Source organism: Prunus avium, chromosome 2 (genome assembly GCF_965620075.1).
Source record: "Prunus avium chromosome 2, drPruAviu1.hap1.1, whole genome shotgun sequence".
Taxonomy (NCBI): domain Eukaryota; kingdom Viridiplantae; phylum Streptophyta; class Magnoliopsida; order Rosales; family Rosaceae; genus Prunus; species Prunus avium.
This window is the reverse complement of record NC_142285.1, coordinates 9,828,474-9,899,824: the sequence shown is the minus strand read 5'-3', so window position 1 is coordinate 9,899,824 and position 71,351 is coordinate 9,828,474. Positions and strand designations below refer to the sequence as shown.

Sequence of the window (71,351 nt, the reverse complement as noted above, 5' to 3'; positions counted from 1 at the left end):
TATAAATAACCATCGTGTGTTTTCTTAATTTTTTTCTGAAATGTTTTCACTTGCAGGTTTGATTTATCTGTAACCATGGTTTCTCAAGACCAAAGTAAGGACTATGGCTTGAAAAAAAATGAATGTAGGGAGCTTCAAGTTATAAATCCTCAAGCCAAGTCCTCGAAGAAGATGAAGTTTGTTTCATCTGCTGAGACAAAACCAGGCAGCATGACAACAATTTCTGAGGAGCCAAAGTCAAGTCGGGGTATAAGCACAATGCCCCATGTTGTGAAGAGAAAATATCAAAAAATCAAGCCAGTTGTTGAGTACAACAAAAGGGGGAAACCATGTGGCCCTGCACATACTAAGATGCAGTCCTACATTGGTGTGTTGGCACGCTCCAGAGTCCCACTTGTGGACAAGAAATTGGCTAAAATTCCCAAGGCTATAAAAGAGAAGATTTGGGAAGCCGTTGACATGGCTTTTGTGGTAGGTCAAAGGGGGGAAGTGTTCACCTGTTTTGATTTGTTTCCTGTGATGGTAGGGTAAAGTTCCCCATTAATCCAAAGACCATGGTTGGTCAATAAATTAACTTTCTTTGTGTGTCGAGCGTGCCACTGTTAGCAATTTTTCAATTCTAACAGACTTGAGAGTAAAAATAACTTGCGCCCCAAGCTATTGATTTTGAACAAACGATTGTGAATTTGGGTGAGGAACATCTCCCAAGTAAGTTCTTTTCTACGCCTTAGACTGGTAAAGACTTCATAATTTTCTCAGCATAAAACTGGTAGTTCTGGCTAGAATAAATGATAACAAAGTGAACCACTTTTAGACAGAACTCCCCTTTACAAAGCTCAAAAAGGGAAAACTGACTATAAAAAGACAAAACGAGGGCTGTGCTTCCATTTCTGTCTGGGTAGATGCCTCTGTTCTGGGCTGGACTGGGTATGCCTGTGCTGGACTGGACTTTCAACAACTTCAACTGCTAGGCTTCAGTTGCAAATCGATACCAAAGCTTGAGTTTGGCAGAGCTTTAATCTATTTCAAGCCCTGGAAGGATTTTGGATGGGCAGAACTGGGATTTCTCCAGTCTGAAAGGGGCAGAAGTGGTCGGACTTAAGCTGGAACTGTACTGTGGTACCTGTGCTGCTTAGTCAGGGCTCTCCATAAATTTGTTGAGGTTTTCGTATTCGTGAAAACTCAAACTCCGCTTTCTTTGGCTTTGCTGAACCAAATTTGTAACAAGAGAAATCTCGTTTTGCTGGTTTGTGAACTGGGATTCGAGTAAGAAACAGTGTTCTAACTGTCTTTGCTGGGAAAAAGTAGTATGATTCTGCAAGCTTGTTGTGAAGCTTTTGAAATTGAAATGTTTCAGACTCTGGGTCTGTTTGAATCTTGTTTGAAGATTTTCTGAGATCAAGTGATCATTTTGAGTGTTTGTCTTTTGACTGAGTTTTTGGTTGTGTTGATTGTTGGGTTTTTTTTTTCTGTTCACTCTCTCCTATATTTATAAGAAATGCTTTTGAGAGAGGAAGTTTTGATTCTTTTAATTTTGGGCGACAAACAATCTCAAAAGATTTTTAGTTTAAAAGGAAAAAGAAAGGGAGTTCTATCCATTTTCTGGCAAGTAAGCACTCAACAATCAGTTCCTGAAGTGATCATTTCCCTGAATTTTGATGGGGTGCCATACTTTTCTTCCAATTCAACTGCTTTTCAAACCGTGATGGTGAGTGTGATTTTCCATTCCAGCAACTCCTTGTTTCCTGCTTATCTTTCTTTTTAGAAAACACAGTCTGCGTATCCTTTGAGAATAGTGCCTGTCGAATTTTCTATTATATATTTATATATATATAAAAGGATTTTGATCTTCCTCTGTTTGTAAAAGACTGGAGAAATTTTCTGCAGGTGCGTATTCATGAATCCATGTAACTTCTCTCAGTGACTTTAGTTGCAATTTTTGACTTTTCAAAGTCAGGTAAGTCATGTGAGTTCCTTTGGGCTTCTTCTTCTTTCTTCAATTTTAACGAATCTGCCAAGCCCGCTTTTGGTCTCTAGCCTAATTTGGGTTTTTTTCACGGCCTAGGTCATCTATGCGGTTTCAATATTTTGTGCTTCCTTCGTTGGGCTCGAATGTACAGTCTTGGCCTGTTTATTTGATAATGGGCTGGGCACATCGATGGGCTAAGGGTATCATTTTTAGGTCCAAACAGGCGGCCTGAAAAATGATGTGGGCTTTTTGTCTCTGTACTGGGCGTGCCAAATTGAGGCCCAAACAATGCCCCCATTAAGTCTAAATCGTTTTTTAAACGGTTTCCAGACTTAATGATTTTGGCTATTAATTTGTGCGCGCCAGTTTAAATCATCCCACGTCTGCCAAGTCCACCTACCACGAACTAGACTTCGTGGGAAATTGGTCAGTTACTGGCTAGTTACTAGCTTGTCTTGTCAGGTGGCGTCTTGTCTTCTCTTTCCCATGATTACGAGCCCTTTTTAAAGGAATTCAAAACTTCAGTTCCTGTTCATCTCAAAACCCCAGCTTCCTCATACTTCAGTTTCTGTTCATCTCAAACCCCAGCTTCCTCAGACTTCAGTTTCTGTTCATCTCAAACCCCAGCTACCTCAGACTTCGATTTTCTCAATTTTCGCCAGAATCCTTCCCCTTTTCTTTGATCAATCCTTAATCCTTTCTTTGTTTCTATTCTAAAAAAACCCAGAAAAATGTCTTCTCCAAAAATTCGTGCCCAAAGCGCTTCCTCCTCAGTTCCTCCATATTATATTACTGGGTCTGGAATCGATGCTCATGCCATGGAGGTTCGAAGCAGGCTCCACCCTCTTGTCTAGAAAAAGTTAGATGAGAACGTCCTTCATTTATTCGAGAGTACTCTGACTCTAGGACCTCGCTAGTTTGGTTCTGTCCCAGCTGAGATAGCGGAGCTAATCAAGAAGGATTCTGAAGCACCTCTGTGTTTCCAAGGGACTTCTGTCCTGGCTTCTTATTCTTGGGTCAGCAAGAATTTGAGTCGTTCGTTTCCGTCCAGTGAGGTGAGGAATAGTCCTGTGAAGTGGGCAGACTGGATTGACAAGCTTCTTCCAAAATTTGGAGCTCACTGGAGGAGGGCAGGGATCTATGACGCAATCCTGCTGTCCAAGCAGTCCATTAACCGGGATGAGAACCTGCTTGCTGCTGCCTTGTGTTTCTGGAATTCTACCAGCAACACATTCAATTTCCGTGTGGGTCCAATGGCCCCAACCCTGCTGGACATGGCTAAAATCTTTGGGTTCAGACCTCATGGGAGACCTGTTGATGCCGTTGGCGATTATCATCGAAGGAGGAACCAGGAGAAACTGGCCAAGCCTTTTACTATCTCTCCTGCTACCATCAACCAGAACTGCTCCTTTTCCAACTACTTGAGGAAATTTAGTGTGGAGAAGGACAAGGATCAGCAACACATGCTATTCCTTCTGTACTGGCTGAACAGGTTTGTATTCCCAAACCGTTCTTCCGCTGTTCTGCTCGAGTACAGGCACTTGGTAGATGCCCTGCATAATCACATTGACGTCGGACTTGGGCCAACAGTTCTGGCTCATCTTTTCAAGAACCTGCGTATTGCCACTATGGAGAGCCCCCTGAATTTATCTGCTCTTGGCTCATTCTAGATGATCCAGATCTGGCTGCAGATATATTTTCCAGAATTCCGGTTTCCTGATATAGTTCTGCCTGAAAATCAAGTTCTAGCTCTTCCCCTGATGTCGGCAGAAGTGCCCAAGCGCTCCATTGAAGAGTACCTGATGTGGTTCAGGTATTGCACTAAACGATCCGCAGTTCAGTGGCAAGTGGTGGTCAGAAGAGCATATCCTTGGTTCTAGCCTGGATATCGGCTCTTTGAAAAGGAGCAAGAAGATGAAGTTACCAGGACAGAATTCAGGAAGATATTCCTGAGTGTATCCCTGCTGAGAGATCTGCCTTATGGAGGTGGAAAGCCTCCCAACTATCATCTGGGGGCAGAAGTCTACCATCCCAACTTCTGCGCAAGACAACTTGGCTGCCCACAGGTTGTTCCGTTCAAGTTCTACAGAAGCTGCAACCGAGCCTCTTCCTGGAGGGATTCAAATAATCTGGAGGTGCACAAGGATGCTCGATGTGCAGTAAACAAAATCAACAACAGTCTAGATGGCCTCTATCCATCCTGGGAGCCAAATTCCTCCAGTTCTGCCGATTTTGATGCTTGGTGGAAGGCCAGATTTTGAGGGCTGCCTGCCTCGGTTACTGCACTCAAAGTGCTTTTTGATGGCTGGACTTGTGGGAACGTGTTTGCAGAGGCGGAGGCCAAAAGTTTCACAATTCAGCATTTTATATGTTCTCCCATTTATATTTCTCTGACAAATATATTCTGTTTGCATCAGATCCCTCTATGAAGAAGATTATTGGTGGACAAACGGCTCAGGCTGGAGCAATGTTTTGTAAGCTTTTATTTATCCTGTTCCTTCCATTTTTCTTTTGCAAGCCCGCCTGGCCGAAGGCGAGGAAATGATCGGCCAGTATGCTGAAGCTGTCACGCGGATGGCCGAGGGGAGCTCGCTTGAGCAGGACCTGGAGGTGATCAAAGGCCAAGTTCAACCTGCAATGGCCCGATTGAAAGAGAATGACCTCGTTGTCCAACGAGAGAATGAAGAGCTCGCGCAGGTTGAGGCCCAGATTGCCGAACTCCAGGCCCGCCGAGATCTCAAACTCCAGCGCCGAGACGGCGCGGTCGCAACCGGGAACGAACTGAAATCTTCGGCCAAGCGAATCCTCAAGGCCGCGACCGAGACAAAGAAGGCCCTGGCCGAGTGGAAGCTGATCCGAGCGAGATGGCAGGCGGACATCGACGGCGGGGACATTGCTTGGAGAAGGATTACCTGCCTGATCTGGGGGATGTTCAGCGAAGGGGTCTAGGCGGGTGGCGAGCGACTTTGTTTTGGACATATTTTGGGATGTAATAATTAACCACATACATTTTATTTTATCTACACATTTCTCTTTAGTTTATGACTACAGACAGATATATGTATATGTTATTTCGGCCGTGACTGGCCGTTCTGATTTGTAAGTAATGCCCCTTTTATCTGAATGTGAGGCAAGGGCCTTCCTTTTTCTTCTTGACTTTTTTGTCGTAGGCCCTCGGTGGCATTTTCTTTTGAACTTGCGCCGAGTTGCAGACGTCAAGTCTCGACTCTTTTGGATTTTCTGAATTCCCGAGCGTCATCTGTGAGTAATCCTTCTTCCTTCGGCCACGTCGCCCGATAACTTGAAGGAAACGAACCTTCGGCTTTACTAGTTTATTAGTGTCATGGCCGTCGGCCAAGACATAAGGAGATGCGCCCACAGCCGAGTTTTTTGAAGCGCGGCGTGCCCAGAAAACTTTAGGGAATAAATTGTGCCAATCGCTAGGTCCCCCTGATAGGCACGGCCTTGGGTAACCTGGTGCCCCCAGCTCCCCCTGTGTTAAACCGTCTTTCAACGGGCCGTTTGAGCAACGGGCTCGGCCGTTGTGACCAAGCCGGGTAGTTTTAGAGAGACGCCGTAGGTTAGGCCGAGATAAGCTCGGTCCGCTGGCCATCGAGGTACGGTCACCCGGTTCCGCTGATCTGCATCATAATGGGAACCTAGGTGTGTTTGCGTTGTCGTTGGAATGGCCGGCTCGCGTATTTGTGTAGTGGCGCCGCGGCTGAGCCATTCTGATCGCATGGTTGTGGTGACTCCCTACTTACGTCGTTCTGGTCGGACTGCGCCTGATCGGCCGAGGTATGGGTTGGGCTGAATTTCCCGGCCGTAGACATTGCAGGGCTACTCCGTCCGAACACTTTGGCTAAAACATGGAGTGGGCCGCATGCTGTTTTTGCTGGATAGATTGGTCCGAAATTTGCCCACGTGGGCTGGGACTGCCCCCGGCTGTTTGTCGGTGGCAAATAATGCTGGCCGTAGCCTGATGCTCGGGTGTGGGCCGAGACGCCGAGGCTGCTGCTTTCGCCGTAAGGCTCGATTCTCTCGTGCTCTTGGCTCCTCGGTCCGGCTCTGGGAGGTGTTGCGGGCGAGGCTACCGGCATCCTCTCCTGAAAAAGCGTTCGCAGTTCTGAGGAGAACCTGTCCATCGCGGCCATGAAGGATGTTTCTATCCTGTAGGCCTGCTTGGACATCAGTTCCTCCACTACTGCTTGTTCCTGCAGGGACTCGGCGTGCGATCCGTCGTTACTGGAATGCTGGCCGAGATCCCGACCGCACGTTCGGTCTCGGTAGTTGTGATTGGTGAGGCGGACTCAGGAGTCTCAGAAGTCATTTCGACTGCTTTGTTTTTGAGCTTTGCCTGTGCCCTAGTTTCCACCATAAATTTTTTACCAGTATCCCACCGGGCGTGCCAAATGTGTCTGCCGCGCAAATCTCACGGCCTGGAGTTCCGGGCCGAGGGGATATGTGTTGACACGCGGTTTCCTGCTTTTGGGTGCGGTGCGGTTGTGCGCGGGCGTGCCAGCACGGTCTACCGTGCGTCGAGGTGTTGATGAGTGTTGGATGGATAAGTGGTGCGCCTGTTTGAACTCATCTTCTAATCAAACGATTGTAGCCGAGAGAGGAACTGGTCTCGGCTGTTAGGTTCATGGCCTGAACTACAAGGCCGTTTGAGTGATGGTGTTGGTGGTGGGTTTTGGGCGGTGCTCCGGCGTGTTGCTCAGGGAGCGACGGTCGTGTGATATATGGGGTGAGTAAACGAACAACAAGGATGGTGCTCCGGCGCCTTGAAAATCAATGGTCGTATGATATATTGATGAATGAATTTTCCTTACAGTCTAACACTACTCCTAGGAAAGCAAGTAAAGATATTGAAAGTGCATTACAGGAAAAAATAAGTTGCTCCGTGGGAGGCTTTGTTTTGGTGTTGAACCCTTTGAATGTAGCTCGAGCCTTGTATTTATAGGAAGAGTTCCTGGAGGAGTAATCGAGGCTGAAAATCTGCATAGTGAAGCCTGATTAGAGTAAGTGGGCAGTCCAATCGACATTTGGGAACGTGAAGTATGGTGGTGTGACCCCATAAATCCTGCTGAATCTCGGCCGCCGCTCTTGATCGTGGGTTCTAAGCTTCTGGCCGTGGAGACGCATTTATGGCCTTGATAGCTGGTGAACTAATATCTCAAGCTGTCAGAATTCTTGTGAGAATGTCTACGTCTAATCACGACATTCTCACAAGAATTCTGACATAGACATTCTCACATAGCAACAGGAATACAAATGGCTTCCCTGAATTCTGTCAAAAGATTCCTGGCTGCTACTAAATAGACAGCTAGAGAAGGGTTCAAACATTTGTATTCTCCGGCAATCTGCTTTAAAACAAGCATAGAATCTCCTAGGATTTCTACAAACTAGACTCCGAGTTCTACCAACATTTCGAGGCCGATGATTAGAGCTTCATATTCAGCTCTGTTGTTGGTGCATTGGAAATCTAACTGGAAGGAATAGCAGTGTCTAATCCCCAAAGGTTCCTCTAGAACAATCCCTGCTCCGGAAGCTAAGTCATTTTTTGATCCATCAAAGTACAGCTTCCAAGGTGTGAGATGAATCGAATAAATGGGATTGTTAAGGATCCATATTTTCAAAGAATCCATATTTTCAATTTCTTCTCTTGGATGATCGGCTAGGAAATCTGCTACAGCTTGTCCCTTGACAGCTTTCTGAGGGACATATCTGAAAGCAAATTCTGTCAGAGCCAGAGTCCATTTCCCAATTCTGCCTCTCAACATTGGCCTTGTTAGCATGTATTTGATTAGGTCCGTCTTGGCAATGATATAAGTGGTAAATGGCAGCATGTAGTCTCTGAGTTTCATGGTAGTAAAGTACAAGGTTAGACAAAGCCTTTCAATCGCAGAGTAATTTCTTTCCACCTCTGTCAGAGTTCAGCTCAAATAGTAGACTGCTTGTTCCTTCCCTTCCTTCCCTTCCTTGTTATCTTGAGCTAATAAGCTTCCAACGGACATTTCTGATGCGGATACATAGAGCTTGAGTGGTCTGCCTTTCTTTGGTGGGGACAAAACTGGCGGATTCGAGAGGTAGTGCTTGATTTCTTCAAAAGCCTGCTGGTGTTGCTCCTCCCACTTGAAAGTCTATTCCTGTTTTAGTCTTAACAAGGAAGAAAAAGGCTGAATTTTTCCCGCAGAATTGGATATGAATCTTCTTAGAAAGTTAATTTTTCCTAGAAGACTCTGCAACTCTTTCTTGTTCCGAGGTGGTTGAGCGTCTATGATGGACTTTGCTTTATTTTTGTCAATTTCTATGCCTCTCTGGTGTACCAAAAATCCCAAGAAGTTCCCCGCCTGTACTCCAAAAACACATTTTTTCGGATTCATTTTCAATTTATGTTGTCTCATTCTTAGGAATGCCTTTCTTAGGTTTGATACATGATTTTCTGCTTCCGGAGATTTAATCACCACATCATCTATATATACTTCTAGAGAGTGTCCTATCATATCATGGAAAACAGAATTCATTGCTCTTTGATACGTGGCTCTTGCGTTTCTTAAGCCAAAAGGCATTACAGTGTATTCAAAAGAACCTAGATGTCCTGGACACATGAAGGCTGTCTTCTTCTGCCACCATGATCTGATTATATCCTGCGTTGTCGTCCATGAAAGATAGCATTTGGTGGTGAGCAGCTCCATCTACTAGCATATCTGTCATTGGCATAGGATATTCATCCTTGGGGGATGCTTCATTTAGATTCCTGTAATCCACACAGATCCTTACTGCCCCTGTCTTTCTTTTCAAAACCGGGACAATATTGTCTAACCAATCAAGTGTAAATGGCCGCCCTGATGAATCCTGCTTTAAGCAACCTTTCTATCTCTTCTTTGACTTTTAGTTCTGTCTCCATGGACATTCTTCTTCTGGCCTATTTGACTGGAAGGTAGCCTTCTTTGATAGGCAGCTTGTGTTCTACCAATTTTCTGTCCAATCCAGGCATTTCTTGATAATGCCAAGCAAAACAATCTCTAAAATCATGCAAGAGTGCGATGATTTCACTTCTGAGTGGCTCTTCTAGTAGTGCACTGATGAAAGTAGGTCTTGGATCCTCTTCTGTCCCTAGATTTATCTCCTGTAATGGATCTTCCACTTCTGGTAAGGAGTCATTTAGTGCTGCTGGTGCGAAGTCTAATATTTCCTCCTGTAAACTTTCTTCTTGTTCTTCGATGCTCTCATGCATGAATTCTGCCATATTGACGGCTGGATTCTGTGCAATGAGTTTCCTTTCTTCCCAGTATATCAACAATCTTTTTGTAATGGATCAGATTGTTGCAGCTCGATCCTTTTCCTGTTGATTGAGACTAAACATCGGAGTTCTTGACGTTCAGAACAAAAGGCCTATTCCAGTCTTCTAGAGAACTGGCCAGACCATCTTGAATGAGCCTTTGGGCTGTGACACCGTGAGGGCGGCCGTTCTGGTTGACTCCAAAGAATGTGAAAGGACCAAGGTCGTCATGATAATACCTTGCTTCAAAACACATGGCAGAAGGCAGAAATGGCCGTGGATCGGCGTCTACTATCTCCATGTAACCTTCTTCATTCCAAAGGGCTAGCTGTTGGTGTAGAGTAGAGGGAACGCAGAGGCTTTGGTGAATCTAGTCCCTTCCAAGCAATGCATTGTAGGTAGTAGAAGTGGTGTCTACCACAAAGAATGCAATTTTTAGCTTTTTGGTTCCAACTATGACATCCACGTCTAGGATTCCATGAGTCTTAGTGATGCCCCCAGCAAAGTTGGTGATAGTCAGGCGTGTTGGAATTAGATCCTTCTCTGTTCTGCCCATCTTTAGAAATAGGAATACCTCCAAAGTTTGCAGCTATAAATAGAGGTCTGAGGTGGTTAGCCATTTCCTTGGTTGGTTTGGAGAAACAGAGTTGTTCTGCTACTGGTTTCATGGCAGTTCCACCTGTTTTGGCAGCAGGTGGTTGCTGTTCTAGCGCCTCTTCTACTTCTGCCAGCTTGCACTCGAAGCTTTCTTGTGAGAATACGTCTCCCTCCAGAGTGCTTCCTTGTCCTTCCGCTGCCCTGAATTTTTCCGATAAGATGAACACCATGTTAATGCCTAGATCACCCTGTAATAAGTTCTCCAATTCTGCACCAAAAGCCTCGGTTTCTTCATCTAATCCTCCATCATATTCCATCTCTTCTGTTCAGTCTTCTTGTTCCTCTGTTTCGAGGAACCCAGTTTGGTCCTTTGCAGATGGCTCATAGTCTAACTGCTCTTCCTCATTTTCTTCAGTCCAGTCTTGTTGTCCTTCTTTTAGAATAGGTTCAGGTCCAGCTTGTACTTGTGGGAGTTCAGGATGATTGACTGGGGATGAGGTCGAATGGATGGAGGGCTTGCCTGGAGATTCTGTCTTTATCAGGTCTTGTGGTTGACATTCTGTTTGTTCTGCCTGAGGAGTTATTCCTGGATTCTCTCTTCTTCTGGCAGTACCTGTGCGTCTTTCCTGTTCCTAAGGAAGGTGCAATATTGCCTCTGAACTCTTCTTTTCTGAGTTATGGTTAGCTCCAGAGTTGGTCTGCCGCTTTTTCCAACGGAATACCATCTTCCTTCTACGATAGTTGCCAAAGGCTTGTCATTTTCGGGCATCCTCATTGGTATTTCCTTCTTGGGTTGCTCTGGCATTCTTCTGTTGTGCTGGGCTGGCCTAAGGTAATCCCTCTGTCTAGCTCTATCTCTAGAGGGGGTCGGAGCTAGGCCTTGCTGGTTCGATGATCCAATTCGGTCAAACACGCTGGATGTAGGCTGGTTTTGCCTGTCTATAATTACTTCTAACTCACTTTCACACCTGCACTTGCTGCATAGTACTACCCCAGCCGAGACGGTCGCCCTCTCCTGCTCCTGCTGGAGTTGGCTTCTGCTGCTGGTTTATTTCCCCTTCTTTCTGGCCAATTTAGGTTGACCATGTTGACTTGAGGCTGGGGAAAATGATCTGTCGTAACTGAGGGAGGTTTTTCTACCAGTTTCAATCTTCGTGCCGTTATTCCTTCTTGTATGACATCTCTAAAAAACAACACAACTATTGGTGGAATGATTCCAGGAATTGTGCCATCTGCAATACTGTCTGCTCTTAAGCTCTTCTGGTTTGGGCAGCTTATGAGGTGTCTCTATTGCTTTCTGTGACAGCATCTCATCAAACAGAGCATCAACTTTGGTTAGATCGAAGGAATAGACTTTGTTTTGTGTCGGTTTGTTTGGAACAAATCCTCCTATGAATGGTGGCGGCTTCTGGTCCTTTAGTGGCTTTGTAAGAGCTTTGCAGCTAATGGGATGTTTTAACTTTGCCATTTCTGCCACTGCAATCTCTCTTTCCTCTGAGTCTTCTATATCTTCTTCAGATTCTACCTCAATGAGATGAATTGAAGAAGGGGTCTTGTAGTACGTGCCTTTGGAAGAGTTTCTCTTCTACTGTTCTTCCCTGAGGAGCTCCTCATATTTGGATGCTTTGTCCGCAAGTTCTGCCAAATCTCCGAACAGCATCCCATCAAACCTCTTCCTCAGAGAAATCTTTAGGGAGGTTTGAGCCATTTGAATGAAGTGCCTTTCTGCCTATGTGTTCAACCGATGAAGCATGAGGATCTTCTCCGTTAAACAAGGTGAAGTTTGGTACTTTGAAACCTGGGGGTAGAGGAATCTGGTCTATATAAGCTGGGTACGGCTTTCTGTAGGTAGGCCTTTCTCCTCTTCTGGCTTCCAGCTCCATCATCTCCCTGATCATTCTCTGCAATGCCCCCATCTCATTCAAAGCATTGACAAGATGTGGATTCCGTCCCTGTTCTGGCTGGTCATGATCAAACCTGTGCTCCACTCTGTATGGTCGGGGCAGAGCTTCTTCCCTGTGTTCTTCCTCTTCTTCAACCTCTGGATGGTTCCTCCGGTTTGCCCCAGGTCTGTTCCTGTCATTGTTGGCAAAAGGGTTAATTCCCCCTCTGCCTCTCCTGCCCCTTGCTAGTGGAGGAAATGGATTAGGGTCCATTCTTCTAGGTCTGTAGGGTAGCACAGCTGGTGCCTCAGGCAGAAGTGGCAGGGGTTGGTCTCGTGGGGCCACAGGTTGTGGAACAGGTGGTTCTGGCTTATTCTTGGGAACCTGAACTGGTGCAGGACCTTCTGCCCTAGCTGGAGCCTCATGTTCTTGGGCGAGAGGGGCTCCTCCCCTCTGTCCAGCTTGGATTTCTTCAGGTCCTGGTATTCCAGCTATCTGTGCAATAAGAGGATTCTCTTGATATGGCCATGCTAGTCATGGTGGAGGACCATAGGGAAGGTCTAGCTGCGGAACCACAACATCAGGGTTTGGAATTCTAGCCATGGCGACCTCACGGTCTTTCCTGAACTGCCTGTTCACTTGCCATTGCATCATGGCTGTTATATTATTCAAAGAATCCTAGCTTCTTTGTGTTGTAGCCTCCTGCTGGAATACATCTTCCTGTATCTGATTCAACCTCCTGGAACCAGTTCTGGAACGTCTGCTTCCAGTACTGCCATGGGCTGATTGTCTAGCATCGTTTTCTTCTGATTCTGGTCCTTCTCGGAAAACTGCTTGGTCTCGTTCCATTGTGCGACGTGGATTCTGGCTAGAACTTCCAATATACATATACTTTTAAAATATTAAGAGTCTGAGAAGTCCCACTGGGCGTGGCAAATTGTTCACCCGTTTTGATTTGTTTCCTGTGATGGTAGGGTAAAGTTCCCCATTAATCCAAAGACCATGGTTGGTCAATAAATTAACTTTCTTTGTGTGTCGAACGTGCCACTGTTAGCAATTTTTCAATTCTAACAGACTTGAGAGTAAAAATAACTTGCACCCCAAGCTATTGATTTTGAACAAACGATTGTGAATTTGGGTGAGGAACATCTCCCAAGTAAGTTCTTTTCTATGCCTTAGACTGGTAAAGACTTCATAATTTTCTCAGCATAAAACTGGTAGTTCTGGCTAGAATAAATGATAACAAAGTGAACCACTTTCAGACAGAACTCCCCTTTACAAAGCTCAAAAAGGAAAAACTGACTATAAAAAGACAAAAAGAAGGCTATGCTTCCATTTCTGTCTGGGTAGATGCCTCTGTTCTGGGTTGGACTGGGTATGCCTGTGCTGGACTAGACTTTCAACAACTTCAATTGCTAGGCTTCAGCTGCAAATCGATACCAAAGCTTGAGTTTGGCAGAGCTTTAATCTATTTCAAGCCCTGGAAGGCTTTTGGATGGGCAGAACTGGGATTTCTCCAGTCTGAAAGGGGCAGAAGTGGTCGGACTTAAGCTGGAACTGTACTGTGGTACCTGTTCTGCTTAGTTAGGGCTCTCCATAAATTTGTTGAGGTTTTCGTATTCGTGAAAACTCAAACTCTGCTTGCTTTGGCTTTGCTGAACCAAATTTGTAACGAGAGAAATCTCGTTTTGCTGGTTTGTGAACTGGGATTCGAGTAAGAAACAGTGTTCTAACTGTCTTTGCAGGGAAAAGCAATATGATTCTGCAAGCTTGTTGTGAAGCTTTTGAAATTGAAATGTTTTAGACTCTGGGTCTGTTTGAATCTTGTTTGAAGATTTTCTGAGATCAAGTGATCATTTTGAGTGTTTGTCTTTTGACTGAGTTTTTGGTTGTGTTGATTGTTGGGTTTTTTTTTCTGTTCACTCTCTCCTGTATTTATAAGAAATGCTTTTGAGAGCGGGAGTTTTGATTCTTTTAATATTGGGCGGCAAACAATCTCAAAAGATCTTTAGTTTAAAAGGAAAAAGAAAGGGAGTTCTATCCATTTTCTGGCATGTAAGCCCTCAACAATCAGTTCCTGAAGTGATCATTTCCATGAATTTGGATGGGGTGCCATACTTTTCTTCCAATTCAACTGCTTTTCAAACCGTGATGGTGAGTGTGATTTTCCATTCCAGCAACTCCTTGTTTCCTGCTTATCTTTCTTTTTAGAAAACATAGTCTGCGTATCCTTTGAGAATAGTGCCTGTCGAATTTTCTATTATATATTTATATATATATAAAAGGATTTTGATCTACTTCCTCTGTCTGTAAAAGACTGGAGAAATTTTCTGCAGGTGCGTATTCATGAATCCCTATAACTTCTCTCAGTGACTTTAGTTGTAATTTTTGACTTTTCAAAGTTAGGTAAGTCACGTGAGTTCCTTTGGGCTTCTTCTTCTTTCTTCAATTTTAACGAATCTGCCAAGCCCGCTTTTGGTCTCCAGCCCAATTTGGGTTTTTTTCAAGGCCCAGGTCATCTATGCGGTTTCAATATTTTGGGCTTCCTTCGTTGGGCTCGAATGTACAGTCTTGGCCTGTTTATTTGATAATGGGCTGGGCACATCGATGGGCTGAGGGTATCATTTTTAGGTCCAAACAGGCGCCCTGAAAAATGATGTGGGCTTTTTGTCTCTGGACTGGGCGTGCCAATTTGAGGCCCAAACAGGAAGAAACTGGTGTTATCTTCTGCTGCCAAGAAATGGAAGGATTTCAAGTCTACACTAATGCGGCATCATATCCTTCCATTCATCAAGGAGAAGGAGAAATTAAGCCAACCCCCCGAGAGGGAAATTTTGCTGACTCAGCTATCCCAAATCATCCCCAATTTTGATCCAAGCTTGCTTTCCCAAGGTCAAGAGCAAAGGCTCTTGATGTGAGAGCCCTACATTTTGAGGATGACAAAACAGTCATGTGATCATTTCATATATTTAGGTGCCTATTTGATAATTTGAAAGCTGCAAATATGGTGAACATGGTTGGCCTTATCGACCCTGCTACAATTAGTGCCAACTTTGGGATATTAACTGACAGATCATGTTGGGTAGCCAATCGACTTCAAAAGACAGATGGTGAACAGATTTTCCTGATGCCTTACAATCCAGGGTTAGTCTCCTTAACAAGATTTTGTTTGTATGATGCACTGCTGTCTGCCGCGCAAATCTCACGGCCGGGAGTTCCGGGCCGAGGGGATGTGCGTTAACACGGGGTTTCCTGCTTTTGGGTGCGGTGCGGTTGTGCGCGGGCGTGCCAGCACGGTTTACCGTGCGTTGATGTCTTGGTGAGTGTTGGATGGGTGAATGGTGCGCCTGTTTGATCTGTCTTCCTAGTCAAACGATTGTAGCCGAGAGAGGAACTGGTCTCGGCTGTTAGGTTCACGGCCTGAACTACAAGGCCGTCGAGTGGTGGTGTTGGTGGTGGGTTTTGGGCGATGCTCCGGCGCGCTGCTCAGGGAGCGACGGTCGTGTGATATATGGGGTGAGTGAACGAACAAACAGAGATGGTGCTCCGGCGCCTTGAAAATCAAGGGTCGTATGATATATTGATGAATGGATTCTGCTTACAACCTAACACTACTCCTAGGAAAGCAAGTAAAGATATTGAAAGTGCATTACAGAAGAAAATAAGTTGCTCCGTGGGAGGCTTGTTTTGGTGTTTGAACCCTTTGAATGTAGCTCGAGTCTTGTATTTATAAGAAGAGTCCCTGAATGAGTAATCGAGGCTGAATTTGCGCATAGTGGAGTCCGATTAGCGCAAGTGGGTAGTCCAATCGACATTTGGGATAGTGAAGTATGGTGATGAGACCCCAGAAATCCTGGTGAATCTCTGCCGCCGCGCTCAATCGTGGGTTCTGAACCTCTGGCCGTGGAGACGCATTTATTGCCTGGATAGCTGGTGAACCAACATCTCAAGCTGTCAGAATCCTGGTAAATTCGAGCTTGGACGGCGTTGGCCTCGAATGGTTTTTCGTCGGCCGGGTGTATGGACACCTTTTGGCCGTCCCAGAAAAATAACAGTTGGAAAAGGGAAGATGGTATACACCCAGATTTATGGTTCCAATCACGGCCGAGTAACACGTTGTAGTCGACGCTTGATTCGACCACGTAGAAGGCCGCGACCCTCGTCTGATCGGCCACGGTAATCTTCAAGGGCAATACGCCAATGGTTTTTGACTTATCGCCGACAAAGCTACTCATGACCACGTCGCTGGGGATGAGGTCCTCCTTCGACTTGTCCAACTTTCTCATTAATGAAAAGGGAAGGATATTGACCGTCGCCCCACAGTCAACGAAGACCTTGGATATGGGCACGCCCTCTATGTTAGCCGAGATATACAACGGCTTCAAGTGCCGGTATTTGTTCGGCTCGTCTCTTGGTATTACCTCGTTAAACGCAACGGCCAGCAATTCCTCCTTAGTTTTTGGCCTTTGATCAAATTGCTCCTCGGGCACGTCATCCTCTAAACCGCTGGTCTGCCCTCTCGGGGCCGAAAACTCGAATGGCATCACCAGGACCATGTTGATGCCAACTTCCTCCGGCCCCTGCGGGTTTCCCCTACCGGCTTCCTCTTTGGTCTCAAAGACGTTTTTAGTGAGAGTTGTTTCCTCGACCATCCCGAGGATTCCCTCATATTCTTCATCGGAGATTCCCATTGTGGGGTCGTCCTCGGCCTCGTGTCCGAAGAGAGGATCTCCGAAACCCTCGTCCATCAGCTTTACAGCCCCCGCACTATCGGTTATGGATGCCTTGACAGCGGGGGATTCTGAGGTTTCGACCTCCACTTTGAAGGTCCGTCTGGCCTCTGCCAATACGTCCATGGCGGCTAGGTAATCGTCTAGGCGGCTCATTCGGCCCTTTTCCTCGGTCGTCAAACCAAAGAACGTATCCGTCGGCGTCACAGTGAAGTACCGGCGGAGATAATCCAAATCATCCCTGCTGAAAGGAACTTTGGCCTCTAATCCGTCGAGGTTGGGCTGGTAACTCGGCAGGCCTCTTGCCCTGGACTCCCTGTTTGCTTGGTATACGGCCTTAATGGCCGAGTCAGAACCGCTGGTGATGAGGAGTGCTTCTGCCTTTGTGTTCTTGAGGGCCAACTCCACGATTTCTTGGTTCTCAGGGGTCATACCGTATAGATCCACGGCCGAATGGTCTTTATGGAATTCTTTGAGTAAGGATAGACCGTTGGCTGAAAAAGGGGGATCCTTCCCGTGGTAGATGTCGACGACACCCTCGTCCGTTCCTTCCGCGACCGCGGCCTTTGGCTGGGTTGAAATAGCCGGCGACCCACGGGGACTTTCGTCGTGCCTAGGGCGCCACGCCCTCAAAGGCCTGGTGCCGACTGCTCTTACGGCTGGGGAGACAACCGGCTCGGATGACAGCCTGCCAACCGTCGCCACTTTCTTTTGGCGTTTGAAGCCCGCGACCTCGTTCGTCTGCATCCTGGCCTGCTGAACCTGCCTCTGCATTCTCCTCAGCTGGGTTTTCGTCAATGGTTCGGTCCTGCCCCCCGGCCGTGCATGGTACCAACGGTCATCCTTCATGACTGGGGGTTTGAACGTTTTTACCGATCTTGGGGGAGCCTCTTCTTCGCGACTGGCTGAGGCGCTGCGGTTTTGTGGCCCTAGTCGGCTGAAAACAGCTCTGTTGGTCGGCTGTCGACCGTACTGACCACCGAATCTTCTTGCGGCCGTTTGAGATGGCTCGGCGGCCTTCCTCTTGTTCTCCTGCGGCCCGGGTTGGCCGATCTTACACCTGCATCATTCGCAAAGGGCTGGCCCGAGTTCGGCCAAAGGCTCCTTTCCTTTTGCCGAACTGCGAACTCCTCGGCCACCAGCAGGTCGAAGATAGCTTCGGCCCTTGTTAAGTCAAAAGTGTACGCCTTCGTTTCCCGGGTCGCGAACTTGGCGTCGGGGATCTTTGTGCGGCTGTTGTCAGTTTTAACGAGCCCTCTGCAAACGAAGGGTTTGTCTATGCTGACTTCGGCCGAGCTCATCTCGACCTCATCGCCCTCGGCCTCTGCGGAGCCATCTGCTTCGGCGTAGCTGACGATGGGATTCCTATAATAGGTTCCCTTTGAGGCCGTTTTCTTCTGCATCTCCTCTTTCAACAGGGACGCATATCTGTCCACCTTGTTGGTCAGGTCATGCATGTCCCGAAATTCGATCCCTTGGAATTTCTTCCGGTATTCGAATTCCAATCCTTCCTCGGCCATCTTGACGAACTCCCTCTCTGGTAGGTTCGTGCGGCACCAATTCCTACATGTTTTGAACCGCTGTAGGTACTCGCGAGGTGACTCGTCCGATGCTTGGCTCATCCTTGCCAACTCGGCGACCGTAATTTCTCGATTGGTCTAGTAGAAATGTTCGTGGAACACCCTTTCCATATTAGACCAATCCCTTATTGAGTTCGGCGGAAGGTTTATAAACCACGAAAATGCCGCACCGGTCAACGAATGAACAAAAAGTCGGAGTCTCTGAGCGTCCGAATCGGCCTCTCCACACTGGGCCGTGAAACGGCCGATGTGTTCAATGGACGAGGTATGCCCATCCCCGGAGAAAAGCATGAACTCTAGCAATCAATAGTTCCGGGGAATGAGGGTTCGGTCAATTTCTGGCGGATACGGCCTCGTGTATCTTGGCATGTCCGGCCGCCTCTGAGCTAAGCCGTCTTCGATCATCCGCCGGACGTCTTCGAGCCGGATCCCTTGAGGTGGTGCCTCCTGTTGGGCTGCAAACGGCCGTGTGGCCGGTGGCACCTCGTTCTGAGGCCTTGCCTGTTGGGCCGTTTGAACAAAAGGCTCAGCCGGGATGACCGAGCTGGTCGATGCTAGATGAGCACCGTAGGTTTGACCAGCGTGCATATGCGTTGTTGCTGGGACGGCCGAACCATAGTGAAGGTGGGAGCCCAATGGACACGACGACGCCTGCAGAGGTGGTGAGACGATCAGGCCCCCCTGACCGTACTATTGTGTCGTTACTGCGGATGCGTTGCTTGGGCCAGGATGGGTATGGACGGCGGCAGTATGAACTGAGTCGAGCGGGTGAACTGCGGGATGTGTGAAGCTGCCGTGCCCTAGTGATACGGCCAAAGCATGGAGCGGTCCGCGCGCTGTCTCCGCCGAGTAGGTTGGTCCGGAATTCATCCAAACGGGCTGGGATTGCCCCCAACTGTTTGTTGGTGGCAGAGAATGCTGGCCGTAGCCGGATGCTTGGGTATGGGCCGAGACGCCGAGGCTGCTGCTTTCGCCATAAGGCTCGATTCTATCGCGCTCTTGGTTCCTCGGTCCTGTTCTGGGAGGCGTGGCAGGTGAGGCCACCGGCATCCTTTCTTGAAAGAGCGTTCGCAGTTCTGAGGAAAACCTGTCCATCGCGGCCATGAAGGATGTTTCTATCCTGTAAGCCTGCTTGGACATCAGTTCCTCGACCACTGCCTGTTCCTGCATGGATTCGGCCGTGCGATCCGTCGTTACTGGAACGCCGGCCGAGACCCCGTCCGTATGCTCGGCCTCGATACTTGTGATTGGTGAGGTGGACTCAGGGGTCTCAGAAGTCATTTCGACTGCTTTGTTTTTGAGCTTTGCCTGTGCCCTGGTTTCCACCATAAGTTTTTGACAAAAGTCCCACCGGGCGTGCCAAAAGTGTCTGCCGCGCAAATCTCACGGCCTGGAGTTCCGGGCCGAGGGGATGTGCGTTAACACGGGGTTTCCTGCTTTTGGGTGCCAGCACGGTTTACCGTGCGTTGATGTTTCGATGAGCGTTGGATGGGTGAATGGTGCGCCTGTTTGATCTGTCTTCTTGGTCAAACGATTGTAGCCGAGAGAGGAACTGGTCTCGGCTGTTAGGTTCACGGCCTGAACTACAAGGCCGTTGAGTGATGGTGTTGGTGGTGGGTTTTGGGCGGTGCTCCGGCGCACTGCTCAGGGAGCGACGGTCGTGTGATATATGGGGTGAGTGAGCGAACAAACAGAGATGGTGCTCCGGCGCCTTGAAAATCAAGGGTCGTATGATATATTGATGAATGGATTCTGCTTACAACCTAACACTACTCCTAGGAAAGCAAGTAAAGATATTGAAAGTGCATTACAGAAGAAAATAAGTTGCTCCGTGGGAGGCTTGTTTTGGTGTTTGAACCCTTTGAATGTAGCTCGAGTCTTGTATTTATAGGAAGAGTCCCTGAATGAGTAATCGAGGCTGAATTTGCGCATAGTGGAGTCCGATTAGCGCAAGTGGGTAGTCCAATCGACATTTGACCACCTGTGCGCTGGATATTGACCGATAAGACTCGGCCTCGACCCATTTGGTGAAATAGTCGGTCGCCACTAAAATCCAAGTGTGTTGGTTGGACGCGGCCGGATGGATTTTTCCAATGATATCCACGGCCCATCCTCTGAATGGCCATGGTTTGGTAACCGGGTGGAAGGCTTCGGCCGATACCCTTTGTATGGGGCCGTAGATTTGACACTTGATACATCCCCTTGCATACTCTATGCAATCTTTCAAAATGGTCGGCCAGTAATAGCCGTGCCTCCAGACCAACCACCTCATCTTGACCCCAGACTGATGAGCACCACCAATCCCCTCGTGAGACTCACTCATGATGACCTTGATGTCCTTGGCGCTAGGACATAGGAGCAACAAACCGTCTGATCCCTTTCGGTACAGCTCATTCTGATAAATCAAATAACACCGAGCTTGGAACTGCGTAGTCCTTTCATGGCTGCCAGAAGGGTTACGTAGATACTTCACTATGGGGTAGCGTCAATCGGCTTCGGCCGTGTCGATCTCGTCGGTGATGTCGGCCGAAAACACTTGCGCTGTCATTCCTCGCTCGGTCAAGGCTGGCAAGGTGCGTCTCTCGATTCTTATCACACGATCGCGGTCAGTGCTTGGGATGTTTACGCCAGACGCTACCTGGGCCATCTCATTGGCCTCGCCGTTTTCGGCGCGCGGTATATGAACAAAAGAAATTCTAGAAAATCCATCGGCCGTGTTGAGGGCCGTTACATAATATACGGCCAAATTCTCACTCGTACATTGGTATTCCCCAGTTAGCTGGTTAATCACCAGCTGAGAGTTGTCGTAGACCAAAACACGTGTTGCCTTCATTTCTCTTAAAATCTTGAGACCAATGATGAGTGCTTCGTACTCAGCTTGATTATTAGTGCATTTGAAATCGAGTTGGAAAGCAAACTGCCACTTCTGCTCTTGAGGAGATTCAATCACAACTCCGGCTCCTGACCTGGCCTCGGTGCTGGAACTGTCAAAGAACATGGTCCAAAAATTCTTTTCCATGCGGGCCATACCGATCTCGACTTCCAACTCCTCTTCTTGTCCCTGGGCCGGGTGATGAGCCAGAAAATCAGCCAAAGCCTGACCCTTGACCGATTTCTGAGCCACGTATTGAAAGGTAAATTCGGACAATGCCATCATCCATTTCCCAATTCGACCGCGGATGATCGGCCGGGTAAGCATATATTTGATGAGATCGGTTTTAGAAATGATCTGAAGAACCGAAGGAAGCATATAATACCGCAACTTGGTGGCCGCGAAATAGAGGGCTAGGCATAGTTTTTCGATCGGCGAATAGTTCAATTCGGCCGTGTTGAGGGTGCGGCTCAGATAGTGCACTGCTTGTTCTCGCCCAGACTCGTTGTTCTGAGCCAGCAGACAGCCGATAGAACCCTCCGAAGCCGAAATGTAAAGCCTCAATGGTTTCCCCCTTTTCGGCGGCATCAGGACCGGCGGCTGGGACAAATATTTCTTGATGTCGTCGAGGGCTGCCTGATGCTCTGCTCCCCATACGAACCGCTCGGTGTCTTTGAGTTTGAGCAAGGGAGACAACGGCCGAATTTTTCCCGCCAGATTAGATATGAAGCGTCGTAAGAAGTTCACCTTACCGAGGAAGGACTGCAGCTCCTTCTTAGTCCTCGGCGGAGGGGCCGCCATAATGGCCGTAGCCTTATTTTTATCTACCTCGATTCCTCGTTGGTGAACCAAGAAACCGAGGAAATTCCCGGCGGTGACACCAAAAGCACATTTCTTCGGGTTCATTTTTAGGACGTGCGCTCGCATCCGGTCAAAAGCCTGTCGAAGATGTCCTACGTGGTCAGCTCTGGACGGGGACTTTACAACCACATCGTCGATGTAGACTTCAACGGTTCGACCTACAAGGTCGTGGAAAATAAGGTTCATGGCTCTCTGATATGTTGCGCCGGTATTTTTTTAGGCCGAATGGCATGACCACCCACTCGTAGGTTCCGATTGCTCCTGGACACCTGAACGCTGTTTTATGAACATCTTCCTCGGCCACAAAAATCTGGTTGTAACCCGCATGGCCGTCCATAAAAGACAAGAGTTCGTGCTTTGCGGCTCCGTCCACCAGGAGATCCGACATAGGCATGGGATATTCGTCTTTGGGGGTCGCGAGGTTCAGATTTCGGTAATCGGTGCAAACCCTCAAAGCCCCAGACCTTTTCAAGACTGGTACAATGTTGGCCAGCCATTCAACGTACCTGGCCGTTCGTATGAAGTCGGCTTTAAGGAGCCGTTCAATCTCCCCCTTTACCCTAAGCTGTACCTCGGTCGAGAAACGCCTTGCCGGCTGTTGGAAAGGCTTGAACCCCTCCTTGATTCTTAATTCATGCTCGACCAAACTTCTTGGCAAACCAGGCATCTCATGATAATCCCAAGCAAAACAGTCCTTATATTCATGGAGCAAGCCGATAACCTCGGTTGCTAACTCAGGATCCAAAAGATGGCTTACAAAAAGAGGCCGTGGTTCGGCCCCGGTCCCTACATTAATTTCTAACAAAGGGTCCTGTACTTCAGGGTAGTCATCCTCCATTTCGGCGGGCGCTGTTTCTAGGTCGTCCAACGTCAATGCGTCCGTTTCGTCAGCTTCATGGAGGAATTCGATCAGGTTGATTGGTGAATTTGGCCGTAAGGATTCCGCCGCCCAGTGTTCCAGCAGACGCTCTACCAAATCCTTCACGGCCGCTGCCCCCTCTTCTTTAGTGGCCTTATTTATCATTTAAAGACTGGTGAGGTCGATCAACACTTCGCGCGCCGAATCCTGTCGGATATTCTCGGTGCCTAATTCCAGCACTTTCTGGGCCGTCGTCCTGGTTGGTCGGCCGTTTGCATCGTGGCCGGTGAGTACAACCCATCCAACATCGTCGTCGTAAATCCGAGCTTGCACGGCGTTGGCCTCGAATGGTTTTTCGTCGGCCGGGTGTATGGACACCTTTTGGCCGTCCCAGAAAAATAACAGTTGGAAAAGGGAAGACGGTATACACCCGGATTGATGGATCCAATCACGGCCGAGTAATACGTTGTAGTCGATGCTTGATTCGACCACGTAGAAGGCTGCGACCCTCGTCTGATCGGCCACGGTAATCTTCAGGGGCAATACACCAATGGTTTTTGACTTATCGCCTACAAAACTACTCATGACCACGTCGCTGGGGATGAGGTCCTCCTTCGACTTGTTCAGCTTTCTCATTAAGGAAAAGGGAAGGATGTTGACCGTCGCCCCGCAGTCAACGAAGACCTTGGATATGGGCACGCCCTCTATGTGAGCCGAGATATACAACGGCTTCAAGTGCCGGTATTTGTTCGGCTCGTCTCTTGGTATTACCTCGTTAAATGCTACGGCCAGCAATTCCTCCTTAGTTTTTGGCCTCTGATCAAATTGCTCCTCGGGCACGTCATCTTCTAAACCGCTGGTCTGCCCTCCCGGAGCTGAAAACTCGAATGGCAGCACCAGGACCATGTTGATGCCGACTTCCTCCGGCTCCTGCGGGTTTCCCCTGCCGGCTTCCTCTTCGGTCTCAGAGCCGTTTTTAGTGAGAGCCGTTTCCTCGACCATCCCGAGGATACCTTCATATTCTTCATCGGAGATTCCTATTGTGGGGTCGTCCTCGGCCTCGTGTCCGAAGAGAGGATCTTCGAAACCCTCGTCCATCAGTTTTATGGCCCCCGCACTATCGGTTATGGATGCTTTGACCGCGGGGGGTTCTGAGGTTTCGACCTCCATTTTGAGGGTCCGTCTGGCCTCTGCCAATACGTCCCTGGCGGCTAGGTAATCGTCTAGGCGGCTCACTCGGCCCTTTTCCTCGGTCGTCAAACCAAAGAACGTGTCCGTCGGCGTCACAGCGAAGTACCGGCGGAGATAATCCAAATCGTCCCTGCTGAAGGGAACTTTGGCCTCTAATCCGTCGAGGTTGGGCTGGTAACTCGGCAGGCCTCTTGCCCTGGACTCCCTGTTTGCCTGGTATACGGCCTTAATGGCCGAGTCAGAACCGCTGGTGATGAGGAGTGCTTCTGCCTTTGTGTTCTTGATGGCCAACTCCACGATTTCTCGGCTCTCAGGGGTCATACCGTACAGATCCACGGCTGAATGGTCTTTATGGAATTCTTTGAGGAAGGATAGACCGTTGGCCGAAAAAGGGGGATCCCTCCCGTGGTAGATGTCGACGACACCCTCGTTCGTTCCTCCCGCAACCACGGCCTTTGGCTGGGCTGAAATGGTCGACGAACCATGGGGACTTCCATCGTACCTAGGGCGCCATACCCTCAAAGGCATGGTGCTGGCTGCTCTTACGGCTGGGGAGACAACCGGTTCGGATGACAACCCGTCAACAGTCGCCACTTTCGTTTGGCGTTTGAAGCCCTCGACCTCGTTTGTCTGCATCCTGGCCTGCTGAACCTGCCTCTGCATTCTCCTCAGCTGGGTTTTTGTCAGTGGTTCGGCCCTGCCCCCGGGCCGTGCATGGTACCAACGGTCGTCCTTTATGACTGGGGGTTTGAACGTTTTTACCGATCTTGGGGGAGCCTCTTCTTCGTGACTGGCCGAGGCGCTGGGGTTTTGTGGCCCTAGTCGGCTGAAAACAGCTCTGTTGGTCGGCTGTCGACTGTACTGACCACCGAATCTTCTTGCGGCCGTTCGAAATGGCTCGGCGGCCTTCCTCTTGTTCTCCTGCGGCCCGGGCGGGCCGATCTTACACCTGCATCGTTCGCAAAGGGCCGGCTCGAGTTCGGCCAAAGGCTCCTTTCCTTTTGCCGAACTGCGAACTCCTCTAGCCTCGGCCGAGAGTTGAGCATCGACCATGTTCACGACAGGTGGAGGGAATGGCTTGGAGTCGACCTGCATGGCCGCCTTCTCCGGAAACTGGAGCTTCTTCTCGTCTATCAATTTCTGGATAACGTCTCGCAAGACAACGCAGTTGTTGGTGTTATGAGACCAAGAACTGTGGTACTTGCAAAACGTTTTTCCTTTGAGCTCTTCGGGCTTCGGAGTCTTATGGCCGAAGGAAAATTTTACCTTCTTCTCGGCCACCAGCAGGTCGAAGATAGCTTCGGCCCTTGTTAAGTCAAAAGTGTACGCCTTCGTTTCCCGGGTCGCGAACTTGGCGTCGATGATCTTTGTGCGGCTGTTGTCAGTTTTAACGAGCCCTCTGCAAACGAAGGGTTTGTCTATGCTGACTTCGGCCGAGCTCATCTCGATCTCATCGCCCTCGGCCTCTGCGGAGCCGTCCGCTTCGGCGTAGCTGACGATGGGATTCCTATAATAGGTTCCCTTTGAGGCCGTCTTCTTCTGCATTTCCTCTTTCAACAAGGACGCATATCTATCCACCTTGTTGGTCAGGTCATGCATGTCCCGAAATTCGATCCCCTGGATTTTCCTTCGGTATTCGAATTCCAATCCTTCCTCGGCCATCTTGACGAACTCCCTCTCTGGCAGGTTCGTGCGGCACCAATTCCTACATGTTTTGAACCGCTGTAGGTAATCGCGAGGTGATTCGTCCGACGCTTGGCTCATTCTTGCCAACTCGGCGATCGTAATTTCTCGGTTGGTCTGGTAGAAGTGTTCGTGGAACACCCTTTCCATATCAGACCAATCCCTTATTGAGTTCGGCGAAAGGTTTATAAACCATGAAAACGCCGCGCCGATCAACGAATGAACAAAAAGTCGAAGTCTCTGAGCGTCCGAATCGGCCTCTCCACACTGGGCCGTGAAACGGCCGATGTGTTCAATGGACGAGGTCTGCCCATCCCCAGAGAAAAGCATGAACTTTGGCAATCGATAGTTCCGGGGAAGGAGGGTTCGGTCAATTTCTGGCGGATACGGCCTCGTGTATCTTGGCATGTCCGGCCGCCTCTGAGCTAAGCCGTCTTCGATCATCCGCCGGACATCTTCAAGCCGGATCCCTTGAGGTGGTGCCTCCTGTTGGGCTGCAAACGGCCGCGTGGCCTGTAGCACCTCGTTCTGAGGCCTTGCCTGCTGGGCCATTTGAACAAAAGGCTCGACCGGGATGACCGAGCTGGTCGATGCTAGATGAGCACCGTAGGTTTGACCAGCGTGCATATGCGTTGTTGCTGGGACGGCCGACCCATAGTGAAGGTGGGAGCCCAACGGACACGACGACGCCTGCAAAGGTGGTGAGACGGTCAGGCTCCCCTGACCGTACTGTTGTGTCGTTACCGCGGATGCGTTGCTTGGGCCAGGATGGGTGTTGACGGCGGTAGTATGAACCGAGCCGAGCGGGTGAACCGCGGGATGTGTGAAACTGCCGTGCCCTAGTGATACGGCCAAAGCATGGAGCGGTCCGCGCGCTGTCTCCGCCGAGTAGGTTGGTCCAGAATTCGTCCAAACGGGCTGGGATTGCCCCCAGCTGTTTGTTGGTGGCAGAGAATGCTGGCCGTAGCCGGATGCTTGGGTATGGGCCGAGACGCTAAGGCTGCTGCTTTCGCCATAAGGCTCGATTCTATCGCGCTCTTGGCTCCTCGGTCCTATTCTGGGAGGTGTGGCAGGTGAGGCCACCGGCATCCTCTCTTGAAAGAGCGTTCGCAGTTCTGAGGAGAACCTGTCCATCGCGGCCATGAAGGATGTTTCTATCCTGTAAGCCTGCTTGGACATCAGTTCTTCCACTACTGCCTGTTCCTGCATGGATTCGGCCGTGCGATCCGTCGTTACTGGAGCGCCGGTTGAGATCCCGACCGTATGTTCGGCCTCGATACTTGTGATCAGTGAGGTGGACTCAGGAGTGTCAGAAGTCATTTCGACTGCTTTGTTTTTTAGCTTTGCCTATGCCCTAGTTTCCACCATAAGTTTTTGACAGATGTCCCACCGGGCGTGCCAAAAGTGTCTGCCGCGCAAATCTCACGGCCTGGAGTTCTGGGCCGAGGGGATGTGCGTTAACACGGGGTTTCCTGCTTTTGGGTGCGGTGCGGTTGTGCGCGGGCGTGCCAGCACGGTTTACCGTGCGTTGATGTCTTGGTGAGTGTTGGATGGGTGAATGGTGCGCCTGTTTGATCTGTCTTCCTGGTCAAACGATTGTAGCGGAGAGAGGAACTGGTCTCGGCTGTTAGGTTCACGGCCTGAACTACAAGGCCGTCGAGTGATGGTGTTGGTGGTGGGTTTTGGGCGGTGCTCCGGGGCGCTGCTCAGGGAGCGACGGTCGTGTGATATATGGGGTGAGTGAACGAACAAACAGAGATGGTGCTCCGGCGCCTTGAAAATCAAGGGTCGTATGATATATTGATGAATGGATTCTGCTTACAACCTAACACTACTCCTAGGAAAGGAAGTAAAGATATTGAAAGTGCATTACAGAAGAAAATAAGTTGCTCCGTGGGAGGCTTGTTTTGGTGTTTGAACCCTTTGAATGTAGCTCGAGTCTTGTATTTATAAGAAGAGTCCCTGAATGAGTAATCGAGGCTGAATTTGCGCATAGTGGAGTCCGATTAGCGCAAGTGGGTAGTCCAATCGACATTTGGGATCGTGAAGTATGGTGATGAGACCCCAGAAATCCTGGTGAATCTCGGCCGCCGCGCTCAATCGTGGGTTCTGAACCTCTGGCCGTGGAGACGCATTTATTGCCTGGATAGCTGGTGAACCAACATCTCAAGCTGTCAGAATCCTTGTGAGAATGTCCACGTCTAATCACTCTGATCTTCATCACCAAATCCTGACTTCAGTCACTTCCCACCTTCCCTCATGCATTAAATGCTACTTTGTGGCCAATGGGTTTTGCTGCATTAAACAGGCACTACTTCATTAAATGAAGCCTGGGACCCTGCTATCACGTGATGATTTGCCTTTAATGTCTTGGCCGCAATTTTGTTTGGCCTCGGCCTCGGCCTATGCTTGAGGCCGAGATGATCATGCCTTAGCATTTCTTCTTTTATTCTTTAAGGAAGGCGAATATGCCCTGGCGAAACGCTGCGTTTCAGCCTCTGCGAACAAGTGCCAGGGCCGAAAGAAAGGGCTCCTTCGGCTAGCTCGTGGCCGTGATTTATCAGGCACAAACAACTGCATATAAAACTGTTTAACCTTTATATTTATTTTGTGCAGCCGTCATTGGGTCTTGATCATTGTGAGAGCAAAGAAGGAGACTGTGTATTTTCTGGATCCACTGCTCGGAAATCGAGTTGTTGATGAGGAGGGCAAAAACATAGTGAACAGTGCTATCAAAATGTATAATTCACACATAGGCAGACAAGGCCGTAAAGCACCTGTTTGGAAAACTCTACCAGGCACACCAAAGCAACCCAGCAGTGTAGCGTGTGGCTATTATGTCATGCGCTTTATGAGAGACATCATCATGGATCCTTCCCTGGAGTTTGAGAAGATGGTAAGAAGAAAATTTTCAGATTTATTTTATGTGGTTTTTGTATTATCAACGACGGTGAATTCAAAATACCGTCGTTTAATAGATATACTACGTCGGTAAATGAAAAATAGCGTCGTCCGTTTATTTATAATGCCTAAATAATCATTGTTTATGGATTGCAGTTTGCGAAGGGAAAAGATCAAGCGCCATACCTCCAAAAAGCCATTGATGAAGTCAGGAAAGAATGGGCAGAGTTTGTTTGCTTTCATATGGAGTAGTGGATTTTTAGAACACTTAACATTTTTATATAATATACACATTTTGTTAGAATTAGACAAGTTTTTGTACACATTTTGTTAGAATTAGACATGTTTTTGTACAAATTTTGTTAGAATTAGACAAGTTTTTGTACAAATTTTGTCGATAATATACATCCTTTTTTTCCCCACAAATTTGTTGAGGTTTTCGTTATTTTAAAAAAAAAAAGTAAATTGCGTAACCAACGTGTAATAAAGTTCCAACGACATAATTATATCAAACACCGTCGTCTTATGGAGTACAAACGAGGGTTAATAAAAAAAGAAAGGAATAAAAAACACGACTATACATTTACAGACGACATCTGAAGCCAGTATAGGTGACGTTTATTGCATGTTCAATTTATTACAACCGACGTTGTACATAATAACAACGTCATGGTTTGAAACAAACCAAACGTAAAAGGATATTTAGACGACGCTATTAATTACCTAGATGACGTGGTAATTTAATTAAACGGCGATAAGTTTATAGTTTGAGTCGTGATATACAGTTTGTACGTCGGTGACAGCAATTAAACGACAGTTTTTTTACAAATAAGTCGTTTATTATGTTTTACAACGCCGTTATTTTCTTAGCGCCAACGTGGTTTGTTTGTGTTTATTTCTATTTAATTCAAAATATTCACAATAAATTTAAAATAAATCCAAAAAATGCACCGTCAACTCCTATGAAGTCATTGAGATATTTTCTTCTTAATTTGGCTTGAGCTGAACCACCCTGCAAATTTGTTGAGGTTTTCATGTTGTGAAAAACCCAAGTTCATGCTGAACCAAATTTAATGTTGTCGACAGAAAGCTGAATTCTACTTGACTTGTCTGAGTTGGATCGTATCTTTAAACCGACGTTGTAACAAATAACAACGTCGTAGTTTTAAAAAAAGAGACGTAAAAGGAATTTAAGACGACGCTCTTTCTAGATATCGTCGTAATGAGAATTAAACGGCGATAAATTAATACTTTAGTTCGTATATACAGTTTGTACGTCGGTGTGTGTGTAAAAAACCGCCATTTGTTTTCCTTTAAAGATGACTTTGTTTACAAGTAAGTCCTTTATGAGTATTTATAACGTCGTTCCTTTCTTAACGCCAACGTGGTTTGTTGGTGTTTGTAATAATATTTTATTCTATTTAATTCAAAATATTCATAAAAAATTTAAATTAAATCCAAAAAATGCAACGTCAACTCCTATGGAGTCATTGAGATATTTTCTTCCCCCTTAAGCTTAAAAAAATGCAGTTTGAGTAATACAAAATTAAAATGACCACCAAAAAATAAATTGTTTTGATGCGTCACAACATCACTTATAGTTTGATGGTTTAGGGTTTAGGGTTTAGGGGGTTAACGGTTTATTTTTGGGGTTTAGGGTTTATGGTTGATATATATTAGGCAGTAAACCATAAACCCTTTTCTAAAATATTTTTTAAAATATATATAATTTAGGGTTTAGGGTTTAGGGTTTAGGGTTTAGGGTATTAATGTAATAAGCGTCATGTTTATTTATATTTTCAATGACGGTTTGTTTGTTTTCCGTCGATGATTTACGAAGAGCGCTTTCTAAACCGTCGTTTCTTTAAAATGACGTTGTACACGAATAACAATGTCATCGATTTTAAAACAAAAACGTAAAAGGTTATTCAAACGACGCTCTTGGTTCGACAAACGACGTGGTTTGTTTGAAATTATACGGCGATAAGTTAAGTGTTTGAATCGTGGAATTGATTTTGTACGTCGGTTTTGGTGAAAAATTCACCATGGGTTCGCGTTTAAATGACGTCCTTTTCAAAAGTAAGTCGTTTATTACAATTTACAACGTCTTTACTTTCTTAGCGCCGACGTGGTTTGTTGGTGTTTGTAAGAACATTTTATTCTATTTAATTCAAAATATTCATAATAAATTTAAAATAAATCCAAAAAATGCAACGTCAACTCCTATGAAGTCATTGAGATATTTTCTTCCCCCTGAAGCTTTCAAAAATGCAGTTTGAGTTATACAAATTTCAAATGACCTCCATCCAAAAAATGTTTTGATGAGTCACAACATCACTTATAGTTTGATGGTTTAGGGGGTTAAAGGAATATTTTTGGGGTTTAGGTTTTATGATTGAGATATTTTAGGCCCTAAAACCCTAATACCTTTTGTAAAATTATTTAAAAAAATATATATATATATATATATATATAATTTAGGTTTTATTTATTAGGGTTTAGGGTTTAGGGTATATTTGTCTATTTAATTTTTTGTTCATTCCACCCGTTCACGCACGAGTTCGAATCCCAGCAAAACCAAACCCCACATATATACTTAGTTTCTAATACGTTAGTTTTTTTTTTTTTTTTTTTTTGCGTCGTAAGGATTTACCACAACGCATTTTGTGTAATAAGCGTCATATTTCTTTTGAATTTTTAATGATGGTGTTTTGGTTTTGTGTCGTAAAGCGTTTTACCACGACGTCTTTAATGTAATAAGCATCATGTTTAATTTGAAATTTTAACGACGGTTGTTTTGTTTTCCGTCGATGTTTTAAAGAGCACGCTTTCTAAAAATTTCCCCGCGACCTAAAATTTTCAGATTTCGCTCTAAGTCTTATACTTGTAACTCTGAACCAAGTTGGCCATAATCTGTGACCTAAAACATTTCGCTCTCTCACTTCAACTCTAATTCAAAGTTGGGTCCTCCAGGCTCCGTCGAATCCAAGTTGGCCATAATCTATGAGCTCTGCCTAATTGTAAGTACAAACCCTAATCTCATGCTTGTAAATTCATTGAATGATATTCAGTTATGTGTTAAAGGGTTTTAGATATATGTTTTGCGATCTTTTAATGTTGTCGGAGGTATGGGTTCATGGATTTAATATTTAATGTTTTCATGAATCGGGAATGGATTTAATGTTGTCGGATCTTTTCATCACTCTCTGTTATTATGAATCGGGAATGAATTTAATGTTTTCATGCTTAGTATATGTTGGTTTCATGCTTAGTATACGTGTTCTTAATACCCAACATAAAAATTAATGTATGTTGTGTTTTTAATATATTTTGGGTTCTTGAACATAAACTGGGATTTCAATATTTAGAATGCTTTTTTAGGCATACGACGACGGTTTTTTAACAAACCGTCGTCTAAAGTTTTCTATACGACGGTTTTCTTTAACTACCGTCATGGTTCAATTTGTTTGCATTTGTTTTTTGCTAGCATTAGACGACGTTTTTTGAAAACCCGTCGTCTATATATGTCCAATATGTCTGTTGTTGTTTAAAAACCGTCGTCTGTATACTATATTACTCGCTAATAAAACCCTTATAATCTGCTATAGTGATGGTCATTGCTTGTCTTTTCACTTTATTATAGATAATAGGGTATAGTGTCGGAGATGGATAAGTCATGGATGCACTCGAATAGAAGATCGAAGGCATATGAGTTAGGGGTGGAAGCATTTTTGAAATTTTATGTAGAAAATCTTCTAACTACAACACATATCCGTTGTCCATGTGTTAAATGTGTGAATTTGAAATTGTTTGGGGTTGGAATTATAAGGGATCACTTATACTTTAATGGAGTTGACCAAAGCTATAAGAATTGGACATTTCACGGAGAACCTTGGGAAGCAACTACTAATGCTAGTAGAAATGTTCAAGAAGATGATGACCATAGTAGGTACAGTTTTGTGTCTGAAGAAATAGAGATGGATGATAATTATTTTGGTGATTTGGGATCCGATCCTTATGAGTTTACCAATGTAATTGGGGATGGAGATCAACCATTGTACCCTGGTTGTAGAAAGTACACCAAGTTATCGGCATTAGTGAAGTTGTATAATTTGAAGGCAAAACATGGGATGAGTGATGTCTGTTTTACAGAATTATTGATACTTCAAGGCAATTTGCTTCCAGAAGGAAATACAATACCGGCCTCTATGTATGAGGCAAAAAAGACTTTGTGTGCATTGGGGCAGAGTTATGAGAAAATCCACACATGCCCCAATGATTGCATCTTGTATAGAAAGGAGTATGAAGATTCAACTAATTGTCCTACTTGTGGTATCTCAAGGTGGAAGGAAGGCAAAGATTCAATCTTGAAAGAGGGTGTGCCAGCAAAGGTGGTGTGGTATTTTCCTCCAATTTCAAGGTTTAAAAGGATGTTTCAATCACATGAGACAGCTAAGAGTTTGACTTGGCATGCTGCTAGAAAATCAATTGACGGTCAGATGTCTCCTTCGGCAGATTCCCAGTCTTGGAAACTTGTTGATGATAAATGGCCCGAGTTTGGTAATGAGCCGAGAAACTTGAGATTGACTCTTTCATCTGATGGATTCAATCCCCACAATTCTCTAAGTAGCAAATATAGTTGCTGGCCAGTTATCTTAGTTACATATAATCTCCCACCATGGTTGTGCATGAAACGAAAGTTCATGATGTTGACCTTATTGATTTCTGGTCCTAAACAACCCGGAAATGATATAGACGTCTACTTGGAGCCTTTGATTGATGATTTAAAATCTTGTGGGATGGGATTAGAGGAGTGTATGATGCACATATAGGAGAATACTTTACACTCAGAGCTGCATTACTATGGACAATTAATGATTTCCCCGCCTATGGAAACTTATCTGGTTGTGTTGTTAAAGGATATAAAGCTTGTCCAATATGCGGCGATGATACACCTAGTCACAGGTTGAAAACTGGCCACAAAATTTGTTACATTGGGCATAGAAAATGGTTACCAATCAATCATCCATATAGGAGGCAACGTGTAGCTTTTAATGGGAAACCTGAATATGGCATGCCTCTCGAGCCATTAACCGAAGAAGAAGTGCTGCATATGGTTGAAGATATTAATTACATATGGGGCTCGAAAAAAGGGGGAGGTGGAGGTGAAAATGATGGTGGCAAAGTTTGTTGGAAGAAGAAGTCAAAATTCTTTGATCTCGAGTATTGGAAATACCTTCCAGTGAGGTTCTGGATGTTATGCACATTGAGAAGAATGTTTGTGATAGTATCACTGGTACATTACTGGAGATCCCTGGAAAAAATAAAGATGGAATTGCTGCTCGGTTAGATTTATTGAACATGGGGGTCAAAACTGATTTGCAACCCGAGTATGGAGAAAGATGTACTCATTTGCCTCCAGGGCCTTGGAATTTGTCAAGAGCAGAGAAGAGAGCGGTTTGCAATTCTTTCTATGGTATGAAGGTCCTTGAAAGTTATTCTTCAAATATAAAATTTTTTGTATCTTTACAAAATTCAAGACTTCTTGGCCTTAAATCACATGATTGTCATACCTTAATGCAACAATTGCTTCCTGTGGCAATTAGTTCTGTATTGGAGAAGCCTGCAAGGTAAGCAATAACTCGTTTGTGCTTCTTCTTCAATGCTATATGTGCAAAGACGGTTGATGTTTCCAAGCTAGATAAGTTGGAAGAAGATGTAGTAGTTACTTTGTATTTGCTTGAAAAATACTTTCCACCTTCATTCTTCGATATCATGGTTCATTTAGTAGTACATCTTGTCAGAGAAGTTCGTCTATGTGGGCCAGTTTATTTTAGATGGATGTATCCATTCGAAAGATATATGAAAGTTCTAAAGGGGTATGTCCAAAACCGTACTCATCCCGAAGGTTGCATTGCTGAGCGTTATATAGCTGAAGAAGCTGTAGAATTTTGCACCGAACATTTATCTGATATTAGTACAATTGGAGTGCCATCAAGTCAGAAGATAGGAGTTTCAAAGCTATTATCAGGTTGCACAGTGAGCTTAGTTGATCGGGACCTGTTGAACCAAGCACATCTATATGTCTTGGAGAATACGAAGGAAGTCCTACCTTATATCGAGTATGAGTTTTATTCTTTAAGTTTCCATTTTAAATTATTCCTTATGTTTATCTTATATGTTCGTGTCATGTAGGGAACATATGATCCACATCAAGACCCTTTATCCAAAATTTAGAAAGAGAACAAAGTGGCTGCAAGATAAGCACAATAGCACTTTCATTCAATGGCTACGCTTCAAGGTATATGTTATTAAATAACATATTGGACTTTTAATTTTCTTCTTTCTATGTTAGATTGAATTAAGATATGATTAATTTGCAGGTTCAAAGTGAACTTAATGAGGAAGACAATCATGGCGTATCAGAAAATTTAAGGTGGCTAGCAGCTGGTCCAAACACGGCAGTTCCATCATATAGGAGCTATCTTATTAAAGGTGTTAAATTTAACATCAAGGCACAAGATGATGTGCGGACAGTTCAAAATAGTGGAGTTTATTTATTTGCACATACCATGCCAGTTGCTAGTGCCAAGGATAAAAACCCAATTCTCTCAAATATGGGTTTTTATGGTGTCATTCAAGAAATTTGGGACCTTGACTACCAAAAGTTTACAATCCCAGTCTTTAGGTGTGATTGGATAGATAGTACTTCTGGCCTTGTAGTCGACGAACTTGGATTTACCCTTGTAGATTTAAGTAAAATTGGACATAGGAATGACCAATTTGTTTTGGCTTCTCAAGTCAAACAAGTATTTTTTGTTGACGACCCGATGCATCGTGGTTGGTTGGTAGTGTTATCAATGCCTAATAGAGAATATAATGATGTTATTGGTGATGATGTCTTAGGTAATGTGAGAATTGATTGTGAGCCATTTACTAAAGGGATGCCAAATGTTGACACATTTGATGAACTGGTAGGTGAGTTTGGGAGTCAAAGTATTCGAGATGGGTGTGAAGATATATGGATTGAATGATGCTCTTGTAATTTATGAAATTACTTATGCCCTAAACGGCAGTGTATGACATTAATTTTGTAATAAATTGTAATGTGTTTTCTTCACTTTCATTATGCAGGTTTTGGCCACAAAACAATCAGTACAAACAATACTGGTGCTCTTGACCAAAAAAAAAAAATACTAGTGCAAGATTACAAAAATGACGGTCCTGATAAAAATGTGAAAAATAGACGTCTGTTTTAATAAAATTGTCATTAAAAAACGACGTATTGGAGCATTCAATGACCGCAATGTATTTACCGACGTCTAAAAGCAATGTAAAAATGAAGAACCACGACGGTATTGTGACACAGTTATTAACGATATCACGTCAGAGAAGCCTAAAAAGTGGACATGTAATTACAAATAACACAACTCCAATTTCATAATACCGACGTCTAAAAGACGAGATATCTAACCTGAACATTACAAAAGACGACGTCTTAGATTATGAACTCGTCCGTATCATCTCAAAAATCATAGTCTTAAATTTTACCACGTCGCTTGTTAACTCATAAACGAAGTGGAAACAGTACAATTCACGACGGTAGTTGAAATCCATAGGTAAATTTGTCGACGTAAAGAGATATTTGGACGTCATTCTTTTATAAAAACAACGTTATATGGAAATATCCGCGTCTCTTTTTTGATTCTTCTGTCGTTAAAATGATTTTACACGACGGTTAGCTGACAAACTTTGCCGTCTCAGGAATATTAGACGATCGTAATTTTGGTAAAGATGACGTATAAATTCCGAAACACGGCTGTCTTTGACATGATGACGACGTTGTCCATCAAACACAACGTCGTCTGTATAAATAAATGTGTCGTAAGTAATGACCCTAACATATTTTTCACGCCGTTTATTTTCATATCATGTCGTTAAAATAATTTTACACAGCCATCAACAGACAAACATTGCCGTCTCAGATGCATTAGACGACGGTGATGTTTTTAAAGACGACGTATAAATTCTGAAACACAGCTGTCTTTTATTTGAGGATGACGTTGTTTATAAATACAACGTCGTCTATATAAATACATGTGTCGTAAATAATGACCCGAACCTCTATTTCCACGTCAACATTAATGGAAAAAATGAAGTGGAAAATTTGTTTCACGATGGTTATTTATGCATAAATAACGTCGTTTGTTATTTATTTAAAGACGTCATAATTGTATGTGTTGTGAAAGGTATATCTAATGGCTGTGAGTTTTAGTTTTTGTCGTGGTATGCGTCTCTTGCGGCCATTTTCTGTTAAAATATGTCATGTGTTGCGTTGTAAAAGACGTTTGTTTGTTAAAATTTGTCGTCTATTCTTATCCTTGACAATTTTTTTGGCTCATTTTTCAATACACAAATGTCGGTTTTTATTTGGTAATGATGTTGTTTGTTTTAACAACGATGGGGATTTATCGTCGTGGTTTGATTTTGGAAATGATGTCGGTTGATTTCACGACTATTTGAAAATTGGATACACGACGGTGAATTCCCGTCGTCTTTTTCCTTTTTTTGTAGTAGTGAAGCCAATTCCGACACTTCCTTTTACCCATAGGAAATAGTCATCTTCCAATGCCTAGCTTTACTTGTTGGAAATAAGAATGACCCAATGCTCCCTTTTACCCATTGGAAATAGACTAGCTCCAACACATCCTTTTACCTATTGGAAATAAAGGAAAACCCTCACCCTCTATAAATTGGGAGGCATTTGCTAGGCAAAATCAACCCTCTCTTAGTTGCTGCAAGCTTCTCAGCAACCATGAGAACTCATCTTCCTTCCTCCTTTCAGTTGCTGCAAGCATTCCAGCGATCATCCCAGCCATTAACCTTCATCCTTTGGTTGCTGCAAGCATCCCAGCAACCATGAGAACTCACATTTCTTCAGGTTCTGCAAGCGTTCCAGCAGCCATCAACCCCCTTCTTCAGCCATCGGCCCTTCCTTTAGCTGCTAGAGCAGCACAACAACTTATTGCTTTGGCTGCTGCAAGCATCCCAGTAGCCATCAACCCCCTTCTTCAGCCATCGACTCTTCCTTTAGCCATCAACCCCCCTTCTTCAATCATCACACCTATTTCCTAGCTGTTGTAAGCACCCCAGCCATAACCTCCTCCTCTTGAAATCCATCATATTCTCTATAAAGCCTCACCAAGCATAACTCCAAGCTTTTCCTTCCTTTCAAGCTATAAACACCATAGCCTTCAAGCATCAAGCTTTTCCTCCCATCCTCTTTCTCTTGAAACTCTTAAATCCATAAAGCCTCACTAAGCATAACTCCAAGCTTTTTCTTCCTTCCAAGCTATAAACACCATAGCCTTCAAATCTCAAGCTTTTCCTCCCATCTTCCTCTTGAAACTCTTAAATTCTCATAGTCATAGCCACAAAAAATAAATTATCAACACCCAAACTCAAGCATATCCAACACCAAGCCAAGCACATGCATTCTCATTTGCTAAACTTGGGTCTTTAGCTCCCACACTCCAAGCTCTCATGCCAAGCTCACACAATCTCAGTTCAACATCAGCAAGTCATCTTCAGCTCTTCGTCAAGCTGCCGGAAACATCAGCAAGTCATCTTCAACTCTTCGTAAAGCTACCGGAAACATCAGCACCAAGCATGCAGCCGCTAAAAGAAGAACAGAGTACTCCCCCCAACATACACTTTCATGTAATTCCTCTTAGCTCATCTTTATAAATTTGGCATTGGGTATTTGCTACAAAGTTGAAGTACATTGAAGAGCTTATGAGGCTACAAAACCAAGGTAATTTGTGCATTTATTTATAATGGACATCATTAGGAAAATCAGCATTTGCATCCTTTAATTTGTCGAGATGACTAGTCATATAGGCCAATATTTCCAGCACGAGATTTTTAACCAAGGCACGTTATTTTGCTTATTGTGAGTCCAATAATTGGCTGCCAAGTGTTCTTTTGACCTACCAAAGTGGCTAAGGGTGGTCTGGACTCATTAACACTCTTATTTACATTTTTCAAATGGGTTTTTAGGGAGTGAGAGAGTTCTAGTGAGAGATGATGTATAAATTAGGTTTTGGGTTTTGGGAGAAGAGTTCATGGGTTCTTGATTTCCTTTTGGGCTTTCATTGAAATTTCAATGCTCAAACTTTTGTTAGTGATACAAAGTTTTCATCTCTCATCTCTTTCATTTTCACCATTTTGGAAAACTTGGTTTTCTCTTTGGTTTGTCTGAGAGTGTTCTATGGCATATGAATGGGTTTTCAAGCTTTCATTTTGAAAGCTACTTCTTTTTGAGAAAATTTGACCATAGCTTTGCATATCAAAGTTTTATCTCTCATCTTTTTCATTTGCACAATTTTGGAAAACTTGGTTTTCTCTTTGGTTTGTCCAAGAGTGTTCATGGTTTCTAGAAATGAGGTTTTCAAATAGCTTTTGAAATCTGCTTCTATTTTCGAAATCCATTTCATCCATTGAGAATTTTTTAGAGTAAAACTTTTACTTTGCATTCTCTACTTGGTGAGGTTTGGATGTCCATTATGGGATTTTGAAAATTGGTTTTTGAAATCTGTTGTGGTTTTTTGAAATATGCATCTAGGGTTTTTGTTTAAACACTTCATCATCCTAGCTAGATCAGATTCTCTTTTGATTTCTTCAAGAGGATGATTTCTTGAAGAAATTGACCATTTCATTCTAGTATCTATATTTCATTCATCGATGACTATCTGGTGCTGAGTTGCGATGCCATAGGTTGAAGAAGCTAATGGAATAGCTACCATTTCCATGAAGGACAAGCTACTAGCTGAACTAAGTTTGGAGAAGAAGGTTTCACTGGGAGGTAGTGCTCATTTCCTAAATACACGTAGGATTGTTTGAGCTTGTGATTACTTTTTCTGTAAGAATCTTCTTGACTTAGTGGACTGCCTAGTCAAAGTGATGACCCCCAGTTTTTCCCAATGGTGGGTTTCTGGGTAAACATTTCTGGTGTGATTCTCTTATTCATATGCCTAATCATTGTGTATGTGTTATATCTGAAATGTTGATGAATGTTCACACACCTATCACTCTAGTTGTTGCTAGCATAGGGGATGCCTAGATTGACGGGTCCTTCTGAGTGCCTAGGTTGTCATGTAGTTATCTTCTAGGCTTGCAGGGATTTAAATATTTCATACTATCTTGAGGTTTATTTGATCATTGATGTCATACATTTTTCCATCGAGGCTTTAATTTACCCATTTCACCTAAGTACCAATTTCAGTTATGAATCTTTTCCTATAGGCATAAGCGCCACCAAGCTGATATAATAGAGCTTGTGAGTTGGATGATCGGCTTCCTTCATCAAATGACATGGTGTCAAAGCAACTGCAAAAAGAAGAAGACAATTAGAACAAGTCAAGGCCAGTAGGAAGGAGAAGACCCCACTCCCCCCCCAATGAACGTGGCAGTAAAGGGAATCGGCCAGCTGGTCTCGGCAATGTAGAAACTGGATAGCAGGCCGACAAAAAAAACTAATCAAGTCACGGCTTACCAAGGAAATGGTGCAATCGGTTTCCTCTCTCTCTTTCTCTCCTCAATACATGGAGCCTCTCTTCTTTGCCTCTTGTCTTTGCCATAAGTCAAACAGAGGAGAAAATTCTATAGGGATGCAGCACAAGCAGTGGCGGAGCTATGAATTTATGTGTTGGGGGGCCAACATATAAACCAAACAAGACATTAAAAAATTTCACTTTTTCAACCTTAACAATGTTTGGAAAAATTAAAGGCAGAAAATAATTGTTTATTCAATTAGGTATCAAAATAACACTCGTCATTCTTTCATATCTTGAAAACTATCTATGATTGAGTCAATGCTAAACTTTTCTGCAATTTCCCTTTCGATGTACATAATCAAAGAGTCTGTGAGAAAATCGTCTTCCATCTTGTTACGAAGCCTAGTTTTTACTATACGCATAGCAGAAAATGATCGCTCTGCAGTTGCTGTAGAAATAGGAAGAGTAAGCACAAGCACAACCACTCTATAAACAAGTGGATATGTAGTTGATCTTCTAGTCGTTACCATCCATTGAGATAGATAAGAAATTGTTGACAAGTTTTTCAACTCTGGAAGTCTAACGACGTCACTCTCAAAATGTTGAAGTTGTCTTCTCAAACCTATCTTCTCATGATCTTCAAAGTCTTGCGGATAGAACTTATCTACCAATTGACAAATATCATCAATTCTAAAAAATTTATTGACTTCACGAGGATCCAAAGCCGACCCCAGAATAAGCAGCTCTGTTGTTTGATCACTAAATCTGCTATTTAATTCTTGAAGTTGAGAATCTATTGCAGCATAAAAAATATCTATCATGTAATAATGCTTAATCATAAAATCATCTTGTTGATGGCGAGCTCAACCTCGTCTTGCAACATAACGAGCATTCATATCTACGATATCTATGTTACGTGCTTCACAAAAAGAATTCACCTTGGTCAGTAAAGAATCCCATCCATCATCTCTTAATTCTTGGATGAGTGCTTTAGTGGAAGAAACAAGATTCATGGCATTTATGATGTCTTGGGATTGACATTGCAAAGCTTGACAAAGATCATTAGTGATCTCCATAAGTTCTTTCATAGGATGTAAGATAAAGACAAATTCATATGAAGTCATTGCCTCATAAGCTGCATCAGCATCTCCTCATTGAGAATAAGTAGTTCCGTTATCAATTATATTAATTAGAACTATGCATATTGCACTAAACATATTTACCAAGCTTGTAATTGATTTCAAATGAGAACCCCAACGAGTATCACCAGCACATTGTAAGGTGCCAATTTGGTTCATTCCTTTCCTAGTCTCGAGCTCATCAATTGCAATCATGTGCTCAATTTCAGCAGCTTGAGCATTTTTCAGTTCATCATTACGCTTACATGAAGCACCAACAATATTGACAATAGAAGTCAATTTAGTGAAAAAGTGGTGAACATGAATAACTTCTCTTGATGATGCAACTAATGCCAATTGTAATCGATGTGCTAAACAATGAACATAGTAAGCATATGAGTAATCATTCAAAATCAAAGCTTGTAACCCATTCCATTCACCTCGCATGTTACTTGCACCATCGTATCCTTGTCCTCTAATATTTTGAATATTTAGTGAATTATGAGAAAATATAGAGTATATACCTTTTTTCAGAGTTAATGCCTCAGTGTCTGACACATGAACAAGCCCAAAAAAAGCTCCTGAATAAGACCTTCTTTGTCAACAAATCGCAACACTATAGACATTTGATCTCTCTTGGATTCATGAAGTGCTTCATCAACAATTATACAAAACTTTGATTCCCCAATTTCTTCGCAGATTACTTTCTTCACTTTAGTTGAAAAAACATGTAAAATTTCTTTTTGGATCTTGGTGATGTGTAAGAGGCATTTTTGGGAGCTTTATCTAAGATAACTCCAGCAACTTTTTCATTATATGCAGCAAATATTTCTAACATTTGAAGAAAATTTCCACAATTGATTGAATTCTTTTCTTCATCATGGCCTCTAAAAGCACATCCTTGGAATGCAAGCCACCTGACTGCTTCAATTGTTGCCTTAAGTCGTAGTCGATTGTCTGCAATTTGTTGGGAAGAATAATTCTCAACGACTTTCTGTATATGCTGGGATTGATTCATCAAATCCAAACATGATATTTCAGCAATTTTATGAGGGGAGTTAGGATCTTTCCCCTCGTGATTTAGAAAAGAACAATTTTTTCCATCTCTAACTTTCTTCCAATTTTGAAATCCCTCAAGAGTGAAAGCATTTTTCCCAATATGTCCAGATGGTTTGTTAAAAAGATAGCACGGTAGACAAAAAACTGCATCTTTCACAGGTGAATATTCTAACCACGAAGGAAATAGTTTGAACCATGAACTTTGAAAGCTACGCTGATGAGTTACTGATCCTGATTTTGGATACTTGGAAGGTATAGGTTGGTATGGACCAACGTTAATGTAAGCTCGTCGAATTTCGTCACATTGATTAACAGGATAATTCCATATTTGTGGACATAGCCCTGGGTCGCGGTCTAAAGTACTAATATCAACTTCATTGTTAGTAGTCACAAATCTTGGAGATCCAGAACGATTTTCAGATGCTACTGTCTCAATATTAGAATCAGGTACAGATGTGGTAACTTCAGTATGTTTTCTTTTGAAAAATCCATCAATTTTAGGTTGTTTCTTCATCTACAAACCAATTACAAATTTTATTAAGAACATGATTCATAAATTATACCCAAAAAAAAAAATCATATTCTACTATAACAATGAAAACTTCAATTTTAACTCATATAAAACATATACAAATATATTCTCATAAAAAGTAATATAAACAAAGGAAAAAACTATGACTATGTAAAGTTATATAACCTGGAATTAAAAATTTCGAAGCAGGAGGTTGGAGAGCAAACAACCAAATTCAATTATTTTCTTTTGTTGTGTTCAGCTGCTTCAAACTAAGTTCATGTTGCTTCATATAGGAACAAAAATTAAAATCCCAATCCTTTTTTACTTGGGTAAAAGTCTACTTCCTATTTGATAAAGGAAAGTTTTTGAAACTTTATTTGATTGGCTGCTTTTATTTTTTTATTAATATATTGATGGGACATTTAAAAAACCATAGCTAGCATGTGGATTCACAACCTTCAGTCATGACTCATGTGGTGAATATTATATATACTTAATTTGGAAAGAGAAACACATCTTGAGGGGGCCACAAGCCAAATTATTATATATAATTCCTAAAATATGTAGGAATAGATGACCAAACATAAAATATTATTAAACTTTTGGGGGGCCCCAAGCCCCTTCAGGCCTTCAAATACCTCCGCCACTTAGAACAAGAATTAGGGTTTTTATCCCTTGGGAATTCTTAAGCAAGAAGGAGTTCAAAGATCCTTTCTTTATAAGGAGTCCAACATCAAGAAGGAATTCAAAGATCCTTTATTTACAAGGAGTCTAACAACAATTGGGATTCAAAGAATACATAGGTCCAATTTTTTCATCTCCTACATGCCACCACACATGACATGTAGAAGCTGGGAGCCATTTGTGGAGCAAATAATTTCTTGACCACTCCAATGGCGCCACGTGGAAATTAAAATAAAGGTCAAGCTTGCCCTAGGTCACATTAATTATGTTAATTTAAATCCTCGTTTAATTAGTAAATTAATGGGCCTAAAATAAAGACCGAAAAAATCTTATGCCACTACCCTTTCTCTTGTCTTGGTATTAGTAGAACTCGCTACAACAAGAAGTTAATAACCTCGTCGCCTTTCTCATAGGCGAAATCATCAGCTCCATCATAATCATCATCATCACCACATTCATCATTATCCTCTCCCTTCTCTGCCAAGTTAACCTGTTTTCTGTTAGATTAATCATTATTAGACCCATATGACCGGTTTTCCACATCCATAACAAGGTTCGTTTTCCGAGGCCGACCCTTATCACTGGTTTTGCTATTTTTCTTTGCTGCTCCCTTGATGCCCCTGCACCTACTGATTATTACTATACCCAGGACCCTTATCTTATATAGCTAGCATCAATCTTAATGAAGGCCTACCACATACATAATATAAGAGATACTGTATGCGAAAATCTGAACCACTATGTTAGTAACGCAAAGCATGCATGATACGATGGTACCATTCAAAGAACAAAATTCCTTCCGAAACTATAGAAAGGAGTTCTCTTGACCAAAAAAAAAAAAAATTAGAGAAGTGTTCGAAAACAATAAATATGCAAGATATTATACTAGTACTTCAGAAAATTTAGGTATAGGTACCCATTAAAACATTGCATCTCAAAACAAAGGAGGCAAGCTCATTAGACAATCAGATCCAGTAGATTACCCTTGACCTAAAAAGCAAGACCCAGCGCTATTGCTTGTATTTGTAGGTAGGAAAATTCTACGGTGCACTTGGCGCACTGATGCGCCAACTATTATGACCTTTGGATGAGTAATTGGGGCATGAGAGATAATCTACACCGTTGATTGTTGATTACCGGTTAACTTGTTGCTATAGGTATAACAAAAGACAAAAATAAAAACAATTGCTCTCTCCTTCAGTCAGAGACGTTTCAAGTCGACTAGGGTTGGGTTTCTCATTTTTGTTTCTCTTCGAGTTCAATTCCTTCCACAGCAGCTCCTCTCCTCCTTCTGTGACAACGAGAAAGCGGCGACGACGAGACAGCATCAGCGACGTCATATCCTCTCCTCGATTCCTCTCTCATATCAGTTTAAGGTAAGCATCCTTTCCTTTGAATTTAGGGTTTTTTCTGTTAAATTAGGATTGTCGAATTAGGGCTTCTGAATTGAATTGGGGGTTGAGGTAGATGATTTTTCTATTAAATTAAGGCTGTCAAGGTGGTTGAGACTGTGATGGATTGATAGTTTTTTATTTTCTGGATATTTGGTGGGTTTAATTTATAAGATTCATTAATCGTTGAATATTGATATAAGTTTGGAGCTCATTGATTTGAATTTATTGGTCTTCAAAGCATTTTTTTTTTCTCTTGCTATAACTGCCCTGACAAGTTATTTACAGTGTGTGGACTTAAATTTCGACCTCCAATCTCTCACAACTCAGTTTGCTCTTTTTTTTTCCTATATATATTATATACATAGTGACTTCATGAGCTTTGTCTCATACAAAGCTTTGTTTAGGCTTATTATCAATTGTTGGATGAACATTTCATGTCTCGTTATGAAGTAATTTTCATTTTTGGGTTTTGCTTTTGGTTCCAATCTGGTGCTGAATTTTGGATTATTGGGAGGGTGTTCCTCTTGTAAATGATTGGTGTTTTTTTGTAAAAGTTTCATAGTTATTCAATTTGAGCTCTGCCTTTATGTTTCTTTTATTGTAGTTGGTCATTTCAGATTAATACTCTTTCAATACTAAATAGCCACATTTGTATGATTTAGTGTTTTGAGCTATCGCTTTTGTCTTGAAATTCTTTGGCATTAATCACTTTTTTGTCCTTAAGATGAAGCAACGTAGGACTCCTCTCTGGGTTTTTAGTTGGAATAAATGGAAAAAAGTGAAATTATTGGGAAAGCACTTTGTGTTGTTTGTAGGTTGGGAATGCTTTAGAAATCATGTGACTTTGACTTGGGCTGAACCTATAAAGAACTCAAATAACCAATTGGGCTGCAGTAGTTGTGGAAGTTGTGTAAGTTTCTAGTCTCAACTTTGTAGCCATGGTTATGATTTAGATAAGGAATATGGTCATTATATCTTGAATTTGGGAATGTTTTGATGTTTAAAGCTGATAAGTGAAGTTATGTATAATTGTTTTCTATAATAATAATAATAAAAAAAAGAGCTAATAAGTGATGAATTTTTAAATATTTGCGTTGGTTGATGAAATCTGAGGTTATATTGTAGATGGATGTAGGAAAATTCTACGGTGGGCTTGGCGCATGGATGCGCCCATTGTTATAAACCGTTGGATGAGTAGTTGGTGATGTGAAGTTATCCACACCGTTGAGTTTGTTACCGGATAAATCGGTTGTTGTAGGTAAAAAGAAAACAAAAACAAAAACTCTTCTTCAGTAGCGTTGGGTTTCTCTTTTCTCTCTCTCTTCCAGTTCGACTCCTTCCAAAATCGCTCCTCTCCTCCTTCTGTGATGACGAGACAGCGCGACGAACACAACTCCTCTCCTCTCAAGTATCTCTCTCTTTCTTCTCCCTAATTGTCTCTGTCATCTCTATATCTCATGGTCTCTCAATCTCCTTCCCAAGCTTCGTTTCAAAACCAAACCCATACCAAAAATCTCAGCCCCAATTGAAATCCCCATTTAGCTCGATCTCTGCCCTCTCTCTCTCTCTCTCTCTCTCTCTCTCGTTTCAGCCTTCACTCTCCCTCCCTCACTGGATTCTCTTTCTCTATAGCTTTGGCTTGCTCTCTCTCTCTCTCTCTTAGATACGAGCACCAAACGTGGGTGGGCACAAATTTGTGAGTGATGGCATCCTTTGAAATAGAAAGTTTAGGGTTTCAATTTTGTTAATCTGAAACCATCTTAGCCAAAAAGTTTAGTAATGGGCATCCTTATGGGCATCACTCTCCCTATGCGAAAAGATAATTTTAATTATTCAAGGTTTGAGTTTTCTAATTTATATTGTAAGTTTTAGGTTTTAATATTGGGCTATGGTCTGTGCAAGTTTTCAACTTTTTAATTTATATTTGGACCATTAATTTGGAGACAAGGTGAGGATTTCATATTAGTGTTGAACTAGATGTAGATTTGGTAATGTTAGTTTAATTTTGAGTTTACTGCTGCATTCATCAATTTTTGGTGTTTTTTTTTCTTCTTTTCCAATTGATTTTTTTATTTTTCTGAGTTGGTTCTTGTGTCTACAAGTTGCATCTTGTTTTCGTATTCGGATTCCTGAATGTGCTATGATGTCAGTCTTAAGTCTCTTTCTTTTTTTTCTTTTTTTTTTGGCTGGGCTCTGGAGTGTTGCTTTGTTTGCCTTTGTTTAGCCCGGATTCTTCTTTTTTATGTGGTTTTTTTCGCTTTTGTTTGTAGTCTTGGCCGTGTGGGATGGGTTGTGAGGATTTCTCATCCTCCTGTAGCCCCATTGATTTATGAATATAATCTTTGGAAGCTTGTTATGATTTTTTTTCTTTTTTTCTTCTTGTCAGTATTCTACTAAATGCGTGTGAAGGTTGCCTCTTTTTTGGGGTTTTAATGAAAGCTACATAACAACCAAACAATAAAAGCCTCTGTTAGTTTCTTTAGTTTCCTTTTAGTCTCTCTAATTTTTTGCTGACCTTGTGCCTTCTCTTACTGACTGACAATTGGATGTTCACTTGGTGTTGTGTTTTAGAAAGAGTGCTGTAATTTTCTATGAATTGTTTGATTTTCATTCATCATGTGTAGATCTACATAGGAAGCCCTGCTTATTACCTCTCCTCTCATGCTTACTATCCTAGGATTGTCTATCCTTCATGTATGTGAGTTTTAAATTTTCATCATTATATATGTTATTAAACATTATAGATTATTTAAGGCATCATCTATTATCTGAATTCTGCTTAGTCTTAGTTCCATGTGCATTAATTAACTCTTTAATTCATACATTTACATTTTAGCAAATTGATGTGATTAGTGTGGCTCATACCAAAAAGGCAATCTTTGTTGCTTTATATAATTATTTAGCAATTTAATTATTTCTTTGCACCTTTTGTTTACGAAGCTTTAATTTTCTTTTTCAGTCATACTATTCTTTTTGTACTATATGTTTTTTTATTTAGCTTGGCATTGTGGTCGAGATGTGGATGTGAGTTTTTTTTTGCTGAAAAGAAACCCATTGTGATTTGAGTTTTTTTTTTTTTTTTTTACAGACAAAAAACCCAATATGATTAATTTCAGTATCTTTTTTTTTCCTTTTCATGTTGGGCATATTGTTGACGTTGAAATTTTTGTGACTCATTTGAAAAGCATTAGGTATAATTTCTTAATTGTAATGATATTATGAGCTCTGACATTGAGTTCATCTTCAACTCATTTTCATCGGAATTGTTCTATTATATTGAAGTTTGGTATAATATTTAGGCATGTAATTACCAAATTGTAAGGGATTTTTTGTAGTTAGTGTACGTAACTTAAAATACAATTGGCAATCTTTTTGCATTTTCAGAATGCAATTACCAACTGACTAGTCTATTATTGCAATTAGATTATGCGACATTATATTTGTTGCCTTGCATTTTTGTAATGAAAATGCAATAGGTACTTTGATATGTCATTTTTGAATCCAATTAGCAATTGGTTGGTTAGTCCGTTTTTACAATTAGTGTATGCATATTGTCATGTTATTGGTAGCCTTTTCAATTTTGAGAATGTAAATACAATATGTGGTTTGTCAATGCAATTGACAAACAGGCAATGTCATTTGCATTCCAGTTGTGCTATTGACAAACAATTCTCATTTGCGTTCCAATAGCGCAATTGACATTATCTGTGCACAATTAATTGAAAATATAAAAACAATATGTGATTTGTCAATGCAATTGACAAACAGGTAGTGCCATTTGCATTCCAGTCATTCAATTGACAATCAAACTAGTTCTATTTGCATTCCAAGCGTGCAATTGACAATCATAGTAGTCCCATGCTTTATATGTTTATTATGAAAATACAAAAGAAAATTGAACTATGCAGTTGGACAAGTTTATTTTTCAAAATAAACATTTGAATTGATTAAGGGTAAAATAAATACAAGTTAATAGAAAGTATTAGGTCATACAGATCCACATAAATAAAGGTACAAAGCATTGGATTTTCACATATTAACTTTTATTGTTAAGCTCTTTTTTTTAAGTCAGATCTCACTTTTAAATAATGATGGGAAATTTGTCTCTTGTTTGGCAATTGCCATTGATATTAAAAAAAAAAAAAAAAAAGAGAGCATGTTTTACCATCAATTACCGAACCAATACTCATGCCCATCAACTGCCTATTTTGCTTTCGCCCAGTCCCATCAAGTTGGCAATTGATAAACAGAAAATACTTAATTGGCATTTCAATTTGCAAAAATCGACTGCTGGATTGGCAATTACGAAACCCATGGTTTTACAAGGTTTGGGAACGGTCATGTCTCAAATGCTGCAAGATGGGTCCGTAATGTTGTAAACCATTGTTTTTACAAAAATAAGGAGGAGTGTTTTTTAACGTTTTAATCACGATGCAAAATCGTGTAAAGTGCATCCATATCCTTGTAAAAAGGGAATTTACAACATTATGGATTCGGTGAACCCAAATGTTGTAATCTAAGTGCAAAAAACTCATAAATCGATACCAAAATCTTGTAACTTACGTGTTTTTGGATTCCCTTTACAACGTGGCACATTTGTATCCAAAATATTATAATATCAGTCCTTAATCTTTTAAAATCTCATGTAAATCATAATAAATAAATTAAAAATACACAAACTACACAAAAAAATTCATACGAACTCCTTATGACATTCTATAATCTCTCATGCTCCAAAAATATAATTTTGACACTTCAAAAAAAAAAATTCAAACAAAAACTCTTGTTTGTTTCTAAACAAACCAAAGCACTAGTTAGTGTTCTATGAGTCCTTAAGCTTGTAAACCCTCATATTTACTAGAATAAGGATCCAATTTTACATCTCCAAGGTCCACATTTCTACTAAAAACTTTTTTTTAATGCTAAGTCATGTCTCACTTTTCAATAATGAAGGAATGCACAAATGATTTTCAAATTTGAGAATGTCAATACAGTATGTGATTTGTAAATTCAATTGACAAACAGGTAGTGTCATTTGCATTCGTGTCTTACAATTGACAAACAAAGCAGTCTCATTTACAGTCCAATTGCGCAATTGCAAGCTATAATGGACACACATAAATAAAGTTACAAAGTATTATAGCTTCCAAGTGGCTTTATGTGTTTAATAAGGACTTGTTGTCCAAGTCCAAATAGAAAATATTCGTTTAATCATTTACGAACTTTTATAACTTTTAAATTGTACCATATATTTGGACAAGTTATAACATTTCAATTGTACCATACATTTGGACAAGTTTATTTCCCCTAAAAAATATGTGAATTAATTAAGGGTAAAATAAATACCCTTATGACATTAAGGTACCATCAGTCCTTAATCTTGTAAACCATTGTTTACTAGAATACTTGACCTGTGGGTAGTTATCTATAACTATTGTTTTATTTGGCTTGTATGTTTTCCTATTTACAGGACTTCCCAACACACTGAACATGAAACTTCACTGCAATCAATGGTACCACGCATATGAAGAGTCCTAATTTACATGACTTCTAAATCTTCTTCATGGGAAAGGGACTCACTCTTCTTCTTGGGCTTCTTAATTTGAAATTGGTTTTGATTATGTTTTCCAGTTAGGTATTGTTTTGATTTTGATTTTGGATTTGCAAGTATTCCAACTAGCAGCCCATCCACCTATCCCCACATATGATATGGGTAAAATTTTGTTTTTTCTTCAGATTTATCTCTCTGTCTTTGTCTTTCATTTTGGTGAATGGTTGGAGATTTTATTTATTTATTTTAGTGATGCATGAGGAATATATATTCATTTTGGTGAATTGTTTTTAGGTTGGGGTAAAGAATTAGGCGGCTACTTGAATTTGTAATATTTTTCATTGTATATGGAGATTTTATTATTATTATTGTATTATTATTATTATTATTATTATTATTATTATTATTATTATTATTATTATTATTATTATTATTATACATAATGACTTGAGATTTTAGATTTGTAATTATTGGTTATGTATAGTGAATGTATTGAACAATACTTTCAATTACATGAATGAAGTTTATGTTAGCTTTGATGTAGTACCATTGAGAATAAGCTTTTAAAGTAAATTTGACTGTTATATCATAGTTTATGTGCCAATTGAAAGAATCATCCCATTAGCATTGTGAATGGGCATTGTACCATAAAGTTGTATTTTCAGATTAGTGTATGTATATTGCCATGTTATTGACAGTCTTTTCAATTTTGAGAAAGTATATACAATATGTGATTTGTCAATGTAATTGACAAACAGGCAGTGCCATTTGCATTCCAGTTGTGCAATTGACAAACAAAGTAGTACTATTTGCATTCAAGTCGAGCAATTTCCATTATCTATGCATAATTAATTGAAAATGTAAATATAATATGTGATTTGTCAATGTAATTGACAAACAGGTAGTGTAATTTGCATTCTAGTAGTGCAATTGACAATCAAAGTAGTCCTATTTGCATTTCAGTCTTGCAATAATTGTTATCTTTGCACAATTATGAAACATAGAATCTCTCACTAATGATGAATCCTTCATAATTAATTGTATGTTCAAAAGGTTGTAATCCATGTGCAAAAAAACTTAGTAGAATGCATAAAAACATTGCTTAATAGTGAGTGACTGGTTAAATGGGTTGCTCCAAGTTAAAAAAAGAAAAAAAGAAAAAGAAAAGAGAAATCTAAAAAGAAAGAAGGCTTGCCTGCGACTTCTATCTCTTCCTCTTCTTGGCACAAATCTCTTTTTCTTCGCACGACTCGTGTCTCTTCTTCTCTCTCTTCTTTAGTTGGGCTTGTTAAAATGAAGGTTTGATTATTCAAGAATAGAAGAAAGGAAGGGAAGAGAGAGAGAGAGAACAGAGAGAGCAATAGAAGAAAGAAATCAAAGCTTCTGTATATTTCTCAATCATCTGAGCAGTACAATTGTAAGCTTATATATTCTTAGCTTTTGCTTACTGATTAAGCACTATTGTTGACTAGCTTTTCTGAATTTCTAACCACTTCACTATTGTTGTCTTTCTTTGTGGTAGATGTTAAGTGTTAGCTTATGTAATTTGTTTGATGCTATAGACTTATTATATAATGATGTCAAATATGATCGTGTATTGTTCTATCTCAATGGGTTCAATTAGTTAATTCCAAAGGAAGTGACCATAAGATGGAAAGGGCACTGATAGATTTCCTCACCTAAGATGAAAAGGTAATAATGTAATTGACAAACAGTTAGATCGAAAATGCAAAGGAATAATGCAATTGACAAACAGTTAATTGGAAATTGCAAACGAATAATGCAATTGACAAAAAATTCGTTGTAAATTGTTCCATAGAATTGTAAAACCCATCCGTAATCTTGTAATATTGTAATTTACAAGGATAAAGACATCTAGTACAATATTAAGGTAACTAGGGACATTAGGACAGTAAATTGAGTCCTTATACGTGTAAACACAAACGTTTACTATATTAAGGTCTTGTTTTACTCGGTTTTGGACAGTTATGTTCCATATGATTGTAAAATGCGTCCTTAATCTTGTAATATCGTAATTTACAAAGATAAAGACATGTAGTACAATATTAGGGTAAATGGGAACATTCGGAAGGTAAATTGGGTCCTTAGTATTGTAAACATGGATGTTTACAATATTAAGGTCTCGTATTACTCTATTTAGGATAGTTATGTTCCAGGAGATTGTAAAACCCATCCTTATTATGGTAATTTCGTAATTTACAAAGAGATAGACATGTATTACAATATTAAGGTAACTAGGGACATTGAGAAAGTAAATTGGGTCCTTATACGTGTAAACACAAACGTTTACTATATTAAGGTCTTGTTTTACTCCGTTTTGGACAGGTTGTTCCATATGATTGTAAAATGCATCATTAATCTTGTAATATCGTACTTTACAAATATAAAGACATGTAGTACAACATTAGGGTCAAGGGGAACATTCGGAAGGTAAATTGGGTCCTTAGTATTGTAAACATGAATGTTTACAATATTAAGGTCTCGTATTACTCTATTTAGGATAGTTATGTTCCAGGATATTGTAAAACCCATCCTTATTATGGTAATTTCGTAATTTACAAAGAGATGGACATGTATTACAATATTAAGGTAACTAGGGACATTGAGAAAGTAAATTGGGTCCTTATACGTGTAAACACAAATGTTTACTGTATTAAGGTCTTGTTTTACTCCGTTTTGGACAGGTATGTTCCATATGATTGTAAAATGCATCATTAATCTTGTAATATCGTACTTTACAAATATAAAGACATGTAGTACAACATTAGGGTCAAGGGGAACATTCGGAAGGTAAATTGGGTCCTTAGTATTGTAAACATGTATTAAGGTCTCGTATTACTCTATTTAGGATAGTTATGTTCCAGGAGATTGTAAAACCCATCCTTATTATGGTAATTTCGTAATTTACAAAGAGATGGACATGTATTACAATATTAAGGTAACTAGGGACATTGAGAAAGTAAATTGGGTCCTTATACGTGTAAACACAAACGTTTACTATATTAAGGTATTGTTTTACTCGGTTTTGGACAGTTATGTTCCATTTGATTGTAAAATGCATCCTTAATCTTGTAATATCGAAATTTACAAAAATAAAGACATGTAGTACAATATTAGGGTAAATGGGAACATTCGGATGGTAAATTGGGTCCTTATACTTGTAAACTCGGATGTTTACAATACTAAGGTCTTGTATTACTCTTTTATGGATAGTTATGTTCCAGAACATTGTAAAACCCATCCTTAATCTTGTAATATCGTAATTTACAAAGAGAAGGACGTTTAGTACAATATTAAGGTAACTATGGACATTAGGAAAGTAAATTGAGTCCTTATATGTGTAAACACAAACTTTTACTATATTAAGGTCTTGTTTTACTCGGTTTTGGACAGTTACGTTCCATTTGATTGTAAAATGCATCCTTAATCTTGTAATATAGTAATTTACAAAGATAAAGACATGTAGTACAATATTAGGGTAAATGGGAACATTCGGATGGTAAATTGGGTCCTTATACTTGTAAACTCGGATGTTTACAATACTAAGGTCTTGTATTACTCTTTTATGGATAGTTATATTCCAGAACATTGTAAAACCCATCCTTAATCTTGTAACATCGTAATTTACAAAGATAAAGACATGTAGTACAATATTAGGGTAAATAGGAACATTCCGATGATAAATTGGGTCCTTATACTTTTAAACTGGGATGTTTACAATACTATGAATTAGGTGAACCCTAATGTTGTAATCATAGTTCAAAAACTTGTAAACAGCTGCCCAAATCTTGTAACTTATAAGTTTTAGGATCCTCTTACAATGTTATGGTATTCTCATATCTAAACTACTGTAAATCACTATCCAATCATATGCCAATTGCCAAACAGGAAGGGCATAATTGCATGACCCTTATGCAATTACATTTTCAAAAAGTGGAAACTTGATAACTTGTATAACCGGTAACCAATTTTTTAAAAAATCTGGGAGCATCATAAAGGACAAATGGTGCATGGGTGCACCTGGTGCACTGTAGAAGGTGCCTTTGTAGGTATATGGCAATGACCAAGTGTAAGAAGTTCCAACTGTAAACCTCGCCTGGTGCATTATGTCTCCTTCTAGCTTCATTATTTGCAGGCCGATTTGATTTCTGAAGACATGATTTTGCATATATAGTAGGGCAGGAGAACTAGGGACTTTGTTCATCTTCTCTTGTGTTTAAATGGATCAAGCCACAATCTGTTATTGCCTTGACCAAAATAATCCTTCATCAAGTACATTTCTTCCGCAACATCATCAATGCCCTTGATTGAACGAGCTCCATTCACATCAATAGGTGAATCTGCAACAAGATCAAAACGCTGTCATCTTTGACATCAGCAAACATATACGACCATATATTAAATTGCGAAGATATCATTCAACATTTAATGGATTTACATACTTTGCTCCTCATCAAAATCAATATGCCTCCGCTTTGGATGATATGCTGGTTCTGAAAACAAGGTAAGGTATTGCTCTTTGTGATCATGATCCACGACCACGACGTTAGGACCATGATTATCAACTGCGATGGTATCTAATCCACGAGGCCTCTTCCCAACACCACTCGTTGATGCTAAAGACGAGGAAACCAATTCATCTTGGTAGTGACGATGGATATCATTGTCAACTACCATGACCTCAGCCTCACTGACATCACCAACCTGGTGGCCTAATAGGTGGACCCCAAACCTTGTAATCGACCCTGCACCGTGGTAGTAAAATATAACTTGACACATATTACCTTGTTGCAACCGCGTCGGTCCTTCCACCATGTTCTTGTTCGGATCCAATAATGGACTACAGTTGAGCCACACATGAGTTTCCTCTAACTTTATTGCATACTCAGCCCAAATATATATCTCGTTGACATGTTTTCCATTTATGAGAGTCTTGGCGCGAAACTGACAATCATGATAACTCATGAGATCGAAAACAGCACATAGAGCCAATCTTGATGTCTCCCATTCTAAATTTGGAGGAATTTCAAAACAAACTTCACATTCAGCATCGTATTCCCCTTTATTATCTGAAAAAGGATCTTCAAATACTGTTGCCTCTTTACAACAGCTAAACCACTTTGGAACTTCAGTTCCTGGAACTATAATTTCGATTGTGGAACTCTGAGAAGATACCTAGAATAGTTACAACAATCATTGACTTAAAACGTGTATATATATATATATATATATATAGAGAGAGAGAGAGAGAGAGAGAGAGAGAGACCTGATTCAACAAAATGTTTTCTGTGATGTCACTGCCACTTAGTCTAAAGCAATTAGTCAAATACAAATGCTGAAGCCCTGGTGACAGTCTAAGAAATTTTTCCAATGACGTGCAACTATTCAGGGTTACTAAAGTTAATTTTGGTGGAAGCACTTCTGGAATTTCCCGAAGCCTCTTGCAACCACACAATCTAAGGCTGAGCAAGTTGACAAATTTGCTAATGCATTCCGGAAGACTGACAAAATTGTTTCCGGAAAGATCAAGTTCTTCTAATGTGGACCAGCAATCGAGAGGCGGGAGGAAATCACTTGCTGATAAATTGCATCCTCCGAGAAAAAAGAAACGTAGCCTGGGAAGCACTAATGAGATAGAGTTGTCATTCGAAAAATTTGAGCTATTTGAAAGCAGCTGTAATTCAGTGTAGCTGGATGAAACTTCAAAGTTAACCTCATTGCCAAAAGTAAGGAGTTTTCGACACCCTTTGACACTAAGCTCACCGAGACGTTGCAATCCATATATGCGATGTAATGACACATTTGAAAGGTTCTCACAATAATCAGCTTTTAATACTTCAAGACCAGTAAGATATGCAATTGATGAAGGCAATTCTCTTATGCCACTTCCTTCCATATCCAAAATAATTAGCGATTCCATCTTGTCCTCTATTTCTGGGAAACTCTCAAGCCTTTTACAATCACATAGATATAGTCTTTCTAAGGATTTCAATCTAAGTCTTGTTCCAAACCTTGTAAGCTGAAAGCATTCTCTGAGATCCAATTCAACAAGTTTATCAAGGAATCCAACAGAACCATCGACCTCAACCAAACGTTTACACTCACTTAGATTCAAGAACTTCAAATTTGGGATTCCAGATAAGTCAATGATTTTTTCTAAGAATTGACAACCACTTAAATTTATAGATGTCAACTTTGGGAAATTCTGTGAGAAAAATACACAAAATAGGAAATGATCAACCACACGCCAAATGTGAGGAGTTTTGAACACCCGATGACACTAAGCTCAAAGAAATATATTTGAGATAATAATAGATGAAAATAATTTGAAGTGCGTACCTTAAATCCCTCTAATTGTCTGATATCACTGCAAGGCATATTGAACACAACAAGATGCCTTGCTTGAAAATTGGATGGCAATAATTGTAACTGGCATCTACCCCAATCAATGAACCTCAACTCGTTGGGTAGATATTCAACATATCCAGATAGAAATGCATTACAGTTTATGAAAATTTCAAGATTTACCATCCCGAAGAAGCTTTTTGCATTCAAGGGTATCTCATCTGGCTTGGGAAACTTCACCATGATGCCTTTAATTTTTCTTGTTCCCTGAGATGAAAAGATAATAATATTAAGAAACCAAGTCGATCTTCAAAGCAAAATGCAAGTCCATTTTGTTAAGAAATTTATTGGTTACAACAGGTACTATTTCAGATTGAACATAAGGGCATATATAATACTTACGCTATTTTCTGTTAGGACATGGTGGACATCCTCATGAAACCACAATCTACTACGCTTGCCAGGCTCAATGGGGCACTCTTCATGAACTATATCCTTACCCAATTTTTCTAGCAAGTCATGCATCAAAATCCTTTTATATTGAATAGTTATCATTGCCTTCTCAACCAGGACTTCAATACAATCTTGGGAAGCCTTGTGCTTAGAATTTAGTATTTGCATCACATAGTCCTTATCTTCACCCTTGAAGAAACACGCCATGTCTAGAAAAACTTGTTGCACTGAGTTATCTAATGCATCATAACTTTTTCGAAGTATTTTCTGTATACCTGTATAAGGTTCTCCTTCATAACCATCTAATATAGCTTGCCAACGATGTATACCTTTATTATGAAGATGGGAACCTAAAAGTGTTATAGCTAGTGGAAGGCCTTGAGCATAGGCTATTGCTCGTTTTGCGAGTTCCAAATAATCATTTGGAGGTTCATTTCTTCCAAAGGCATTCAAACTGAAAAGCTCAAGAGCTTGGTTGCCATATAACTTATGGACCTCGTATATCAACTCAATTCCATAACATTTTAGCAATCCGCTATCTTGTGTAGTTATGATGACTCTACTACCCTCACCGAACCAACCAACTCCAGCCAAGTTGTCTAATTGCTCCAATTGATTCACATCATCAAGAATTAAGAGAATCCTTTTATGCCTCAGCAATTTATGTATAATAGAGATACCTTTATCAGCACTAACAATTTTCAACTTTTTGCCACCTAGAATCTCTTGAAGAAGAGTCTCCTGTAGTTGGATTAAGCCTCCATGTTGCATTGAATTTTCTCTAACATCTCCCAAGAAACAACACCCTTCGAACTTATGAGCAATTGCATTATAAACAGCTTTCGCAATTGTTGTCTTGCCTATTCCAGATGTCCCCCATATCCCAACTATGCGGCGACCATTCCCACCAGCACATAAAAGCATTTCCACAGCTCTTACACAAGAGTGAATTCCAACTGGGTACTTCGCCACATTCAAATATGTGCGGTTCAGCACTAGGACTACAATCTCTTCAACGATGTGGTTGATAAATGTAGCTTCAGACCTACCATTTAAAAAATTTGACATATTTAAGGAATAAAATGTAAACATGCAAGCACACAAAGAACACAAGGTAGTCTATTCAGCCGACTGCCCTACTCCACTGAGTTTGGTTGGATAGTCTGCTAAAGTAATGTTCCGTTTGGATGGAGGGATTTAAAAGAAGGGATTTGGATTTCAGAATAATGCTAAATTTGCTATAAAACAAGAACGACATTAGAATGAAGGAATTTGGAATAACTAGATGTAGTGCCTTTAAAATAGATTTGAAATTGACTACATGTAAGGAATCATTTGAAATCCATTTATCTTCTTCATTTCTTTCCTGTCCAAATCCTGGCCTACATGAATTTTACTAGTCTAACAAACAAGTTTACCGTATAATTTCATCTAAATCCATGAATTTGGAATCCTTCCATCCAAATGGAATCGAATAGTTCTTCTTTTTTTGTTACATTTGTAGGAAAGACCCTGGGGGTTCAATCCTTGGTGCCAAGAAGGGGGAGGGCCACCACTGTGGTAACCCTGCTCGACGAGCCTAATAGTTCTTTAACTACAAAAACAATATTGACTAGTACGGCTTTTGGAGTATATGGGTTTTGAATCTTCTCCCCTACAGCTATTGAAAAATATCTTCGGTCTAAAGTTTTCTATTTTTATCAAAACAGTACTTTTTTGAATGCGTAACAATTAAATATAACCAAAGGAAAAAGGAGAGAAAAAATTAAACTTGAAAAAGATAGATGACCCTGAAATATAGAATCAAGCCACTAAATTAACCATATATATGTGCGCACTATAGAGGGTAGAAATATACTCTCCCGCCTTGCAAGTATATCCTTTCAAACTTGCTGCTTCTCTAAGAGCGCTCCTCCACCCTAGCACCTTCTCCGTATTATCCTTAAATCTGCAGTTCATGTCAGCAAATGCATCACCGAAACTATTTGTTTGGTTCCGTACATGCGACGGATTCACTTTGTAAAAAATGGGCCAAACTATTTGTTTCGTTGAGTTTTTGCATCGAAGGATCTCAACGAGTTCGTCCAAGCACCAGCGTGAGGATGCATAGTTTTCAGAGAATACAATGAGAGAAATCCGTGACTCTTCAATTGCTTCGAGAAGGGCTGGTGAGATTTTCTGTCCTCCTATAAGCTCACGATCAATGAAGGTGTAGATCCCCTTATCGGACAAGGCCTTGTACAAATGATCTGTAAAATTGGTGCGTGTATCCTTACCTCTAAAACTCACAAACACATCATATGTCCATGGATCATGAGTGAAAGAAGAAGAAGAAGAAGAAGAAGAAGAAGAATGTCCCTGTAGGTTGGCCATACTCAGATCAAAGACTAAGTTGTTGGTTGCAGTTGTGAATGTGATGAAGTTTAAGAGGGGGAGAGGAACTTCCAATAATTAATGCAACTTACTTCCAGTTTTCAGCTTCCTTTGGTTTCTGACGCGCACACTTGGGACTTTTGCTCAATAAATTAATATTAAGACTGGTTTGTCTTTTTCAGTTTTTGTGAACTCAATGGGCCTCACCTTTCTTCTCCCTTCTGTGCAAGGATGTGGTCCAAATTTACCTCCGTTAGATATTTCTAAGGACACCTAACTTTTCAACAACCAACAAATCCTTTCACGGTACTTAAATGCATATCTTTAGATTATGTTATCTTTACAACGACTCTTTGATATAATTTACAGGTGTTGGTGCCTAGTCCCATCCGCTACAGAAAATCAATAATGTTTGACTTTCAGTTCTGAGATGAGATCTGTAGCTTTGTGATTAATCAGTGATAGAATTCTCAGGGTTAATATGGTCTTTTTGTATGTTAGCTGAGCTGGCAAGGTTTTGTTAGGCAATTGGTTAGTTAGCTGGCAATTTGTTTTGTTAGTTAACAGCTGTTATTTGCTTAACTGGGAAGCGATTATATTAGTGGGCTTATGCTCATTCTAGGGCATGTAATTGTAAATCCAGTTTCAATAAGAAATAATAGTTCTGATTCTTTGGCATTGGGTTAAGGTTGAAGGGTTTCTATCAATCAGCATCACTTGAATGAAGCTTCTCGGTAATACTAATTAGGATGATTATCCTAAACCCACAATTAAACACAACTTAAATATGTGCTTAGCTTTCATTAAAAGAAGAAATATGTGTTTAGCTTGACCATGCTTCTTGTGAATAAATATAAATGTAGTTATAGTAAGGCAGAGTTATTGTAGTTGATAAACGCATAACCTGGGCTACAGCCCATGTCATTTTCTTTTCTCCAGCCCAAAAAATGAAAAATATTTCTTAAAATGCAACTTTTGTAACCAACATGTGTCGAACCTGTTGCATTCCCCACTAGAGGATTAGAGACTCAACTAACAATATATATTTAACATGCTCCCATATTTTTAATTATTTGGTAATAGGGTGTATTAAGTTAATTTTAGGGTTGGTTTAATGGCACCCTTTGTTTATTTATTTAACATGCTCCCATATTTATTGCTTCTCATAATTTCCATAGATTGTGTCGCTGTTGTGTTCTAATTTTTTTTTCCCGTTCCACTCATCGCTGTGATAAGTTGTTAGGGCGCTTCACCACTTTTATCAGAAATCGTCGTCTTCTGTTTTGCATCTGGTCTCCAATTTCAGGAATCGGCTTTTTGATAACTATCCGGGAGTCATGGGTGCGATGCTCTGCCCGTTGTTTGACCTCATTACCATCAATGTGAATTCTTATAAGGATTTGGTGGTCAGCTTTGTCAGCATTCTCAAGCAGGTCGCTGAGCGCAGGTTGCCTAAGTGTTGGAAAATTGGCTCGCATAAAGGATACTAATTTTTGGACTAGCGACCGGTCGCACGACATTTGCGACCGATCGTTTCTTCACAGAGTCGAAGTCTGGAGCTAAGTCGACTCGCGACCGGTCGCCAGCTATTTGCGACCGGTCGTTTTCGGGCAGAGTCGAAGTCTGGAGCGAAAATCTTCTTGCGACCGGTCGCCCAACACGTGCTGTTTCGAATTTGCACTGTTTCTCAACAGTTTCTTTAGTGTGCTATCGTTTTCTATCCACTTGCAAGAATATTTTAAGTCACTTCTGACTTAAATGAAAGGTGGCAAGTTGCTGGGAAGCAAGGAGAGCAAATTAAGGAAAGATGTTGGCTTGTTTCAAGGTGTTCCTACCTTTATTGGGTAGCTGAACTTGTAGTTGTCATTATCAAGCCCTTTGCCTGCCCAAGGTGTGATCTAATTCAGTAAAACAAGGGCAGAACGTGGGAAGATGTGATGAGGCTTTTCTCAAGTGCAAGGGGTTGTGTATTTGAGAAAGAGATGAAGCAAGACAGCATTGTTAGAGGCAAAGTAGCTGGAACTAGTGAGTCAAGTAGAAGAGAGAGTTCTCAATTGTATCAAGGTGTTGAGCAAGGGTGTGAGAGAAACAGATTGTGAGGGTAGTGTTCTAAGGGGGTTTTCAGTTGTAAACCAAAGCTGTAACCTATCTTCATTAGTGAAATTTCTCAAGGGGATCACCAAGAGGATGTAGGCAAAATTTGCTGAACCTCTATAAACACTTGTGTCATTTGTGCTTGGTTATTTTCTGTGTGTTTGTGTAAGACTCATCCATCATTGAGTTTTGTCCAAAGTCCATCAACAACAAGGTCTAAAGGGGAGTGAATTGGTTTTAATTCACAACAAGTGGTATCAGAGCTGTGGTTGGCAGCTGTGCTAGTTCTTCTTTTGGAGTGCTAGTGTGTTGAAGATGGCAAGTGACAAGGAAGTTGATAGTGGTGGCAGTTCACAGCAGTTGAAACAACCACAAGCAACAAGCATGAAGGTGGAGTTGAAGCCTTTCACAGGGAAGGAGAACTTCACACTTTGGCAACGAAGGATGAAGTCAGCCCTTACACAACAAAATCTCCATGTTGTGTTAGTTGGCAAGGAGAAGAAGCCAACTAGCATGACAGATGATGAATGGGGAGTGCTTGACGAATTAGCTAGAGGAGCCATCGAAAACTACCTCTCCGATGATGTGCTCATCAATGTGATGAAGGATACGGCGAAGCAAACATGGGAGAAGCTCGAAGAGATGTTTGCAGGGAAGTCGTTGTCCAACAAACTCTTCCTCAAGGAAGAACTCCTAAATCTTAAGATGGAGGAGGGAGGAAATCTAATGGAACATCTAAGTAGTTTCAATAGATGTGTTGTTGATTTGCAGAGAATGGAAGTTAATTATAGTACGGAGGATAAGGCTCTTATGTTGTTGACATCCTTACCTCCGTCCTATAAGCACTTCCGAACCACTCTTATATTCGGGAAGGTTACTCTGGATTTTGAGCCTGTGGTGCAAGACATCATGACACACCATAGGATGGCTCAACGTTCGGGAGAAAACTCTCAAGGTGAAGGTCTAGTTGCAAAGACCGGAGAGAGAGGCCGTTCAAAGAAGCGTGAAGGCAAGAAAGGCAACAGAGGAAGGTCCAAATCCAAGGCGAAAGACGGTTGTTTCGAATGTGGGTCAAAGGAGCATTGGAAAAAGAATTGCCCCATATGGAAGGAGAAGAAGAGCAAAGGGAAGAATGCAGCAAACACAGCCGAAGAAGTCACTGAAAGTGATGGTGAGCTTTTATGTGTGAGTAGCAATGTTAAAATAAATGCATTGGCTAATTCTTCAAGTTGTTCCTCTTCCGATTGGATTTTGGATTCCGGATGCTCATACCATATGTGCTCAAACAAGGAGTGGTTTGACACGTATGAGAAAGAAGAAGGTGGCGAAGTTATGATGGGGGATGGCTCAATTTGTAGAGTCAAAGGCACCGGTACAATCAAGATGAAGATGCATGATGGGGCTGTTAGGACGCTTGGAATGGTAAGGCACATTCCAAAGTTGCGTAAGAATCTCATTTCCCTTGGAACTCTTGATAAGAATGGTTATTCATTTAAAGCAAATGGAGGGAACACTATGCCAAAAAAGGGCTTTAGCAACGGATAAAATCCGTTGCCTATTACACATAAATACCGTGGTATTGGTGACTGTTGCCTATTCCTATGTAATAGGCAACGGATATTCTCCGTCGCTGTTTATTACTTACTACATCGGATATCAAGAAAACTCCGATGCCTAAATGATTTCCGGGTGCCAAAAAAAGGTTGACTTCTGACGCCTAAACCCGAAACAGCATCAGTACTTTCAAAAGGGATGAGACTAAAGAGTTCTAACATCATCAGTAGTTTTAAAAGGGGTGATGCTAAAGAGGTCTAACAGCATCAGTGATATCTACTATGCTGATGCATATTATCAATTACAACATCGTAGAAACAAATAATGGTGTTGTGAATTATGTTATACATCATCGCTTTTTTTATTTTGCGGACGTGAAAAGCCTCGAATAGTGCTGGTGGTTACATAAATGCTGATGCTACTTCTCGTTTTAGGCATCAGTGATAATAGATGTCTGGTTGTTGTTTTTATCTTTCAACTTCAGTTATTTTTGAAAAACTGAAGTTGTTATAAACAATAGGCATCATTTATGTAAGGAAAGGGTAGGTATTTTGCTTGTTTCACATCACACTTTACTTAGTTACTGTAATAGTATTTAAGAAAGGCCTCATTTCCAAATCATGTTGTGTTGCCATTGCTCATAAAAAAAACATTATATCAACAGTAATTTAAATATATCCATAATTGTCTATATATATAAGCAAAATACTTGAATGATCCATACTTGTCACATCCAAATCACAAATTTACCAGCCCTACACCACAAATTATCCATACTTGTCTATGCATAAGCAAAATACTAGCTAGAAAGACATGTAAAATGAAGGAATGTTTAGCTTAATCAAAAAGCCATTCTAGGACATGACTTGCCAATTCTTCTCGCACCTCATCCAATTCCATTTGGGTGTACGTGTCCTTCTTTCTAGCTCTATACTGGAAAAAAAAAAAACACATAGAATGTAAACACAAAATATGAACATAAGCTTAAACAGTGCAAGGTACTAAATTTGCATAAGACATGTTGTCACTTCAAATGAACCAATATGCAAATTTACGAAATCATATTGGTGAACAAGAAAATCTAATTTGTCAATCAATCTAATTAGATAACAAGAAGTCATTAATTGGATCCCACTTCATGTTTAAACTAGCAATTAAATGATCATGTGATGGGGTAGAGAGTTGGACAAGCACAGCTAGCATTTTTTCTCAATTGACACAGACCTAACTACCAAAAAAACAGAGGCACATTGCTGTGAAAAAAAATTACACAAGGTTCATATTAACACAGACCTAACTACCAAAAAAACAGAAGTTGCAAATTTCCTTAAGTACCTTATTTCGAAATTCAAGGGAGGAATCTTTACAAATGTCCTTCATGTATCTCATCACAAAATACCCACATGACTTGCCATCGCTTTGTTTAGGAGCACCCTACATTTTTACACAACAATTCAGCATTTAGTTAGTTAGGTTCCTTAAAATTAATCTTACAATGTTTGTGAAATACAAGCATACCGAAAGCATAATCCACATTGGTAATTTACGAGGTCGTCTCCCAATTTGCGCATTGAAAGCTTTGATCCCACTTTAACAGATAAATAACACTTGTTATAGACCGTAAGCCAAATGCAAAAAATTTACATATTAAGGAAATAACTAAGAGAGACGGACTTACTCATTTACAACAGTTTTCCATGCATCATGAGGGTGACGAGCCCCAAGAGGATCCATGACATACACATTATCTTTGTCCTCATCAATTATTGTTAGGATCCAATGTCCCCTAATGTTAATTCAAAACATATTAGTAATACTCAAACATTCCTTGTAAAAAAAAAAAAAAAAAAACCACTTTACTTACCCAGGATTATATGGAATCAAAAAGATGCTGTCAATGCTCGTTTGTTTCAAACATTTCGTAATGTATTCCGACCTCAAATTCCCATCTCTTGGATCATGTGCGGTACGTGCTGGGTCCATAAATCCAATCACTTGATCCCTTTGTTGGCTTTTTACCAAGCGAAACAAATAGCTGCCAACCATTTTCCATAGTTACTAACTAAATGAGACACAAGATTAATAGCCAATATGAGAAACAGAAAATTATAAAACATCAAAATTATAAAACATCAAGTTACTATTACCTAATATAAGCAGTTATTATAGATTGTCCTATTTCTCTCATTTCAGCGAACGCGATAACTTGTTCTTGAAAGATGTATACCATCTTTTTCACACCAAATATGTCCTCATCAATATTTGTGGAGATAGTCTGACCTTTGGACATCACTTGATGTGCGTATGCATATAAAACCTTGCAAGACTTTGGCATTGTTGGTGATATAGTCTTGAATAAAGTCTTCGCTAATTTTTCCTTTGTAGTTTCCCTCTTCTTCTACAATTATTGCATAAAGCAGAAGGTTATGTATATAAATATATACAATTACATACATATTAGTTAGAAAAGAAGTTTACCACTTTATCATCAAAGACAATAAGATCTTGAGGCCAAGCTACTTGCGACCCAATGGCATCCCCAACCGTTTCTAACACTCCTTTCACAGGAATTGGTAGTGGAGAATCTCCCTGTAGTGCACAATTCACAGCTACTCTTATGTTCCCCTCTCCCAAAGGAACATTATGAACCAGCTGGTTTGGCACATTAATCTCAACTATTGTGCCACTTGCAACAAGGTTTGCCTTTTCGCCGAAAGCCATTTTGCATTTTTTCCCCTAATATGCATATAAAAGACAAGTCACAAATATAATACAAACTAAACATATCAATTTCAGCAAGCATTTATATCAATTAAGTAGAAGATGGAGTCAAAGAAAGAGATTGTAGAGGCCTAGGAAAAAATCAGAGGCCTAGGAAGATGGTCCAACAGTTTCTTCTCTTACACTTACCAAGTCTTCGGCCACTCCAACATACCCTTTACGGCCTGATTTGTGATGATATTTACATTTACTTTGCCTTTCCTTTTGGGCTTCATGGATTTCCTACATTATAAGTATAAGACCAGAAGTTTATATGTCATATTTATCCAAAAAAAATCATTGTTTTAAATGAAAAACAGCAAGTTTGTATGTCAGTATACCTGCCATTCAGTACTTAATCTTGAGGTTACAAAAGTTTGCCAATCCGATAACTCAATGAAGTCATACATGTCAGGAGGCTGCTTCAATGCTTGTTGGTCATTTCTATATGGTAGTATGTGGTACCTCGTTAAGTTAGACTTGAATTGCCTCCACTTGCTACAAGCTGATTGCAATATCCCCGTTTTGCTTTCGGGTGGAAATTCAAATACTGCCTGCATAAAATAAATAAAGATGTTCAGTTTAGGCAAATTACAATAGAAAACTAAAAAAAATCTGTAAAAGCATCAACTAAGGAGTATTACCGTAATTTCTGTCCACACTTTCTCTTTCAATTGGTCATCCACATCACTCCAAGCATTGATGGTAATGGGGATAAAGGTTCGAGCTACTACACCGGTGTATGAAGCCAATTGTTTACCCGCCTGACCACTTGCTTCTCCTTTGGAGTTAAACAGAACTTTTACCATTTTCCCTTTACGTTTCTTTATTTGAATTTGATTCATTTCTGTTGGACCACGCTTCCTTTTACCTTCACTATTTGATGTACTAGTTGTTTGTGATGTACTCCCTTCATTTGATTCAGCCATATCTGCATAAAAGAAGAACATTAGAATACGCATATAACAAAATAAATTATGTAAATTGACAATACACACAAAAGATAATACACATAATAGATTTAATGAAAATTCTCACATAAAAAACCAACATCTATGCTTGTTTTTTTCTATTAGTGACCCATATCCCCTCGCAATCTGTTCGCATATACTTCGCCTCACCCTCACCAATATCATATTTAAATTCTTCTACTGCTGGCAGTCCATTAGTAAAGGATTGGTGCTCAAGTACGGCATCCTCTAACTCATCACCATGAATATAAACTCTATTCGGCATTGGAAGTACAATTGACCAACCATCAGTTTCAGGGTCATCAACGTAAAATACTTGCCTCACTTGAGTGGCCATAACAAATTCATCCTTTCGATAACCTTTTCGATTAAGGTTCACCATAGTCAACCCACTATCCTCGGCATATTTGACACCTTTCTCATTCTCTACCCATGCACACTTAAATAAAGGAACTTGAAACTGATTATAATTAAGCTCCCATATTTCTTCGATAACCCCATAGAATATCATGTTTGAAACAACTGGATTTTTATCCTTTGCACTTGAAACTTGCATAGTACTTGCCACCAAGCAAACCCCACTATTTTGGACAGCACGTTCATTGTCACGTGCCTTAGTGTGGTAACGGTACCCATCTATGGCATAACCGTTATATTTCAAAACTCCCTTACGTGGTCCATGAGCTAGCCACTTAACAATGTTTGTCACTCCATTCAAATTCATAGTTAATTGACCAGCAACCTGAAATTATAAAAGATAATTAAAATCTGTTTGAGGTACCAATCCTTGCTTCTTCTATCTTCATGCATCCAAGATTTATCCATATCCCTTTAACCAATCCATTTCATAAACACAAAAAATATTATAAACAACTTGAGTTCACATTTCAAATAATGAGGGAAGCTGCCTATTATATGAGAGCATCTCAAGTTGCTTTAATATTGCAAATAAAAAACAAATATGGCCAAACAATATATAAATTGAACCCTAACTAAATGAGTGTTTTAATGATGCATATCCAGTTTATCCTATAGCTAGCATTTAGAGTACTTCACAACAAAAAAAACAAAAAAAAAAAACCCAAATTCAAGCATGGCATGAAAAATTGCAAGAACTTGTAAATTTTGATGAAATACAAGTGTACTTACAGCAGTCAAAAGATCAGCAGTTGCAGGAACAGATTTGACAACCCTGCAAATTAAGGCAAATACAAATTAACATATTATTTACAAAGTAAACACAGAAATTAAGGCAACTTGGACTAGAAAACTGTACAATATTATTTACAAAGTAAACACAGAAATTGAAACTTGGTAAAAATAAAAATAAAAAGCTAATCTACTAATAGAAGTTACAGACACCTTCAGGTGTATTGAACATGTAAGGAATGTTTAAAAACCGACCTTAAATTTGCAACTTCCAACAAACTACCCAAACTGATAAATGTTCTATCTTAGATAAAAGAACAATTCAAAACCTAAACTGACAAATTACACTTAGAAAATAGCAAAACCACTGATGCTGGCAATTTGTGACGTCAATTCAGTTCCCATTGCATAGTTAATGAGCTTTGCAACGGTTCACCTGTCTTTCTCATATGAGAGTTGTAGGAATTTTGTTTGATGAATTACATAAATGGTCAATACCAAGCCAAGCTCTACGTATTTTACTAACTTGATGAATTTGAAAAAAAACCCAATTATGTTTATAGCTTAGACTGAAAGCAAACACCTATCAAAAACTAAAATTCCCAAAACTCAATTCTACATGAAAATACAAAAGCCACGGAATCAAATTATCAAATAAACCAAGCCACCGAATCAGATTAAACCATCAAGCAGGTTCCAAGATAATCAATCACAAATTTAGCAACATAACACAACAAAAAGCTATAAAAAAATATTTAAAATAATTAATCTGGTGCTGTTTACTAAAATTTGAAGATTTTCCTAGTATTGAGAGAAAGAATGTTTAACCTTAAATTTTAGTTGTGAAGAGAGAAGAAAAGCTTACCTGAAGAGGAGGTGTGGGGTGTGGTCAAAACCCTAACTTTTGGGGGAAAGGGAAATGTGCTTCGAACTGATAGATGAAATCACACAACTGTCAACTTAAACTTCCGTCTGAGTGTCTGGGCTTGAGAAATTGCGTGAGCTGGCTTGAGAATCGTCGAATGGAAGAATGATTCTCACTGTGAATCGTAATGGTTGAGCATCTGAGGGTTTTAGCAAGAATGGGGCAGTGATGGAGGAGATCGAGAGTTTCAGAGGGATTGAAGGAGAGTTTTGTTTAGGAGATGAATTTTTAGGGAATAGTTTCAGAGTGAGTGAAAAAATTGAGAGGGAGTTAGAAGAATTGGGGCTAGAGTTTGAGAGGGAGCTGAAGTTTCAGAGAGAGTTTGCGAGGGAGAGTAAAAATTTTGGGTTAGGGCGTTGACTCAGACTTTAGGCATCAGAGGTATATTACCAAAAAATGACCCTCTTAAAAATAAAATAAAAACTAATCACTTTAGGCATCTATATTTATGTAGATGATGCTAAAGGGGAATAAAGCCATCGTCATAAATAAACAAAAATGCGCGCTGATGTCTTTACACCTATTTAGTATCGTTATTTTCGAAATTGATGCCTAATCTGCTAATAGCATCGATTTCACTCTCTACCGATGCCTATCTAGTGTTGCTGTAAGTGAAATTTGACATAGTGGAAACTCATAATCTCAAAAGGTTCACTTGTGGTTATGAAGGGAGAAGTTCAACCTAATTGCCTATATAAATTGTGTGGTACAACAATTACAGGTGGAGTAGCTGTATCCACAAGCAAGGACTCGGAGGATGAAACTCAGCTTTGGCATTTGAGGCTAGGGCACATGAGTGAGAGGGGTATGCAAGAACTACATAACAGAAAGTTGTTGAAAGGTGTTCAAAGTTGCAAGCTTGAGTTCTGCAAATATTGTACCATGGGAAAGCAATCAAAGGTGGCTTTCAAGCAGCGAAACAAAGAGGAAGAAAGCACGGGTGTGCTAGACTATATTCACACGGATGTATGGGGGCCATCACCGGTTAAATCAAAGGGTGGAGCTCGCTATTTCGTGACTTTCTTGGATGATTTTTCAAGGAAGGTGTGGGTCTATTTCATGAAGGAGAAATCCGAAGTCTTCACCAAGTTCAAGGAGTGGAAGGCGGAAGTAGAGAACCTAACCGGAAGAAAGATCAAGATCCTAAGGAGTGACAATGGTGGTGAATATAAAGACAGCAAGTTCCTTGAGTTTTGTAAAAATGAAGGCATTAAGAGGCACTTTACCGTGAAGAAGACGCCCCAACAAAATGGAGCTGCGGAAAGGATGAATAGAACTCTCATGGAGCGTGAGAGATGTATGAGGATTCATGCAGGATTGCCCGAGTCATTTTGGGCGGAGTCAGTTAACCACGCTGCCTATTTGGTTAACCGATCGCCTTTTAAAAATCTTGAGTTCAAATGTGCAGAGGAGGTATGGTCTAATAAGTCAATTGATTATTCAAATCTGAAGGTGTTTGGATGCAGTGCATATGCACTTATTCCTAGTGATGAAAGGTCCAAGTTGAAGCCAAAGTCTCTTGAATGCATTTTCATCGGATTTGAGAGCGGTGTGAAGGGCTACAAGCTATGGGATCCAGTGAACCAAAAGAAGATACTCAGCAGGGATGTTGTGTTTGATGAGAAGACCATGCCTATGAACAAAGTCAAGAATTCAGAGGCAAAGGAGGATGTTGTTGAGAGAGAAACAACCATTGTGTAAGGTTCTTATTTGAACCAATATTGTATTTTGGCTCTTCTCTTAAACCAACAAAACCCTTGTAATATTAATTAGATTCTAGGTTAGAATCAGTGTGGGTTGAAGGGCTTCCAAGTCTCCTCGTTGCAGATCAAAAGGTATAATCATTTGCATTGCACACATGGATTAATCCATATTCACTTGGATTGATCCAACGTACATTCATGCTGCTGTCTGTTCTTTGTATTAATACATTCTATGAATGTATTAATCCATGTTGCGTCTGTTTTCAAGCTGTTGGCAGATTTCTTTATTCATTCCTTGTTGAATGTTTCCTCCTTAGCCCAACGGGTGTGTGTGTGGAGTTTGGTTAATTTGTGTGTGGAGACATAATATATTATAACATAATATATTGTAGGGAGCATGTCTTTTGTTTATTTAATTAACCCTTACTCTTGCTTCTTACAAAATGTTTTCTTGTCTCCACCTTTTTAAAGTGATGGGATGTTGTTATATTGATTCTTCTCTTTGTTCAATTACCTTGTGCGGCTCCTCTTGGTTTTAAAGAAACACACCCATGCTTTTTATATCATTGTGTTGAAGAGTCCATGTGCATGTGTTTCTAACAAAAGCATGGGATGATTATTACATTTCTTTCCCATGCTTATTTCTTGAAGAATCCAACGGCTCTTTGCTCAAACACTCCCATGTTTTCTTTATTCCTCTCCATACCTTGTCTGCCC

General features: G+C 40.9%; 4 protein-coding genes and 1 long non-coding RNA gene across 6 annotated transcripts; 1 reads left to right on the top strand and 4 right to left on the bottom strand.

The window, feature by feature from the left end:
- Nucleotides 1–7,374: 7,374 nt before the first annotated feature.
- LOC148296455 (uncharacterized) lies at nt 7,375–7,836 on the bottom strand. Its single transcript, XM_088248531.1, has one exon. It carries the CDS (start codon nt 7,834–7,836, stop codon nt 7,375–7,377), a length of 462 nt encoding a protein of 153 aa, XP_088104657.1.
- Nucleotides 7,837–44,232: 36,396 nt separating this feature from the next.
- Nucleotides 44,233–54,426, top strand: LOC148296454 (uncharacterized). Its single transcript, XR_015833802.1, has 2 exons — nt 44,233–44,370; nt 54,357–54,426. It is a non-coding gene; the product is annotated as an uncharacterized LOC148296454 (long non-coding RNA).
- LOC110745153 (TMV resistance protein N-like) lies at nt 53,985–59,716 on the bottom strand. Of its 2 annotated transcripts, none has more exons than XM_088248909.1 (6): nt 58,964–59,713; nt 57,055–58,150; nt 56,647–56,919; nt 55,574–56,512; nt 54,750–55,482; nt 53,985–54,647 (listed from the first exon to the last, which is right to left on the bottom strand). In XM_088248909.1, exons 1-6 carry the CDS (start codon nt 59,476–59,478, stop codon nt 54,508–54,510), a joined length of 3,696 nt encoding a protein of 1,231 aa, XP_088105035.1. In that variant the 5' UTR covers nt 59,479–59,713; the 3' UTR covers nt 53,985–54,507. The 2 variants fall into 2 exon arrangements, with proteins under 2 accessions (XP_088105035.1, XP_088105036.1); XM_088248910.1 differs by having other exon boundaries at nt 54,527–54,666; nt 58,964–59,716.
- Nucleotides 59,717–63,963: 4,247 nt separating this feature from the next.
- On the bottom strand, nt 63,964–65,847 carry LOC148296453 (uncharacterized). Its single transcript, XM_088248530.1, has 7 exons — nt 65,605–65,847; nt 65,274–65,524; nt 65,063–65,161; nt 64,805–64,912; nt 64,645–64,714; nt 64,462–64,560; nt 63,964–64,059 (listed from the first exon to the last, which is right to left on the bottom strand). Exons 1-7 carry the CDS (start codon nt 65,845–65,847, stop codon nt 63,964–63,966), a joined length of 966 nt encoding a protein of 321 aa, XP_088104656.1.
- Nucleotides 65,848–65,997: 150 nt separating this feature from the next.
- LOC148296452 (uncharacterized) lies at nt 65,998–66,731 on the bottom strand. Its single transcript, XM_088248529.1, has 3 exons — nt 66,531–66,731; nt 66,228–66,440; nt 65,998–66,129 (listed from the first exon to the last, which is right to left on the bottom strand). The coding sequence occupies exons 1-3, from the start codon at nt 66,729–66,731 to the stop codon at nt 65,998–66,000; spliced, it is 546 nt and encodes a 181-aa protein (XP_088104655.1).
- Between the last annotated feature and the right edge of the window lie 4,620 nt (nt 66,732–71,351).

Coding starts and splice junctions, on each gene's coding strand:
- LOC148296452 (XM_088248529.1), bottom strand. CDS start 66,731: ATGAATCAAATTCAAATAAAGAAACGTAAAGGGAAAATGGTAAAAGTT. Junction 66,441..66,530: donor AAGTGTGGACAGAAATTACG/GTAATACTCCTT, acceptor TATTTTATGCAG/GCAGTATTTGAATTTCCACC. Junction 66,130..66,227: donor GATTAAGTACTGAATGGCAG/GTATACTGACAT, acceptor CTTATAATGTAG/GAAATCCATGAAGCCCAAAA.
- LOC110745153 (XM_088248909.1), bottom strand. CDS start 59,478: ATGGCCAACCTACAGGGACATTCTTCTTCTTCTTCTTCTTCTTCTTCT. Junction 58,151..58,963: donor TATACTTGCAAGGCGGGAGA/GTATATTTCTAC, acceptor TTTAAATGGTAG/GTCTGAAGCTACATTTATCA. Junction 55,483..55,573: donor AAAACATTTTGTTGAATCAG/GTCTCTCTCTCT, acceptor TAACTATTCTAG/GTATCTTCTCAGAGTTCCAC.
- LOC148296455 (XM_088248531.1), bottom strand. CDS start 7,836: ATGAAACTCAGAGACTACATGCTGCCATTTACCACTTATATCATTGCC.
- LOC148296453 (XM_088248530.1), bottom strand. CDS start 65,847: ATGGCTTTCGGCGAAAAGGCAAACCTTGTTGCAAGTGGCACAATAGTT. Junction 65,525..65,604: donor TTGTCTTTGATGATAAAGTG/GTAAACTTCTTT, acceptor CAATAATTGTAG/AAGAAGAGGGAAACTACAAA. Junction 64,561..64,644: donor CAATGTGGATTATGCTTTCG/GTATGCTTGTAT, acceptor GTAAAAATGTAG/GGTGCTCCTAAACAAAGCGA.